Source organism: Cetorhinus maximus, chromosome 1 (assembly GCF_964194155.1).
Source record: "Cetorhinus maximus chromosome 1, sCetMax3.hap1.1, whole genome shotgun sequence".
Taxonomy (NCBI): Eukaryota; Metazoa; Chordata; class Chondrichthyes; order Lamniformes; family Cetorhinidae; genus Cetorhinus; species Cetorhinus maximus.
In genome coordinates, this window is record NC_135879.1 from 156,600,587 (window position 1) to 156,672,675 (window position 72,089).

Consider the following 72,089-nt stretch of genomic DNA (forward strand, 5'->3'; position numbering starts at 1 on the left):
ATCCCGCCTGCCACCACACATAGTCTCCAGATCGTAAAATCCCATCCAATGAGTTGACAAGACCTTGAAAATTGTTGAAAGGTAAAGAAATTTTGAGATATAGAGAAAAGAAAAAGAACTCTTTTATGACCTTGGGTTGTTGCAAGGCACTTCATAGCTGAGAAGTACCTCTGGCAGTCCAAGGTGGAAGGGGCCACAGAAGACAGCACTATCCTGCTGTCAGAGTTTACAGGCAGCGATGCAGCTACCTTAATATGTCCGAGGTGCAGTGCTGAAGGAAGCTCCATCTCTCATGGGAGACAGTGACCTCCATTTGTCAGAGGATCAGGCCTGAGATCAGCTTCAACTGTGTGGGTGGACACCCTGTGTCAGTGGCTCTGAAGGTCACAGTAGCCCTCAACTTCTATGCCTCTGGCTCTTTCCAGGACTTCGTGAGGAATCTCCCAATCAGCTGTCCACAGTTGGTTAAAGCTAGTGACAGAAGCTCTATTCAGGCATGCATTGACTTTCATTCAATACCATAAAGATGAGGCCAGCCAAACAGAGTGAGCCAGAGGCTTTGCGCTGATTGCTGGGTTCCCTGCATCCAGGATTTAATCGACTGCACCCCTGTGGCCATCAAGGTGCCAGCAGTGTGACCACAGGATGCAGATTCTGCAAGTCTGTGCAAGGTACCCTGGCAGCTCCCATGATGCTTACGTCCTGAGACACTCCCAGATGCTGGGGCTCTTCAGTGCTCCAGCCCGGCTGGATGGCTGGCTGCTGGATGACAAGGGCTATCCCCTGAAAAGGTGACTCATGACGCCTCTCCGCCATCCAAGAACAGGGGCTGAGCAACGGTACAACAAAAGCCATGCCTCCACAAGCGCTGTGGTGGAAAGAGCCATCTGTCTTCTCAAGATGCGCTTCCGATGCTTGGACCATTCAGGGGGCGCACTGAAATACCCCCCAGAGCAGGTATCGCTGATAGTGGTTGCATGCTGCGTGCTCCACAATCTGGCACTGGCAATGGGGACCCAGTGGAGGAAGAGGATCTTGATGCAGCTGCACAGGTCACAGACCAGGATGAATCCAGTAGTGAGTTCGAGGACGAGCACAGTGAGGGTAATCTCCAGGGAGGCAGGGACACCCGGGGTGCTTTGATCCAATGCTCCTTCAGCTAGCCTACCAAATAAGAACCAGCACAACCACATGCCAGGGCTGCAGGCTCCATACTCGATCTCTGACAGGGTCATTTCCTTGGCCACCAACATAAACTCTGTGCTTTGGACCTCCCTGCTCACCATTGATGGACGGGCACTTAGCTGGGATACTGGGTGCCCAATCCATCTCCCACACTGACACTGACCACCTGAGGTCATTACCAGTGTGAGGGCTTGCAAGTCTGAGCGCATCTCCAGGGACCCCTGATCGAGTCCCTGGAGTAGTCTCTCCATGAGAGTCGCCGCTCTCTCCATGGAGGAAGCAGTGCGCTCGGCCATGAAGGTCAACGCAGTGGTCACGCTCTGCAGGGATTCCTCCCAAACGGAGGCCATTACACACATTCCCTCATGTATCTCTGCCAGATCCTCCCGCACATCCCGCTGGACTTCCAACAGCTGCTGCCTAATGGACGATTCCAGAGGCTCATCATCAGCCATCGTCTGAGCATTGTCCTGGTCCCCAGCAGTCCTCCAACTGCCGGCACCCTGGGTACTCTCTGCCTTCACCTGCACCTCAAACAAGTGTGAAGTGCCCTCACCAATGTGCACCGAGATACTAGACGCCGATCCTATGCCCACTGAGATGCTGGCATCTGCACTGGTGCCTGTTTGACAGTGAGGGTGCGACGCATGTGCGTACTGAGCATGGTGGTCCTCAGGGGTCAGGGGTGGGCCTTCAGGGTCCTCATGGCAAGTGCCTGCTGGTGAACCTAAAAGGGAGAAGAGACATGTCATTAGTTTAAGTCATGACACTGTCACTGTGCATGCCAGGCACCCTGGTGAGACAACAGAGATCTGCATCATGCTGCCCTCGTCTTTTGATTATCAAGGCTCATATCAATATAGCAACTACACTAGAATAGTTGCAGTAACGGACATTCTTACACTGCACTCTTACTTTTGTCTGGCACCCCAAACTCACTGCAGCTCCCAAGGTGCATGCCTCCCCTCGAGCTCCAGTGCCTCATGCTTATAGCACGTCAGGATGAGGAGGCGTGGGGGTCCCCTGCCACTCCAGAACCTCTCAATATTGTTATGGGATGTCTTCTCCTGAAAGGATAGAGGAGCATTGATTAGTCCACTCTGTAACTGCATCGCCATTGCAGCCTGGCCAACCCCACCTGAGGAACACCTCGCAGGGCTCAGCCGATTCATGGCCCTTGAGCCAAAAGGCACTCAGTCCAAGCAGCCAGGGCTCACCCTCTTAGCCAGGTCTGGCACCATTGACAGTTGCCACTCACACTCTAACACCCATGAGGTCCACTGGAGGACGGCCAGCCCTTAACAGTTCTGTACACTGACCCATGCCAACACGGTACTCACCCTTCCTCATCGCAGGAGATCATTGAAGCACTTCCGGCACTGCACCCATGTGCGTCTCACCACATCGTGGCTGCTCACCCTGGTTGCCACCTCCTCCCAGGCCTTTTTGGTGAGCTGCGGGGGTCTCCTCCTCCCACCTCTGGGGACAAGGGTTTCCCTCCTGGCTGCCTGCTCCTCCAGGAGGGCTGCGAGGCGCCCATCGGAGAAACACAGGGCCGACTGCCCGGCCAACCTGCCCTCCCACCTGCCGTGTCCAACCGCACTGGAATCCTTCTTCACTTCAGCGTCCTTCTGTGGCAGCTTTCCAGGGGCTGCCTGGGCCGCTTTTCAATTGGCCGCTGGGTCGCCATTGACCCGGCAGACATCATACCCCCACCGCTGCCCACCCCTTCTTGCAGCGTCCCCAGACGCCTTTCACGCTGGGCGGCCCTTAATTAGCCCACCAGTATAAAATCGCGGTCCTGTGCCAATCGTGGGTGGCAACTGGCTTTCCAACAGCCCTTGCCCATTCCTGCCGAGCCCGCCCACCAAGGGCATAATTCTGCCACATGCGTAGATTCTAAACATGAAGGATGGAACTTCTGTTGGAATCCATGTGGAATACGTTGGAGCCAGAGACAGTCACTGAGGAAGGAGATGTGGCTGTGAAAGCAACTTTTGGTAGACACCTTAACAAACACCAGGAGGGAGATGGAAAGTAATGAAGATGAAAGAGTCAAACGGAAATCCCATTGGAGAGAAGAGCAGAACTTCTTCAAGGTAGGCATTCCTGGAAGGGAAGTGGCAGTGAATTAAACACTAAAATAAAAACAAAATACTGGGGATGCTAGAAACCTGAAATGAAAACGGAGCACGGGTGGCCCTTGGAGCCACTTAATGGCCCAATTAAGGACCATTTCCAGCCCCCATAGGCATTTTGCCCACGATGGGAGGGGTTCATCACTGTGTGGACACCTAGCACGTTCCGGGAGGGGGTTGGGGGGCTGGTGGTGTGCCCATCATAATGGGCACTCCATGGCCCACAGAGGGGCCCCTTCAATGGTTACCTCATGACTATGGCACTGACACTGGAGCAAACCCTCACCCTTGTCTAGTCACTGGGCCTGCCTGCCTGGTCTTGGCTTCCCCAAAGACACTTGCATGTCTTCATTGAGGTGGCCTCATCCTGGAACCTGAACACCGGTGATCACTGCCTATGACGCTGCTGAGACAGCAGAGCTTGGGGTGAGGCTGTTAATTGGCTGTTGGTAGCAGAATGCTGCACTGGGGTCCCAACGCCCCCTGCTGGAGCAGTGTCAGTCCCCACTTTCACCTGTGACAGCGGGATTTCCAGCTCCTCTGAAAAATTCAGACTAGTGTCTGCATTTCCTAATGCAAGTCTTGTCATTGTATCAGATAACCCTCAGAGCTACAGGCAGGGTGACAAGGAGGCTTAGTAAAGGAATATTTCAGAACAACCAAAAATGTTGGCATCCTCTTTCCTGATGGCTCCACTTCCAAAATCGGCAGTGTCTCCTTCCTTGTGTAAAAGCCTGAAAGCTGGCAGGACCAGCCTGTCCACATAGTGCTGAATAAGCTGCCCTATCTTTTTTTTATTCTTTGATGGGCATCACTGGCAAGGCCAGCATTTGTTGCCCATTCCTAATTACCCTTGAACTGAGTGGCTTGTTAGGCCATTGGAGAGGGCAGTTAAGAGTTAACCACATTGCTACAGATCTGCAGTCAGTTGAAGGCCAGCAAATATTTCCACCCTGCCCTGCCCCCTTCCACTAAGGGCATTAGTGAACCAGATGGGGTTTTACAACAATTGATGATACTTTCATAGTCACCATTACCCAAGCTAGATTTCAATTCTACCAGCTGCCATGGTGTGATTTGAACCCATGTCCCCAGAGCACTAGCCTGGCCTCTGGATTACTAGTCCAGTGATATTACCACTATGCCATCATTCCCCTGCTCTGCTGTGCAAGCACACAGAAATTGAGGAATACCATAGATCCTGGTGCCTGACAACAACAAACAGCTGTTATCTTCCTGCTCTGATTCTGCCACACAAGAATCATATCAACAAAGCACCAGATGACTGCAAAAAAGACATTCGCTGTTAGAAACGGCAAGTATTGTACGTGGAAAGAATTGGTTTGATGGTGTCTAATTAGATATCTATGTTATAACTGTGTCATTTGCAAAGCATGCGCTGTGCAAAGTCACACCACTTACAAGTTCTGCTGCAAGTCACTCACCATCCTGACTTGGAAATATATCGCCGTTCCTTCACTGTTGCTGGGTCAAAACCCTGGAACTCCCTCCCTAACAGCACTGTGGGTGTTCCTACAACACAGGGACTGCAGTGGTTCCAGAGAGCAGTTCACCACCATCTTCTCAAGGGCAATTAAACATGGGCAACGAATGCTGGCTTTGCCGGTGATGCCATGGAAGAATAAAATTTTAAGAAATTAGACAATGTTACCAGTTTTGTACTAAGTGGAATAGCGCTAGGGATGGATTCGCTGTTGGTTTTTCAGCATGGCTTTATTGTTTAAGAAGATCAGATTAGACTAGATTAGAGAATCAGGAGAAAGCTTCAATTATAATGTTTTGCTGGCTGCTCAACTGCCATCTGTTCTTTCTGGCTCTTTGTTTTTCTCATCTTGCAAATCTCCTGCTCACCTTTTGCCTGCTCCATATATCTATAGTTCAGGATGCAGAGGTCACAATCATCTAAAATGATTATAAAGACATACAAATTAGGAACAGGAATAGGCCATTCAGCCCCTTGAACCTGCTCCGCCATTGGGTAAGATCATAGTTGATCTGATTGTGGCCTCAACTCCACTTTCCTTCCTACCCCCTATACCCTTTTACTCCCTTGTCAATCAAGAATCCATCCAACTCAGCCTTTAAAATATTCAATGACCCTGCCTCCACCACTCTCTGGGGAAGAGAATTCCACAGACTCATAACCCTCTGAGAGAAAAAAATTCTCCTCATCCCTGTGTTAAATTAGAGACCCCTTATTTTCAAACTGTGCCTCCTGGTTCTAGTCTCTCCCTCATGGGAAACATCCTTTCAGCATCTACCCTGTCAAGTCCCATCAGGGTCTTATGCATTTCAATAATATTACTTCTCATTCTTCTAAACTCCAATGAGCCTGGAGATTCTTGCCAAATTGTATTGCAGGACCCTTCTTGAATGAGGCAGGCAACAAAACTTCAGTTTCATTATACCCATTGTTTTCTCCAGAGTCATTCTGGTCGACACATGACCCTGTTCACAGGGTGTCATTAATCATAACAACAATGATAGTCAAGGTCTCTTACCAGCCAGAATTGGATTCTTGCCCTTCATTATACAATGGGGAAAGCTGGATAGTAAAGCAATAAAGGTTTTAGGTGAGTTGCCAGGGAACTTGGCATTGACATACATTATTTTGTTGCAATGACTAGCTACTATATATGGACATTAATGGAATCTTTTATGAGATTAATTAATAATGATGAATAGAGAAAATCTTTTGAAGCATAGTTGCAGTATCACAGAATTGTTACATTACAGAAGGACGCCATTTGGCCCAATATGTCTGTGCTGATTCTCCAAAGGGGCAATTCATCAATCTCTGCCTTCTCCCTGAAACCTTGCACATTTTACTTTTCAGATAACAATCCAATTCCCTTTTAAATGCCTCAATTGAACCTGCCTCCACCACACTGTCAGGCAGTGCATTCCAGATCCTAACCATTCGCTGTTTGCCAAAGCTTTTCCTCATGTCTCCATTGCTTCATTTGTCAATTACCTTAAACCTGTGCCATCTGGCTCTCGATCCTTCCAACAATGCTAACAGTTTCTCCCTACCTGCTCTGTCCAAGCCTCTCATGATTTTGAATACCTCTATCAAATCTCCTCTCAACCTTCTCTTCTCCAAGAAAAAAAGTCCCAAGTTGCCAATCTATCAACATACCTGAAGTTCCTCATCACTGGAAATGTTTTCGTGAACCTTTTCAACACTCTCCAATGTAAGAAAAAAACATACGAACATAAGAAATAGGAGAAGTAGGTCATCTGGCCCCCTCGAGCCTTCTCCGCCATTCAATAAGATCTGTTTATGCTTTGAATTCCACATTCTCATCTGCCTCCAATAGCCTTCGATTCCCTTGTCCAACAAGAATCTATCTACCTCCGCCTTAAAAATATTCAATGACCCCGCCTCCACCACCTTTGGAGGTGGAGAGTTCCAAAGTCGCACAATTCTCTGGGAGAAAAAAATTCTCCTCATCCCTGTCCTAAAAGGGAAACTCCTAATTTTAAATAGTGCCCCCTAGTTCTGGACTCACCAACCATGGGAAACATCCTTTCCACGTCCACCTTGTCAATACCGTTCAGGATCTTACATACTTCAAGAATTGGATGCAATACTCCAGTTGAGGCTGCACCAGTGTTTTATAGAAGCTAAACAAAACATTTTGGTTTTTGTATTGTATGTCCTTATTAATAGAACCTATTAATACTGGTTAATCCATCCCAAAAAGAACACTTTAATTTTTAAAAATTCATTCATGTGGGTTTCGCTGGCTGGGCCAGCATTTATTGCCCATCCCTAGTTGCCCTTGAGAATATGATGGTGAGCTGCCTTCTTGAATCGCTGCAATCCAAGTGGTGTAGGTACAACCACAGTGCTGTTAGGAAGGGAGTTCTAGGATTTTGACCCAGCGACAGAAAGGAATGGCGCTTTATTTCCAAGACTTGGAAGGGAACTTCCAGGTGGTGATGTTCTCATCTACCTGCTTCCCTTGTCCTTCTAGATGGTGGTGGTCGTGGGTTTGGAAGGTGCTGTCGAGGGAGCCTTGGTGAATTCCTGCAGTGCAGCTTGTAGATGGTACACACTGTGTGTTGGTGGTGGAGGGAGTGAATGTTTGTGGATGTGGTGCCAATCAAGCGGCTGCTTTGTCCTGGAAGGCGTCCACCTTCTTGAGTGTTGTGGGAGCTGCACTCATCCAGGCAAGTGGGGAATATTCCATCACACTCTTGACTTGTGCCTTGTAGATGGTGGACAGGCTTTAGGGAGTCAAGAGGTGAGTTACTCATTGTACGATTCCAAGCATCTGACCTGCTCTTGTAGCCACAGCATTTATATGGCTAGTCCAGTTCAGTTTCTGGTCAATGGTAACCCCCAGGATGTAGCTATTGGATGATTCAGTGGTGGTAAAACCATAGAACATCAAGGGGCAATGGTTGGATTCTCTCTTGTTGGAGGTGGCCATTGCCTGACAGTTGTGGGGCACGAATGTTACTTCCCACTTGTCAGCCCAAGCCTGGATGTTGTCCAGGTCTTGCTGCATTTGGACATGGACTGCTTCAGTATCTGAGGAATCTTAAATAGTGCTGAACATTGTGCAATCATCAGTGAACATCCCCAATTCTGACTGTATGATGAGAGGAAGGTCATTGATGAAAAAGCTGAAGATGGCTGGGCCAAGGACACTAACTGAGGAACTCCTGCAGTGACCTCCTGGAGCTGAGATGACTAGCCTCCGACAACCACAACCATCTTCCTTTGTGCTCGGTATGATTCCAACCAGTGGAGACTTTTCCCTCTGATTCCCATTGACTCCAGCTTTGCTAGGGCTCCTTGATGCCACACTCAGTCAAATGTCTTGATGTCAAGGGGAATGGCTCTCATCTCACCTCGGGAGTTCAGCTCTTTTGTCCATCAGTGAGCAAGTGCTGCATGATAGCACTGTTGATGACCCCTTCCATTACTTTACTAATGATGGAGAGTAGACTGATGGGGTGGTAATTTGTTGGTTTGGATTTGTCCTGCTTTTTGTGTACAGAACACACCTGGGCAATTTTTCACATAGCCAGGTAGATGCCAGTGTTGTAGCTGTACTGGAACAGCTTGGCTAGTTCTGTAGCACAAGTCTTCTGTACTATTGCCGGAATATTGTCAGGGCCTATAGCATTTGCAGTATCTTGTGCCTTCGGCCATTTCTTGAGATCACATGGAGTGAATCGAATTGGCTGAAGACCGGCATCTGTGAGGCTTGGGACCTCCAGAGGAGGCCGAGATGGATCATCCACTCGGCACTTCTAGATAAGATTGTAGCAAATGCTTCAACCTTATCTTTCGCACTGATGTACTAGGCTCCTCCATCATTGAGGATGGGGATATTTGTGGAGCCTCCTCCTCCAGTGAATTGTTTAATTGTCCATCACCATTCACCACTGGATGTGGCAGGACTGCAGAGCTTAGATCTGATCCATTGGTTGTGGGATCGCTTAGCTCTGTTTATCATTTGCTGCTTATGCTGTTTGGCACGCAAGTAGTCCTGTGTTATAGCTTCACCAGGTTGACACCTCATTTTTAAGTATGCCTGGTGCTGCTCCTAGCATGCCCTCCTGCACTCTTCATTGAACCAGGGTTGATCCCCTGGTTTGATGGTAATGGTAGAGTTGGGAATATGCCGGGCTATAATGTTACAGATTGTGTTCGAGCACAAATCTGCTGCTGCTGATGGCCCATAGATGCCCTGTCTTGAGTTGCTAGATCGGTTCAAAATCTATCCCATTTAGCACGGTGGTAGTGCCACACAACACGATGGAGGGTATCCTCAATTTGAAGACGGGACTTCGTCTCCACAATGATTGTGCGGTAGTCACTCCTACCGATACTGTGATGGACAGATGCACCTGCGGCAGGCAGATTGGTGAGGATGAGGTCAAATATGTTTTTCCCTCTTGTTGGTTCCCTCTCCACCTGCTGTAGACCCAGTCTAGTAGCTATGTCATTTAGGACTTGGTCAGCTCAGTCAATAGTGGTGCTACTGAGCCACTCTAGGTGATGGCCATTGAAGTCCCCCACCCAGATTACATTCTGTGCCCTTGCACCCCTCAGTGCTTCCTGCAAGTGGTGTTCAACATGGAGGAGAGCCGATTCATCAGGTGAGGTAGGGTGGTATGTGGTAATCAGCAGGAGGTTTCCTTGTCCATGTTTGACCTGATGCCATGAGACTTCATGTGCCCCAGAGTCGATGTTGGGGACTCCCAGGGCAACTCCCTCCTGACTGTATACCACCTCTGCTGTGTCTGTTCTGCCAGTGGGACAGGACATACCCAGGGATGCTGATGGCGGTGTCTGAGACATTGTCTGTAAGTTATGATTCCATGAAGATGACTATGTTCAGGCTGTTACTTGGCTAGCCTGTGAGACAGCTCTCCCAATTTTGGCACTAGCCCCTGGATGTTAGTAAGGAGGACTCTGCAGGGTCAAAAGGCATGAGGTTGCTGTTGTTGTTTGTCATTTCCCATGCCTAGCTCAATGCTGTGTGGTCTGTCCAATTTCATTCCTTTTTTTTGTGACTTTGTAGTAGTTTGATACAACTGATTGGCTTACTAGGCCATTTAAGAATCAACCATACTGCTGTGGTTCTGGAGTCACATGTAGTTTTCCCTCCCTAAAGGGCATCAGTGAGCCGGATGAGTTTTTACAGTAATTTACAATGGTTTAGACCTTTAATTCCAGATTTTTTATTGAATTCAAATTCCACCATCTGCCATGGCAGGATTCAAACCCAGGTCCCCAGAGCCTTACCCTGTGTCTCTAGATTACTAGTCCAGCAACAATACCATTTATGCCATCACCTCCCCATTATAGGCATTACAAGTGCACCAAGTGAATATTGTAGATAGGTGGGCTAAATAGACTGAATATCATCTCTTACCTGAAACTGTTACTGTGTTATACTTTTTTTTTGAGTAGCTGACACTGTCCTCAGATATCAGAACAGGAAGGCTATGGAGCCTTTCACTAAGAGTCTCTTACACAGAAAACTTTGCAAACAACTGTTCTCACTGTCAAAAGTCACATATGAAGGGCTGAATTTTACATCCCCATGGCAAAGGGGTGGCAGGCATAAGATTGGCTCGTGGTAATGCCCAATGGCAGTGGTGCCATGCCCATCGCCTATCCAACTATGCCCACCCGCACCCCCACAAGTATTTTCACCCCAGGGGGGAAGGCGCTAGGGGGCCGGCTTGCCCATGGGCCAGTTACTGAAGGTCACAATTGCTGCTGGGATTTTTCCTATGGTGGTGGGTGCCTGTGCCAAGTATCCAGGTTGCCCAGTAAAAGCTGATAGCTTGTGACTAGGTCGGGAAGGATGCATCCTATTTTGAAAGCCCTGCCCATCAGAGGACCCACCACCCCCATTATTCCGCATCCCCTTATCCTGCAATTCCCCTCCCGGCTTGCCCTGTCCAACCTGGACCCTCATTCTCCTCACCTGGACCACCAGCCTGGCCCCATTGAGACCCCAAACTTGCCTGAAAGTTTGGGCTCCATTGGTGGGTGTCCCCTCTTCAGGACCCTTTCCAGTGGTGCTGCTGGGACAACAGAGCTGTTGGTCATTTGATTGTCTGTCAGTTCATGGAACCAGTACTTTCTCTTGGCTGGGGGCAGAAGTCCTGACTCAGGCCAATTAAAGGCCGGGCAGCCATTAAATAGCAACAGGGTGAGGTGGCTAAGGAAAATCCTCCCAAAGAGTATTTAGAGCCCACATGCGAAATATGTCCACTTGGCTAAGGTGCTTGAGGACTGTAGCATGCCTATGGATGCCTCAACTTGAGAGTTGGCACCAAAAATGGGATGGGAGGAAACATTTTAAAAGTTTAAAATCTAATGACAAATAGTTGCCAATTTGTGGTGTTTTAAGATTTGATATAATATAAAATAAGCTAAGTTGTTTAAAAAATCTTATATTCTTTTGGGTTGCATCTCTGTAGAATGACTTTATTACAGAATAGAGACCAATATGTAATCTATTTTTACAATTCGCTTTATTTTGAAGAATTATGCTCCTCTCTGTTGGCCCTTCTGATCCAAACAGCCAGTAAGATATGGTGAAGTAAGCCTCCCTTTGATGCTTGTTGAGACTGAAAATTAATGATGTACTTTAAGGCTAGCTGCTTGCAACTTTAGTGTCATGTTTAATTCAGCGATGAACTTCCGATCATAAATCCACACCAGCACTATGACCACCCATTTCCATCCCTATAGCATTGCTGACTCTAACCTTGTCACAGCTCATTTGCTGCTGAAATCCTCATCTGTGTCTTTGTTATTGCTAGGCTTGACTATTCCAAAGCACACTTGACTGGCCTCCCACATTCTACTGTGCATAAACCCAAGGTTAGCCAAAACTCTACTACCTGTTTCCTAACTTGCAACCATTTATCATCCATCATTCCTGTGCTTGCTGACCTTCACTGGCTCCTGAGTAAGTAACACCACAAGTTTCAAGTTCTTAACCTTGTTTTCAAATCCCTCCGTGCCCTCATTCCTCCCTATCTCTGTAATATCCTCCAGCCCCACAACCCATCAGGACATCTGCATATCTCCAATTCTGTCCTCCTGAGCACATCCGATTTTAATTGCTCCATCATTGGCAACTGATTCTTCACCTGCCATGAGCCTAAGCTCTGGAATTCTAAATTCCTAAGTCCTTCTGCCTAACTTCCTCTCCTTCCTCCTGTATGGTGCTCCTTAAAACCTACCTATATGACTAAGCAATTGGTCTTTTGCCCTAATATCTTCTTTTGCAGCTCTGTATCAAATTTGTTTGATTATACGCTTGTGAAGTCCCTTGGGTATTTTACTGTATTAAAGTTGTTTCATAAATACAAGTTGTTGTTGCTTTTTGTTATAAAACTTTCTCTTCTGACCTTTTTTCTCAGTTATCATTATAAAATAATAATGATTGTCTGCAGGTCAGGAAAGACCTGATGCAACTGACAGTTTAACACAACAGGCAAGTTTTACCTCAGCTCTCTCAATCATACCAATTGTACTTTTTGTATCGTTAAATTGATGGTGTGGCTATTCCCATAAATATTGAAAATAGAGTGTTGGAAGTGTTTTGATAATGGTTGCATTGTATACTTCTGAATACTTAATTTTGCTAAATTTGCAAAAGGTGGGGAACACTACTGAAGTAGTAAACTATGGCACTGTATAAATGTAAAACAAAACTACTTGAAAGGTCACATCTATAAAACCATAATCATACAAATACTCTTGTTTTATTTGCATGCACTTTGTCTCAAATTGGTAACCATTTTCCAGAGAAAATAATTTTATGCAGTTTAGGTTTACTTTGAAAATAATAACATTTTAGTCTGGTAAAACATTCTGTTTTAATCTTGTCATGTTAATTTACAATTTGCAGTTTCCCTTGGCTGCAGCAAGTATTATTCCAAATGCACTTTTATATTGAGAAAGGAAATCAAATATAATTATTAGTTTGAAAATGATGTTATTTTATGGTAATATTTCAAATGACAAGTGTTAGATTTTCAAACAAAAGATTAAGTATTGATGAGGGATTATGCTACCAGCTCTATAAGAATTACTCTGTAATTATGTGTGGTAAACCATGGGCCTGATTAAATGCCTTTGAAAATAAATGTCAAGGAGGGAGTAGTTGCTTGTGCATGAGAATTTCTTAACAGTAACCAGGATTTAACATGAGTCATTACTGAGAAAGTGTTTGCCTTCACAAACTGCACTTCAAGATTACTGAAAATAAAATATTCCTGAAATACATCTTCAAAATTAAAAATAATTTACCTTATATTACAACAGAATTATATTCCACTGCATCGTTTAGAAAATCATGGAATGATATTTTCAATATTAATAGTCACTTTGTAGTACAGAACTCTAGTATTACTGAAAAAGGATATGCTGTTGAAGCTTTTTGTCTTGCACTGTTCAAAACATACACAAGAATGCCAAATTTCAAAGGGAACAACTATTTATACTGCATGAGAAAAGGCTGCTGATTGGTTGGCAAGTTGAATCTGATTTGTCAAGGCATTGCCATAGAGAATGTACCAGGGAACTATTGTCATCCATGCTTTTGTTTAACTCAAAAAAAGGTACAATACCTGGGTATATGCTTTTTGCCAGGAGAGGACATGTCCTGGCATATGTACATATGTAGCTTCTAGCAAGCATAAGTAAGGCACATTGTGAGCCTGAATGTTAATCTTAAATTGATTGTTAGTGTAAATCTTAGCACACACAGGATTGTTCAACAAGCACTGTCCAATCGCAGAATCACATCTAACGTTACACCTCATACTCCTGAGTGTGAAAAGCTACATATATTCATATGCAAGGACCTGTCCTCTGCAAGCAGAAAGAACATGCGCAGACATTCCCCCTTTTTTGAATTAAACAAAAGCATGAGTGATAATAGCTTCTATGCATTTCCCATGGCAGTATCTTGACCAATCAGAATCAACTTGCCAACCAACCAACACTCTTTTCTCATGCTTTATAAATTACTGCTCTCTTTGAAATTTGGTATTCTTGCGCCTGTCTTGACGAGTGCATGTCTCTTTTTTCAGCAATAATCATTTCCAGTATTACTCTTTAACTTAGCGTATGCATATAAATCTGAACTCTATTTTGGGCTATTGATCCAAAATTAATTCAGTCCTCCAAGTTAGTATGCAAGTTCTCTTTAAATTTCCTTCTGATTTAGCATGTGATGAATTATACAATTAGCCCAGAAATCTAAAGAGGATGAAGATTTTTCCTTTCTTCCAAATCTAATAGTAATCCTTTAGATTCCCAGCCAGTAATATTAAAGTTATACCAGGAGGTTAGCTGTTTTACTTCACAGCAATATTGTAATTGGATGTGATGGTAAATCTTGTGTGAATCAGTTTACAGCTGTCACGTAAATGTTATTTGACAGCTCCTTGGGCTGTTAGTGATTTGGTGATCATACGCGATCTCTTGGATTCCTATATCAAGCTCAAAATGAGCATTTTGTTGTTTACTTGCATTACCTTTGTCTGTATCACGCCTTGACACTAACATTTCTAACCTATCTATGCCTGTCTCGTAATCAACAATCTTTTCCTTTCTCTTATCAAAAAGGTAAAGATTCAAATGTATCAATTTCCTTTCAGAGGAAAACAAACCTGTTAGGTTCAAACAATTTCTGAAACCAATTATCACATATCAACACCTGAATCTTCAAAGAGATATCCCCTGCAAATATTCAAATTATTTCCTTCAATTCAATATTTATGCATCAATCAAGGTAATTAGATTTAAAATATAACTGCCTTCTCCCTGTCTCTACCATATTAAACATGATCTATTTCGATTTGTGTATTATGATGAAAAATATAAATTCTCCTTTATGACAACTAAACAGTGCATTTTCAGCAAAGTTTAATTAACCTTCTAATTATAGTCAAATTTGTTCTCAAACTCTTCTCCATTTCATTTAAAATCAAGAGGCCTTCTACTTAAAGGTCAACTGTACAGGCTATATCTCACATGTATGATGGACTCAGACTGTAAAATTAGTTTTTGGCTTGGATGATTTTTTAATTATTCCATATAATGGTGTGATATACAACTGAGTACTGGATGAAGAACTCTTCTGAGATTTAACAAATCAATCATGGAGCAATGACTGCAGTAAAAGGTCCATTAGGACTACACCATACTCATTCCATAAATTCAGAAGCTCATTATGGTCTGCTTGTATAGATTGCTATAATCTAACTGATCTGACTGATTGGCCAATGGCCACTAATTGTCAGTAGTGCTTCAGGTTTATGAATATAGTTGTGTATTCTAGGTGTCTATTTAAAATTCTAAGAGCAACTGTCTTAAATCTAACACAACTCTCAACATAGACCATAACTTCCACTTGCCATCATTAAGACAATACTTTGCTCTTGAGTTGAAGGATACAGACTGAAGTGTTTAATTAAAGATAAGATACCATTTAATGTTGAGGGCACTCTGGAAAAATAGAATTGTTATCATTATATTATATTTACAGTGGTTGAAATAATGAGTAAACTGCAAATTTTATTTTCAATGTTAGGATTAACATAATGCACAATTAATGTTAATCATTCATTGTTATTTAATTTTATTAACCAATTAATTAATACATTTTGCAGATCTTAATTTTACTTACACCCAGATTGCTGCCATTTTCTTCATATGTGACCGGGAAGTATGCTGCAGAAGTTCCAGGACCCGGCTAGTCATATCTCACTTCCCACCTAAATATTTCAAATTTTTCACCCAAAACAAAGGTCAAAACCCCTTTCAGCACTCTTATTCCAGTAAGCACAATAGATAGTCTGTTCTGCAAAAAGTTTGGTGCTAGCCTTTTGGTGGCTAACAACAGGAAAGTGGAGGTTGAAAAAGAGTGGAAGTAGTAAGCAGCATCTCTGAGCACATGGAGTATTGTGAGACTTCAGAAAACCAAACAGTTCTCCCATTGCTTACCAACAAGGCATCCATTCAAGCTGCAACTTAGCTTTGGCACACAGGCATTTTAAAAGGTCTTCACACAACAAATGATTCTAGTTCAACTGAGCTGCTAAAAGCATGTTAATTATACAAACAGATGTCCAGTGTACAGGACAGGGGCCTGGATGTCAGTGTATGAACTCTTGAAAGTTCTGTTAGCACAGCACTATCTGTTTGTAGAACAATTCAACTCCCAACTGAAGGGAGAAAATCCAAGGTTGAGGAAGATCTATGAACACTGACCTCCTTTTGAACAAACCATGTTGTGTATTATTGACAGAACTTACCAGAACTAGGAGATGGTGTAGGAGATGGTGAAGCAGGAGAACAGCTCTATGTTCTAGGCTAGTACCATCCTGGACTAATTGTACCTCCACCCTCTACCCTCTCTACCTCTCTCTGTCAGGTGCACATATATACACGCACATATATTTAAGTACAAAACCATCATGCAGTGTATCTGCTGTTTAGTGGTGAGCTTTGCAAGCAACATTGCAACATAAGATCCTCTAAAAGTTTTGTAGAACTGAAGGACAGTTAGCCAACAATGACAGTGCCAGAAAACACAACTCACTTACCTTTACACTGGGAAGCATTTAGAAGAAGAAGTAGAATAAGGTGAAAAAAATACACTCATATAACAACAACCAAGGGAAGGACCAAAGTAAGAAATTCTAGACTCAAATGGAGTGATTTTGGCGGGTAGGGGATGGTGTAGTGCTTTGTCATTGGACTAATAATCCAGAGACCCAGGGTAATGCAATGGAGACCCGGGTTTGAATCCTGCCACGGCAGGGATTTGAATTCATTAAAAACCTGGAATTAAAAGTCCAATGATGACCATGAAACCATTGTCAATTGTTGTAAAAACCCATCTGAGTTTTTCTCTCATGACCTTTAGGGAAGGAAATCCATCAGCCTTACCTGGTCTGGGCTACATGTGACTCCAGGCCACAGCAATGCTGACTCTTAAATGCCCTCTGAAATGGCCTAGCAAGCCACTCAGTTGTAACAAACCACTACAAAGTCACAAAAAAGGAATGAATGAAACTGAACAGACCACCCGGCATCGACCAAGGCACAGACAATGGCAGTCACAGCCCTGTCTACCCTGCAAAGTCCTCCTCACTAACATTTGGGGGCTAGTGCCAAAATTGGGAGAGCTGTCTCACAGACTAGTCAAGCAACAGCCTGACATAGTCATTCTCACAGAATCATACCTTACAGATAATATCCCAGACACCACCATCACCATCACTGGGTATGTCCTGTCCCACCGACAGGACAGACCCAGCAGAGGTGGCGGCACAGTGGTATACAGTCGGGAGGGAGTTGCCCTGGGAGTCTTCAACGTCGACTCTGGACCCCATGAAGTCTTATGGCATCAGGTCAAACATGGGCAAGGAAACCTCCTGCTGATTACCACGTACCCCCTTCCCTCAGCTGATGAATCAGTGCTTCTCCATGTTGAACATCACCTGGAGGAAGCACTGAGGATGGCAAGGGTGCAGAATTTACTCGGGGTGGGGGCTTCAATGTCCAGTACCAAGAGTGGCTCAGTAGCACCACTACTTACTGAGCTGGTCTTGTCCTAAATGACATAGCTGCTAGACTGGGTCTGCAGCAGATGGCGAGGGAACCAACAAGAGGGAAAAACATACTTAACCTCACCCTCACCAGCCTGCCTGCCACAGATGCCTCTGCCCAGGATCAGTAGGAATGACCACCACACCGTGGTTCTGGAGACAAAGACTTATCTTCACATTGAGGATACCCTCCATCGTGTTATGTGGCACTACCACCGTGGTATGTGGGCTAGATTGCAAACAGATCTAGCAACTCAAGACTGGGCATCCATGAGGCGTTGTGGGCCATCAGCAGAGTTGTACTCGAACACTACCTGTAACCTAATGGCCCAGCTAATTCTCCACCCTACAATTACCATCAAGCTAGGGGATCAACACTGGTTCAATGAAAAGTGCAGGAGGACATGCCAGGAGCAGCACCAGGCATACCTATAAATGAGGTGTCATCCTGGTGAAGCTATAACACAGGACTACTTGCATGCCAAACAGCATAGACAGCAAGTGATAGACAGAGCTAAGTGATCCCACAACCAATGGATCTTTTCTAAGCTCTGTAGTCTTGCCACATCCAGTCGTGAATGATGGTGGACAGTTAAACAACTCAGATGAGGAGGAAGCTCCACAAATATCCCCATCCTCAATGATGGAAGAGCCCAGCACATCAGTGCAAAACACAAGGCTGAAGCATTTGCTACAACCTTTAGCCAGAAGTGCCAAGTGGATGATCCATCTCGACCTCCTCCAGTGGCCCCCAGCATCACAGAAATAGCACTGAAGTCTTGTGCTCCAGAACTTGCTGCGCTCCTAGCCAAGTTGTTCCAGTACAGCTACAACACTGGTATCTACTCGTCTGTGTGGAAAAGTGCCCAGGTGTTTCCTGTACACAAAAAGCAGGACAAATCCAACCCAGCCAATTACCACCCCATCAGTCTACTCTCGATCATCAGTAAAGTAATGGAAGGGGCCATCAAGAGTGCTATCAAGTGGCACTTGCTTTACAATAACCTGCTCACTGACGCCCAGTTTGGGTTCCGCCAGGGCCACTCTGTTCCTGACCTCATTACAGCCTTGGTTCAAACATGGAAAGAAGAGCTGAACTCCCGAGATGAGGTGAGAGTGACTGTCCTTGACAGAGTGTGGCATCAAGGAGCCCTAGCAAAACTGGAGTCAGTAGGGGACACCTCTCCGCTGGCTGGAGTCATACCTAGCACAAAGGAAGGTGGTTGTGATTGTTGGAGGTCAGTCATCTCAGCTCCAGGACATCACTGCAGGAGTCCCTCAGGGTAGCATCCTTGGCCCAACCATCGTCAGCTGCTTCATCAATGACCTTCCTTTCATCATAAGGTCAGAAGTAGGGATGTTCGCTGATGATTGCACAATGTTCAGCACCATTTGCAACTCCTCAAATACTGAAGCAGTCCATGTTAAAATGCAGCAAGACCTGGACATCATCCAGGCTTGGGCTGACAAGTGTGAAGTAACATTCGCGCCACACAAGTGTTAGGCAATAACCATCTCCAATAAGAGAGAATCTAACCATCACTCCTTGATGTTCCATGGCATTACCATCACTGAATCCCCCACTATCAAGATCCTGGGGGTTACCATTGACTAGAAACTGAACTGGACTAGCCATATAAATACTATGGCTACAAGAGCACCTCAGAGGCTAGGAATTGTGTGACAAATAACTCATCCCCTGACTCCCCAAAGCCTGTCCACCATCTACAAGGCACAATTCAGGAGTGTGATGGAATACTCCACGCTTGCCTGAATGAGTGCAGCTCCCACAACATTCAAGAAGATTAACATCGTTCAGGACAAAGCAGCTCATTTGATTGGCACCACATCCATAAACATTCACTCCCTCCACCACCATCACACAGTAGCAGCAGTGTATACCATCTAGAAAATGCACTGCGGGAATTCACCAAGGCTCCTTCGACAGCACCTTCCAAACCCATGACCAATATCATCTAGAAGGACACCACCACCTGCAAGTTCCCTTCCAAGTCACTCACCATCCTGACTCGGAAACATATCACCGTTCCTTCACTGTCGCTGGGTCAAAACCCTGGAACTCCCTCCCTAACAGCACTGTGGGTGTACCTACACCACATGGACTGCAGCGGTTCAGGAAGGCAGCTCATCACCACCTTCTCAAGGGCAACTAGGAATGGACAATAAATGCTGGCCCAGCCAGTGAATGAATAAAAAAATAAAATAACCCAGCTGCCTGGCAAAACAGGCAGACGGGATTTAAAATGGACATGGAGCTCATCCATCCCTCTTACATTAAACTTTTTACCCATAGGCTGCAGTTTTATCCGGTGCCTCAGAGCAAAGGGAGAAGGGTACCTGCCAGAAACCAGTGGGGTCTTTCTTTAAGTATGTAAAATTTACTCTAGTGTTATCCCCTGGATCTGACTGCTATATTAACCATTAGCCTGAGCGAGGAAGCAATCGTAGTTAGTCCACCGAGTCCACCTTGCGGATTTAAAGTTGAGTCCAGAGTAGGCTTAAGCAAGTAATTGAAAAAAAAAAATTTTTTTCAATTTCCGCATGCTCATCTGGGCCACAACAAGGAAAGTTGAACAGTAGCTTGCAGCCCATCGGGGGAGAGGCTGCTGTATGCCACAGCCTAAGTTCTGCCTTCAGTTAAAATCAATATTATTTACACACCACAAAATGTCTACATGGTATCTTAAGGTGTTACAGAAGAAAATGTTGCCGACTGTACTTTGAGCCACTGTTCCTGTAAATGCAGCAGACTAACCGTGTTCATACTGGATGGCAGAGCAGGCTCGGATGGGGTGAGGGGGTGGGCGGCTAATGACCTACATCTTCTCCTACTCCTGTGTTCTTTATGCTCTTACATTTTCAAGGCAGGATGGTGTGTGACTTGAAAGGAAACTTGGACGTGGTGGTATTCTATTGTGCCTGATGTACTTTTCCTTCTAGGTATAGCAGAGGTCATGTGTTTGGGCAGTACTGTCGATAAAGCCTTCATGACTTGCTGCAGTGCATCTTATAGATGGTACACACTGCAGACATAGTGCACTAGTGGTGGAGGGTGTGAATGGTTAAGTTGGTGGATGTGGTGCCAATCAAATGGGCTGCTATATCTTAGATGGCGTTAAGCTTCTTGAGTGTTTTTGGAACTGAACTCACCCAGGCAAGTGGAGAGTATTTCCAAACACTCATGAGTTGTGTATTAAACGCTGGTTTGGCCTCAACTAGAGTATTGTGTCCAGTTCTGGGCGTTACCCTTTAGTAAAGATGTGAAGGCATTAGACAGAGTGCAGGAAAGATTCGCAAGAATGGTTCCAAGAATGAGGAACTTCAGGTATGTTCAGATAGATTGGAGAAGTTGGGAGTGTTTTCTTGGAAATGCTCAAGTTCTATAATACCAAATGATTAATTCTGTGATTCTATGTCCTGTAGACAGTGGATTGACTTTGAGGAGTTAGGAGATGAGTCACTCACTCCAGACTACCCTGCAAGGAGATTTAATAGAGGTATTCAAAATTATGAGAGGTCCACACAGAGTACATAAGGAAAAACTGTCCCCATTAGTGGAAGGATCGAGAATGAGAGGGCACAGGTTTATGGTAATTGGCAAAAGAAACAACATGAAGAAGAATAGCTTTTTCATGCAGCGACTAGTTAAGACCCAGAATGCACCACCTGAGAGTGTGGCGGAGGCAGTTCAGTCGAGGCATTTAAAGAGGGAATTGGATTGTTACCTGAAAAGGAAGAATGTGCAGGTTTGCGGGTAGAAGACCAGGGAGTGGCACTAGGTGCTTTGCTCATTTGGAGACATGGTGCTAAATGGCCTCCTTCTGTCCTGTAACAATTCAGTGACTGAGTTTTGCTGAAAAAAAGAGATAACATATTTATACTGTAAGAGGCAATCAGAGTCCACTTATCAACCAATCAGCACTCTCTTCTCATACTGTATAAATATGTTGTTTCCCCTGGCATTGGTATTTTCTTACAAATTGTCCTGATGAGCACAAGGCAAAAAAATCTTGGCAAAAAAATCTCTTTTTTTAAGTAATACTCAAGTTCTATACCACCAAACAATTACTTCTGTGATTCTGTGTCTTGTAGATGGTGGGCTGACTTTAGAGAGTTAGGAGATGAGTTACCCATTCCAGATTCCCTGCCTCTGCCCTACATTCTAGTTAAAAGCATTTATATGGCTGGTCCAATTAATGTTATGCTCAATGGTGACACCCATAACACCGCCCCCCCACCCCCCCTCCCCCCAACCCCACCTCCTGACCCCAGTATGTTGAAGGTGAGGGATTCAACAATGGTGATGCTATTGAATGTCAAGGAGATGTGGTTAGATCCTTTCTTTTCTCTCTTGTTGGAGATGGTCATTGCCTGGCATTTGTATGGCGTGAATGTTATCTGTCACTCATCAGCCCAAGCTTGAATGTTTTCCAAGTTTTGCTGCATGCGGACACGGACTGCTTCAGTATCTGAGGAATCGTGAATGGCACTGACCAATGCGCAATCATTAGTGAACATCCCTACTTCTAATCTTATGATGGAGGGAAGGCCAATGATGAAGTATCTAAAGATGATTGGGCCTAGAACTCTGCTCTGAGCAATCCCTACAGTGGTGATTCAGTATTGGGAATACTGAAGCCATTATCATTGGTCCCAGCCACAAACTTTGTTTCCTACCCATCAACTTCATCCCTCTCCCTGACTACTGCCTGAGGCTAAACCAGACTCTTCATAACCTTGGCCTCCTCTATGACCCTGAGCTTCTGTATCAGCAGGACCACCTACTTCTGCATCCATAAGATTGCCAGTCAGGTCTCCTGCCTCAGTATATCTGCTGTTGAAATCCTTATTCTTACCTCTGATAGAACAGGGTTCAACTATTTAAATGCTCTCTTGGTTGGCGGCCCATCTTGCCCCCTCCATAAACTTGAGCTCATCCAAAACTCTTCTACCTATTTTCTAGCACATGTAAAGTCCTGTTCACCCATCACTCCTGTGATCACTGACTTACATTGTCTCCTGGTCAAGCAATGGTTTAATTTTAAAATTATCATCCTTGTTTTTCAAATCCATCACTGGCCTTGTCCCTGCCCCCCTCCCTATCTTTGTAACCTTCTCCAGCCCTACAAGCCTATATGTTCTTCTAATTCTAGCCTTTTGCACATTCCTGATTATTTCACTCCATAATTGGTGACTTTTCCTTTACCTGCCTAGACAGTAAGTTTTGGAATCCTCCCCTAAACCCCCCTGCCTATTCTACCTACCTCTCCATCTTTAGGATGCTCCTTAAAGTCCACATTTTTTGACTAAGCATTGGGTCACCTGTCCTAATACATGTGGCTCAGTGTCAAATCTTGTTTTATAATATAAATTTTATTCAATATATAGTGCCTTGGAATGCTATAAAGGCACTTTATAAATGCAAGTTGTTGTTAGGAACATAGGAACATAGGCGCAGGGATAGGCCATTCAGCCCTTCAAGCCTGCTCTACCATTGAACTAGATCATGACTGATCGTCTCCTCAATGCCATTTTCCCACACTCTCCCCATATCCCTTGGTATCATTAATATCTAGAATCTATCAATGTCTGTCTTGAACATACCCAATGACTCAGCTTTCACAGCCCTCTGGGGTAGAGAATTCCAAAGTTTCACTACCCTCTGAGTGAAGAAATTCCTCTTCATCTCAGTCTTAAATGGCCTACCCCTTATCCTGAGACTGTGTCCCCTGGTTCTAGACCCCTCCAAGTTTGGGAAACATTCTTTCTGCATCTACGCTGCCTGGTACCTTAAGAATTTTGTGAGTTTCAATAAGATCACCTCTCAGTCTTCTATGCGATAGAGAATACAGGCCCAGTCTCCTTAATCTGTCCTCATAGGACAATCCTGCCATTCCAGAGATCAGTCTGGTGAACCTCTGTTGCAATCCCTCTATGGCAAGTATATCCTTCCTTAGGTAAGGAACTAAAACTGTACACATTAATCCAGGTGCAGTCTAACTAAGGTTCTATGCAACTGAAGTAAGACATATTGGTATATCTGTGAACAGCAACTTGTCTAAAGTGGCAGATGAATCCTATGCCAACCTGGAAAGAAATAAGAGGTGTGGCATTTGAGGTTGGGAGTGACCTTCGTTGCCATTAGTTTTATCTGGCTCTGTGGTCGAATTAGTTTGGAGGTATCTGTGCAATGTATTTTTGAATGTCAGTGCTGAAATTATACTGCGCCATTCAAGTTGTTTTTGTAGGCATAGCCAGGTGTAACCTACTAAACAGCATGCAGCAATCAGCTTTTCTCAATATAAGGAAATTAACATCTTCATTTGATCATACATTTTTGGTTAAAAACCTGTTTAAAGTATCACCTAGATGTACTTGGAATAATCTTCTGGTACTATTTCATAAACTCTGACGGTTCACTCTTGATTTGAACCCCTCCCACATGGCAGGACAATGTGCGGGGTTTAAAAAGTGAGATGCGCTACACACTGAGGTTCCATAGCATTCAGCCATACACCCCCTCCCCTTCAACATCAGTGCCCCAAAAGCATTTTGACTCCATTTTCAGCAGCATCAAGGCCACCCATTACAGGCAAGTGGGGGCCTCAGAGATTTTTAAATATAGGGGTCCAATGATGTAATTCTTACCCTGATGTCAGTTTAACTCCAGGACACATGAATCATGCTCAGACCTTGCCAGCAAGCAGGATTGGAGAAGAATCTTCATTAGCACCTCCCAAACTCATGATCTTTGCTGCCTCGAAGAACAAGAGCAGCAGTACATGGGAACACCGTTATCGCCAAATAAGTCACTCAACAACCCAGCGTGAACATGTAACATTGTTCTTTCATGATTGTCAGGGCAACATGCTGGAACTCCCTCCATACAGCACCGTGGGAGCACTTTCTCCACACAGACTGTAGCGCTTCAAGAATAACTTAAATAAAAAAGAGTGGCTCATATTATTTATTTTTAAATTTTATAAGATTCCTTATAGGCCAGGGGGGAACCTTCACAGAATCACAGAATTTTAACAACACAAAAGGAGGCCATTCAGCCCATCATATCCGCACCGGCTCGCCAAATGAGCATTATGACCTAGTGCCATTGCCCTGCCTTTTCCCCGTACCTTTGCACATTGTTTCTATTCAAATAATCATCTAATGCCCTCTTGAATGCCTCGATTGAACCTGCCTCCACACTTCCAGGCAGTGCATTCCAGACCCGAACCACTCATTGTGTGAAAACGTTTTTTCTCACATCACATTTGCTTCTTTTGCAAAGCACTTTAAATCTGTGCCCTCTCATTCTTGATCCTTTTACAAGCAGGAATGGCTAATCCCTATCTACTCTGTCCAGGCCCCTCATGGTTTTGAATATCTCTATCAAATCTCCTCTTAGCCTTCTTCCTTCCAAGGAGAACAGTCCCAACCTCTCCAATCTATCCTCATAGCTGAAGTTTCTCATCCCTGGATACACCTTTTCTGCACTCTCTCCAATGTGTTCACCTCCTTCCTATAATGTGGTGCCCAGAACTGTACACAATACTCCAGCTGAGGCCTAACAAATGTCTAATATAAATTCAGCATAACCTCCCTTCTCTTGAACTCTGTGCCCCTATTAATAAAGCCCAGGATACGAAATGCTTTATTAACTGCCCTCTCCACCTGTCCTGCCACCTTCAATGATCTATGCCCAGGTCTTTCTGTTCCTGCACCCACTTCAAAATTCCACACCTTATTTTATATTGTCTGTCCATGTTCTTCCTAACAAAATGCATCACCTCACACTTCTCCGCACTGAACTTCATCAACCATCTATCTGCCCACTCCACCAACTTATCTATGCCCTCTTGAAGTTCCATACCCGTCCTCCTCACAGTTCACAACACTCTTAACTTCGTATCATCCGCAAACTTTGAAATTGCCCCCTGCACACCAAGATCTAGATCATTAATATATGTCAGAAAAAACAAGGATCCCAATACCGACCCCTGGGGAACTCGACTACAAGCCTTCCTCCGGCCCGAAAAATATCCATTGACCATTACTCTCTGCTTCCTATTTTGTAACCACATTGCTCCTGTCCCTTGGGTTTTTTCTGCACTGGCTTTCCCCAGCCCCCAGGCTGAGATCATTGCAAGCCTGCTCCTTACTCATTCATCTTGCCAGAAACCATTCCATTCAGTTCCTGGTAGTGACTTACAATTGCACGATTTCCCATCTCCACCCACAGGCCTCCATGTCATCCCAGCCAGCTTCAGGAAAGAGTTAGCAATCTGAAATTTAAATAAGGATCACAAATCAAAACCATCCGGATCTCACACTGCAGAGGTCCAGACAGTTCACCACCCACATTGCCCCCACCACACTTGCACACCAGGTTTGAGCTGGGACTTTTAGATTAGGGTCGAGGTTATGGTATTCACTAAAATCACAAAGACATGGAGAGGGTGAATCTAGAGCACTGTTTCAAAGGAGTGTAGGCAAAATGCTGTTTCTATTGGCTAGTCAATTTCCTATGAATTGAAATCGTCACTTGACTTGTGTCCCCCATATTTAACTAGTTCAAAAATTTCTGAAGTCTGATCAGCTAATCACCCATGATAAGCCGCATAATGGTATGAATTGTTATTTGGAACAGTGGTGAATAGTGATTGATTTTTCATCATCTACTTTCCAAGGATTTGTTAATGCCTTTGCCATGTAGAATTTAATTAACACCTACAACAAAGCTCCCAAGTTTGGATTAATTTCCAAATTAATGAACCTGGCCTGGTCTCGAAAACAATTAATTTATCACCTTTATCTTGCAGTTTATTAAAGGGAGGCAGCTTCCATTTTAACTCCAGCTGTACCAGAAATACGCATTGAAAAATAAAAATCTCCCAATTTATCACATCTATCTAGCATGTTGGTGTTTAACTCTCATTGTCTAACAGTATATAACTCCGCATTCTGCTTGCTTTGTTGATTGTTGCTCTGCAATGATTGGAAAATGGTATATGTTGAGTCTAATATAATTTCCAAATCTCTTTCAGGTCTGTCCTAGATGGATTGATCCATTCATTGAGGACGTAAGTCCCTCTGTTTCTTCCTATGTGAAATATCTTGCATTATATGTGTTTTATTTCATCTGATGTAGTGTTATAAATGTATTAATATTGTCTACATTCTTCTATTGTTCCTTGTTTCAAAAAACTTGACTGTTAAATAAGTACCATATGTGAATCTGACCAGTTTGTTTTGTGTTTCTGAATCCAGGTTATTTCCATCAATTAGAAACTGTAAGGACCCAAGAACTATTACTCAGATAGTTCATTGAGTTAATCTCTTCTGCTTGATACCACTCTCCTTACAATGCCCACCCCTTCCTCTCTTTCAGGCACTTCCTACCCACATCCACGTTTTCCCCAGAATAACCGCTATTGTAAGCTTGCACAGCCTTTATCTAGAGCTTTAGCAAACATATTCTACATGCCTAGATGCACTAATTGGGAGGGCTTTCCAACACCCACCATGGATGTTACTTCAAAAAAATTAAGGAAATTTGCTTGTAGCCTTTAGAATATAAGAGCATAGAAATAAGAGCAGGGCTGTGGGCATTTATTGCCCATCCCTAGTTGCTCTTGAGAAGGTGGCCTTCTTGAACCACTGCAGTCCATGTGGTGTAGGTACACCTACAGTGCTGTTAGGAAGGGTGTTCCAGGCTTTTGACCCAGTGACAGTGAAGGAACGGTGATTTAGTTCCAAGTCAGGAACCATCCAGTCACCAGACTGGCTTGGAGGGAACTTGCAGGTGGTAGCATTCCCATGCATCTGCTGCCCTTGCCCTTCTAGATGGTAGAGCTCAGGGGTTTGGAAGATGCTGCCAAAGTTCTTACATGTTGGGTGAGGGCGAGTAGGCCACTTCGTTCTTAAAGCTTGCTACACCATTCAACAAGACCATGGCTGATCTTTTATCTCAAATCCATCTTCCCACACTATCCCCATATACCTTAATTCCCTTCGTACCTAAAAATGTTATTGATCTCTGTCTTTAATATACTCAATGACTGAACATCCGCTGCACACTAGGGTTTACAAAGAGTCACAACACTTTGAGTGAAGAAATTTCTCCTCATATCAGTCCTAAAGTTAACCCCTTATTCTGAGGCTGTGAACCTGTGTTTGAGATTCCCCAGCCAGAGGAAATATTTTCTCAGCGTTTACCCTGTCAAACCCTTTAAGGATTTTATATGTTTTAATTGGATCACCCCACGTTCTTCTGCTCTAGGGAATATGCGCCTAATCTGCCTAAACTCTCCATCACAGGACAATGCCCTCGTTCAGGGTCCAGTCTAGTGAACCTTAGTTGCACACTCTCTAGGGCAAGTATGTTCTGAGTTAAGGAGACCAAAACTGCACCTTGTATTCCTGGTTGGGCCCCACAAATGCCCTGTATAATTGTAGTAAGGCTTCTTTACTCTTGCAGTCCTCCAATCCCTTGGTAACAAAAGTTAATATGCCATTTGCCTTCCTAATTGCTTACCATGCCTGAATGTTAACTTTCTGTGATTCATGTACTAAGGACCCTCTGAATGCCAACATTTCCCAATCTCCTGCCATTCGAAAAAGGTGTTGCTTTTTGATTTTTCCTACCTTCACAATTTGCCACATTGTGTTTCATCTATGTTCTTGCCCCCTCACGCAACATGTAAGAACCTCGACAGCATCTTCCAAACCCCTGAGCTCTACCATCTAGAAGGGCGAGGGCAGCAGATGTATGGGAATGCTACCACCTGCAAGTTCCCTCCAAGCCAGTCACCATCCTGACTTGGAACTATATTGTCATTCCTTCACAGTCACTGGGTCAAAATCCTGGATCTCCCTCCCTAACAACACTGTGGGTGTACCTACACCACATGGACTGCAGCCGTTCAAGAAGGCCACTTATCAAGGGCAACTAGGGATGGGTATTAAATGCCCACAGCCCTGAATGGATAGATTAAAAAAAGTCTATATCCCTCTGCAGACCCTGCGTTTTCCTTACCACTTACTTTCTCACCTAACTTTGTACAGTCAGCAAACTTGGATACATTACAATCAGTCACCTCATCTAAATTATTAATATAGATTGTAAATAACTGAAGCCCAAAAACTGATCCTTGCAGTACCCTGCTAGTTACAGCCTGCCAACCTGAAAATGTCCTTTTTATTCTTACTCTCTGTTTTCTCCCCATTAGCCAATCCTCAATCCATGCTAATATATTACCACAATCCTACAAGTCCTAATTTTGTGTAATAATCTGTTGTGTGGCACCTTATCAGGTGTTTTTTGAAAATTCAAATTTACTACACCTTCTCGAACTAGTTACCACTTCATTTTCATAAAAGAAATACTCAAGCTTGTTCCAAATTGGCAATTCAACTATTTTGCTCATTATCAGTATATGCTTATGGGTCTGTAGTTAGTTACTCAGGTATGTTTTGTCATTTTTTAAATTATAGATACCATATTGGATTATTTTCAATTGATTATGACCCCTATATTTATTTATTCCCTCATAGTGAATGTCAGAAAACTGTAGAATTTCTTCTTTGTGTAACTTTGTGTCTTGTATATAGTATAGTATATATAGTATCCATCAATGGAGAATTTTGAGTCTTTTAAGTCTGTCAAGAGTAAGTGTCCAAGTGATGTTTAAAGTCATTAATTTTGTTTGTTAAACTCCTATGGTGGGTGTTATATTCCTTGTTGATATAATTCCAGTTTTAAGAACCATTGATGACCATTCAATCAGTTCTTCTCTCGGGGCTACGGTTATTGCAGTGCTTCCAGATTGAGCTTCATTGTAATCTCATAGTGTACACCACATATTTTAATCAATTCATCCTGTATGAGAATAATGAAAGTGGAACCAACCACTCTGTATCACTCAAATTCTTCTGTCGTTTCAGTTTATTGTCCAATCCCCCTTTGGTGCTTCTAGCACTGAAAAAAGCTCATAAAATCACTGGGAAATCTTTCTATTTAATTTCAACTTCTGCAGTGCCCAGCTAGTACTAGATTTTCCCAGCTAAAATACATCATGATTGGCTTTTAGGGCAGTGCAACGTACTGCCTCCAATTGAAATGACTGAAGCTCCTTTGCAATGGTATAGGATTAATTGGCTATGAGCAGGAACCCAAAATAGTGGCTTTCTACATGTGGGAAATGCCATTTTTAACTAATAATACATTTAATGAGCATTATTTTGGTTAATGCTTGCCTGGTTTTAATTCTTCTTTGTGTTAAATTACCTTTATCTATAGGTCCATGTACAAATAACACTTCAAATATTGCATTTGTCAGTGCTATGACTAGCTATGCTAGACTTCAATTGAACTTATATCAGTGCTATGACTAGCTATGCTAGACTTCAATTGAAATTTTATCATTAAATCATCTTAGTTTATGACAAAACTCTTGTCATCATATTTGTTATTTTGAATACTATTTTCTCAATGCCCATTTGCTCCATTATGACTTTGCAAGCTTCACTGCTGAGTTTATCCCATATATAGAAAAGGAAACAAAATAATAGATTAATATTAATATTAAGTAAAAGTCTAAGAAAGATAGACTGAGACAAACAGAAAAATTGAAGCTAAATAGATTTTAGATACGTTTATTTGTGGGAGAACACAAGAACGTAAGAAATAGGAACAGCAGCAGCCCATACAGCCCCCTCGAGCCTGCTCTGCCATTCAATAAAATCATGGCTGATCTGATCTCGACCTCAACTCCACCTTCTTACCTGTTTCCCATAACTTTTGCTTTTCTCTTCTCTCTGGTGTCATGTCTGTCGTGCTGAACGCTCTCAACAGTGACTCTCATGAGGAACTGAGTCAATACTGAGACCAGCACTTTCAGGGAAGCCGATATGAGCAGGACAAATTGTTGAGATATAGCTGCATTCTCTATGTTGGGAATCTGTCATTTTACACTACCGAGGAACAGATCAATGAACTCTTCACAAAAAGCGGTGACGTTAAGAATGGGTTTGGTCAAAATCAAGAAAACTTCATGATGATTCTGTTTTGTGGAACATTGCACATGTACTGATGCTGATGAATGCATGGGATTCACTAATGGAACACACTTAGATGTTCGGATCACCAGAATAGGTTGGGATACTGGCTTCAGAGAAGGCAGGCAGTTTGGGCGAGGGAAATCCGGTGGTCAGGTACGTGATGAATATAGGGCAGATTATGCCACTGGCAGAGGTGGGTTTGGAAAACTGGTCCAGAGGCAGAAAGTCCCAGAACCAAAATAGAAATTCTAGAGCTTCAATGGCTGCACATTTGAGATAATTAAGCTAGATCTTCATAGAAACCTGGAATTGAAGCATATAGCTGACACTTTAATGCCTATAGCTTTGTGCTGTTCATTCTTTCATAGGCCCAAAGAACTCTTTTTACAGTTTCAAAAAAGAAGTGCCCAGTTTCCGAGATGAAATTATTTTGTTCAATTTTGGTTCCTTCTAAGATTATATTTTTTGTCAATTCTAATAAAAACTGAATTAAAAAAAATAACTTTTGACTTCCCTATAGTTCAAAAATCTGTCTTTCTATGCCTTGAATATATTCAATGGCTCAACTTCCACAGCTCTCTGGGTTAGAGAATTCCAAAGATTCATGACCCTTGGAGATAATAACTTCCTCCTCACCTATGTCTTGAGTGCACCACTCCTTATTTTGAAATTATATCCCCTAGCTCTAGATTCCACTATTCGGGAAAACATCCTCTCAACATTTGCCCTGTCAAGCCTCTTCAGTACCTCATATGTTTCAATGGTATCACTTCTCATTCTCTAAACTCCAGTGAGTATAAGCCCAACCTACTCAACCTTTCCTCATAAGACAACCCCTTCATCTCAGAAATCAACCTATTGAACCTTCCCCAAGCTGCCTCCCCTCAAAGTATATCCCTTCTTAAGTAAGGAGGCTAAAACTCTACACTTTCTCGAGGTGCAGTCTAGCCAATGCCCTGTACAATTGTAACAAGACTTCCCTACTTTTTTACTCCATCTCCCTTGCAATAAAGGCTAATGTTTTATTTGCATTCCTAATTATTTGCTGTACTTGTATGCTGACCTTTTGTGTTTCATGTAAGAGGACATCCAGATACCTCAAAATGCAACATTCTGCAGTCCCTCTTTATTTAAATAATATTTTGATTTTCTATTCATCCTAACAAATTAGATAACCTGAGTTTCCCACATTATACTCCAACTGGCAAATTTTGCCCACTCACTTAATCAACCTATAGAATTTTGTAGACTCTTTGGCCAGAATTTTCCATGCCCATTGGCATCAGGCATCATGATGGGCATGAGCAGACAATATGGCGGGAAGGTCAAAAATTGTTTTACTGAAGGGCTGAGGTGAGGGCACGATGGGCAAATTAAAGGTCCGGGAAACATGCCAGCAAACTGGCGTGTTTCTCGGGAATGCATAATGAATGAGGCGGGAATGGGACAAATGGCGCAAAAAACCCGCCATTGCAGTCAGTGGGTAAAACGTCCTTTTTCCCACCCGCTACCGCACTTAGCGCAAATCTGGGATGATTCTGTCCTTTGCGCCCCTCTCACAGCTTTCTTTCCCCCTATTTTTGTATCATCAAAAATTTTGACTACAAAACATGTGGCCCCAAGACACTAATATGGACTGTAAATAGTTGAGGCCCCAGCATCGATACCTGTTGCACCTCACTATAGTCTGCCAACCTGAAAATGACCAATTTATTCTGACTTGCTGTTTCCTGTCAGCTAGCCAATCCTCTATTCATGCTAATATATTACCCCCAAAACCATGAAGTCTTATCTTGTGTAGTAACCTTTTATGTGGCGTGTTATTGAATGTTACATCCTCGTTCCATACTCAGAGAACACTAATGCTGTCTCAGCTTGATTGTATTATGATTTTCTACATTTACTACTACAATTTCTTTAATAATACATTTCAGTATTTTCCAAATCACAGATATTAGGCTAACTGCCCTATAGTTTCCTGCTTTCTGTCTCCCTCCTTTCTTGAATAGGGATGCATGCTGCCATTTCAGTTTTTCAATCTGCTGGAACCTTTTCAGAAGCTAGGGAATTTTAAAAGATTACAACCAATCTATCCACAACCTCTGTTGCCACTTGTTTTAAGATTCTAGGATGCAGGTCATCAGATACAGAGGACTTGTCAGCCTTTAGCCCCATTAGTTTGACTAATTATAATGATTAATTTTCTCTAATTATAATGTTTGATTTTGAGTTTCTCCCTTCTTTTTACCCATTGATTTTCTATTATCCTTGGGATGCTTTTTGTATCTGCTACTGTGAAGACAGTCACATCCTCTAAGGGACCAACATTTGCTTTAGCTACTCCCTTCCTTTTTATATGCTAGTAGTTTTTATATTTCTTGCCAGTGTTCTATTATTACTATCATTGTATATTTTCTCTCTCTTTTTTATTATTTAGTCATCTTTTTCTGGCCTGCCACTAATCTTCACAATATTTTATGCCTTTTCTTTTCATTTGATACCTTCCTTAGTTAGCCCATGGCTGGTGCATCCTTCTTGTAGAGGGCAGAATCATCCCAGATTTTCACAAAGTGCAGTACTGGGCGTGAAAAAAGAGATTTCACCCACCGGCCACAATGGCAGATTTTCACGCCGTATCATCCCCTTTCTGCCTCATTAATTATCCAGCCACAGGAAACATGCCATCTCGCTGATGGGCGGCCTCCAAATCACCCACCGGGCCATTAGCTCATCGTTTCCACGCTCTGGGTGTCATATCTAAACAGCACCAATACACACAGTTCTCAATGCTTGCAGCCCAGGACTGCTCCAGTGAAGACATAGCCCTGAAAGCCAAGAAGAATTTAGTGACCCATCAATGGAATGCCTTTTAGAGGTCTGCTGTGATGTCTTCCACTGCCACTCTGGCCACAGGTGGTCCAGAATCTCACCACTCCGGCTTGGGAGGTGGTGGCAGTGGTGGTCAGTGCCAATGCTGCACAGAAGATGCTGGCCATCCAGTGCAGAAAGAGGATTAATGATCCCATTTGTCCCACCAGGGCAAGGCAGCCATCTCATCACTCTAAACTCATGCATTCACAAGCCCATCTCACATTCACTGGCATCTCACTCACTACCAGCTCAAGGGACGTCACCACTACTCTCTCACACACACCCTCACATCTCCATCTGGCCTCATCTCCTCTGGAGACTGCCTCCTCAGCTCTCACCCTCTTGAGGCCTCTTGCACAGATCAACATGTGCCCCCACACACATACCCTAGGATACCCCACTTCCCCAGCACTGCCCTCACCCTGAATCCTCTTCCTTTGCCTGAGGTCTCTTCTCCCCCTTCTCCAAGTAAGCCCTAGCCCTGCAGCCAATGAAAAGCCACTCCCACCTTACAGCTAGTCTGGTAGGCAGAGATCTGCCCATGAGCCCACACTAAAATGACGCGGTGCTGCCTACGAAGCCTGGCGCTGATGACAGAGTGCTGCCCAAGGCAAGATAGACAAACAAACCTTGAAGTCCTGAGTGAAGTGCAGCTCGCCAGGTGCACGTCGCTTAGGAACAGTTGTGAAACACATCAGTGTGCACTCACACCGACGTGCCTGGATGATCCAGTGTGGTGGGATGGTTTCAGTGAGCAGGGCTTATAATGAGATGCTAAAGTATGGAAATTAGGTTCACAATGTGTGGCAGTGGGAAATGCAGCCTGCCATTGACGGGTGGAGCAGACAATCACTGGTTTCACAATGGTGTAAAGCTGATTTTTGGCCTTCTCGCCATATTGTCATCCGCCCACTTGCCATTGAGCCCGATGCCAACGAGGCCAGAAAATTTCAGCCAGAGTCTTTATTTATCAATGTAACTTTATTGAGAATTATGAAAAATCTCCTTAAATGCCTGTCACAGCTTCTGTACCATTTTTCCTTCTAACCTATTTACCCAGTCTACTTTACCCAACTCCATCTTCACACCCTTAATTAAGCTGACACAATTAGTTTCAGACCAATGCTTCTCACCTCAATCTGAATGTGAATTTCTAATATGTTACGATCATCTTCCCTAAAGAATCCTTTACTATGAGATCATTAATTAATGCTGTCTCATTACACAATACCAGATCTAAAATAGCACATTGGGTGGTTGGTTCCACACATGTTGTTCTAAGAAATTATGCAGAATATACCCTATGAACTCATCCTCCGGGGTACCTTTGCCAATTTGATTTGTCCAATCTACATGAAGATTAAAGTCACCCATGAATATTGCAATACCTTTCTTACAAACCCCCATTATATCTTGATTTATACTTTGTCCTACAGTGTAGCTATTGTTAGGGGTCCTATAGACTACTCCCACTGATGACTTCTCTCCTTTGCTGTTTCTTATCTCCACCCAAACTGTTTCTACATCTTGCTCTTCTGAACCAAGATCATTTCTCACTATAACAGAGCTACCCCACCTCCTTTTCCTTTCTGCCTATTGTTCCAAAATATCAAGCAGCCAAAATATTCAGATAAAAGCAAAATACTGTGAATGCTGTAAATCTGAAACAAAAACAGAAGATGCTAGAAAAACTCAGCAGGTTTAGCAGCATCTGTGGAGAGAGAAACAGAATTAATATTTTGAGTCCGTATGACCCTTCTTCAGAGAATATTCAGTTCCTAGCCTTAGTTACTCTGCAATCACATCTCTGTAAAAGCTATTAGATCATACCCATTTATTTCTATTGGTGCTATCACAAAATCACAAAATTGTTACAGCACACAAGGAGGCTATTCAGCCCATCATGTCTGTACCAGCTGTCCAAATGAGCAATTCATACGTATGTAAGTACATACAAATTAGGAACAGGAGTAGGCCATTTGGACCCTCAAGCCTTCTCTGCCATTCAATAAGATTATGGCTGATCTGATTGTGGCCTCAACTCCACATTCATGCCTACCCTGATATCCTTTAATTCTCTTGATAGCTAAGAATCTATCTACATCTGTCTTAAAAATATTCAACGACCCTGCCTCCACCAGTCTCTGTGGAAAAGAGTTCCAAAGAATCACAACCCTCTGAGAGAAATAAACTTCTCCTCATCTCCATCTTAAATGGGACACCCCTTATTTTTAACCGTGTCCACTGGTGCTAGTCCCTCCCACAAGGGGAAACATCCTTTCAACATCCAGCCTGTCAAGTCCCCTCAGGATCTTATGTGTTCCAATAAGGTCACCTCTCATTCTTCTAAACTCTAATGGATACAGGCCCAGCTTTCCTCGTAAAATAACACCCCCATTCCAGGTATCAGTTGAACGAACCTTCTCTAAACTGCTTCTAACACATTTATATCCTTTCTTAAATAAGGAGACCAAAACTGTACACAGCACTCCAGATGTGGTCTCACCAAAACCCTGTACAACTGCAACAAAACTTTTATATTCCATTCCCCTTGCAATAAATTACAACATTCTATCTACCTTCCCAATCACTTGCTGTACCTGCAAACTAACTTTTTTGTGATTCATGCACCAGGACACCCAGATCCCTCTGTACCTCAGAGTTCTGCAGTCTCTCTCTATTTAAATAATATACTGTTTTTCTATTCTTCCTGCCAACATGGACAACCTCACATTTACCTATATTATACTTCATCTGCCAAAGTTTGGCCCACTCACTTAACCTATCTGTATCCTTTTGCAAGCTCCTTATGTCCTCTTCACAACTTAAATCTATCTTTGCATCATTTACCTAGTGCCATTCCCCTGCCTTCTCCCATAACTTTGTACATTTTTATAGAACAGATAATAATAAAATTCCCTTTTGAATGCCTCAATTGAACCTGCCTCCAACCTACTCCAAATCTTAACCACTCGCTGTGTGAAAAAATTCTTTATTTCTCCTTTGCTTCTTTTACCAATTACTTTAAATCTGTGCCCTCTCGTTCTCGATCCTTCCACCAGTTGGAACAGTTTTTCCCTATCTATTCTGTCCAGACCCCTCATGATTTAGAAGACCTCTATTAAATCTCTTCTCCAAAAATTCCTTCTCTCCTCCAAGAAACATAGTCCCAACTTATCCAGTCTATCTACATAACTGAAATTCCTCATCCCTGGAACCATTCTCACAAATCTTTTCTGCACACTGTCTAATGCCTTCACATTTTCCTAAAATGCGGTGCCCAGAACTGGATGCAATACTCCAGTTGAGGCCAAACTAGTGTTTTATACAAGTTTAACATAGCTTCCTTCTTGTATTCTATGCCCCTACTAATATAGCCTAAGATAGAGTATGCTTGATGAACTGCTCTCTCAACCTGTCCTGCCACCTTCAATGACTTATACATGTATACATCCAAGTCCCTCTCCTCCTGCACTCCTTTTGGAATTGTACCCTTTATTTAATATTGTCTCTCCATGCTCTTCCTACCAAAATGAATCACTTCACACTTATCTGCATTGAACTTCATTTGCCATCAATTCATCTACCCTGTTACAAATGCTGCATGCATTCAGGTAGAGCTTTTAATTCTACATTTTTAGCATTTTTCCTTATTCTGACCTTATTTGCAGGGGCACTTATGTCTGTATGCTCTGTCCCTTCCTGCCACACTCTGGTTATCATTATCCATGGTGTTACCCTGCACTATTGCCTTGTTCTTTCTCTTCAATTTACTGAATTTTCTTCCCCGACACTATTTAGCTGAAAGCTATATCTGCAGTCCTAGTTATTCAATTCACCAGGGAACTGGTCCCAGCATAGTTCAAGTGAAGTCTGTTTCAATGGAACAGCTCCTTCTTTCCCCATGAACTAGTCATGCCATTGCCCCATGAATTGAAACCCATTTCTCCCACACGAATCTTTGATCGTCCTATTCAGCTCCCTGATCTTATTACCCTATGCCAATTTGCTTATAGTTCAGGTAGTAATCTGGATACAGATATCCCCCATTTAGAGCATGTTCTAATAAGGTGTTTTCATTTAAAAATAGCGAACTTTCCCAAATAGCACTGCTGGCCATGACCTCGATTTTCGACTTAGCATGGCTGATAAGTTATTATTGTGCAAGTTTTAAGAAACACGCCAAAATTTAGTTTCAGTTTCAGTGCTTTCAGCTTTCACTACGACCTGAATTTTACTAACATGCTCTACTGGGCTCGGTGAGCTGCCGGTCCCCAAGGCTGTTGTTATCCCCATTGTCCAGTAGCTGGCTGGGTCCCCCAGCCTATACTCTGTACTTATGGCCCTCCAGCAGGCTCCGATCTCTTGCTGACCTCCCGCTCACTCAGCAGGTCACCAACTCCAGGGGCAGAATACTGAGCTCAGCGGGCAGGCACACACCCGACCCAGCCGAGTGTAAAATGATGTGCGATGATGTCGGGCGAGCGTCCCGACGTCATCGCATAGTCCTGCGATATTTCGTTCGGCGGGCGAATGCTGGAGTTGGCAGCACGCCCGATTACAATGAAAAGGCTTATTAAGGCCATTAAAAACCCAATTAAATTCAAATTTATGCTGCCCGTCTAACCTTACGGTTGGCGGGCAGGCGAAAATGCCAAGCGGCCCTTGCAGTTTTTAGGAAATCTCATCCATGGGCGGGATGAGGTTTCCTAAAGCAAATAAAAATAAAAGAAAAATTTTACACTTGAATTAAAAACATGTCCCTGCTCGCGTGACAGAGTCACATGAGGAGACATGTTTTATAACATTTTTATTTTGTACATTAGTTTTTTTTAAACAGCAATTCATCTCCTTAAGGCAGCACACTTCTGGGACAGCTGTCTGGATCCGTACCATTATAATTAAATTTTGCCCGATATCCGTGGTTACTGTTTGATGTTGAACCAGACCTTTCACAACATTGGCATCCTGCTTGAATCTGAGAGGAGCATCAATCCCATATCCACTCCATCACTGAGACCACCCACTTCCAATTCTGTGACATCGTCCATCTCTACCGCTGCTTCTGCGCATCTGCTACTGAAATCCTCATCCATGCTTTTGTTGCCTCTGGACTTGATTATTCCAATGCTTCTCTGGCCAACCTTACATCTTGCACCCTCTGTAAATCTGAGCTTATCCAAAACTCTGCTGTCCATATCCTAACTTGCACTAAGTCCCATCATCCCATGCTCTCTGACCTAGATTGCCTTCATAAGAATCATATTGATGTACCGCGACTGTTCCAGTCATCTTTGGAGCACAGAGTAGGTCATTGACACGAAAAAATTGGAGATTTGAATTTCTCATTCTTGTTTTCAAATCTCACCTAGGCCCCATCCCTTCCTATCTCAGTAATCTCTCCAGCTTTACTACCAACCAAGATCTCTGCATTCATCTTTTGTACATCCCTGATTTTAATCGCTCCATCATTGCTGACTGTGCCTTCAGCCTCTTAGAGCTTAAGCTCTCGACTACCCTCCCTCAATCTCTTTGACTCTTTACTTTGTTTTTCCTCTTTTAAATTTTAAATTTAAAACCTATCTCTTTGATTAAGCTTTTGGCCACCTGTCCTAATAGCCGCTTGTGTTGCTTGGTGTCAAATTTTGTTTGATAAATACTCCAGTGATACTTTATTATATTAAAGGTGTTAAGCCCAGTAAAGACATATATTCCTAACCTTCAAGATACAAACTTTGTTCAATGTAACCTCTTTGAATTTGGCCATTTTTAAACAAGAAAAGCCAGTGTGCCACAAAGATGGCCATCAAAGGTCAGATGATCTGGCTTGAGTATTCAAAAACTGCCTCACTGTCTAACAGAAACAAAAGGGCACATCCCAGATGACAAGGTGTTAACTATCCTGAGAGCAACAAGAGACATTCCCGATTTTAATGGGTCTTTTTTTGAAACAAAGAAAGTGATAATCTTAACCCCCTTCAGGATGAGTATCTTAAAACAATAAACCAGCAAGTGGGGCTAATCAACCCGTGACCACCACCATATTTGGAAGAGGAACTGAAATGGTGAGGAGTCACATGGTAAGGCAGACATGTTTGCTGCTTTGTAATCTTTAAGTGCTGTCTATAGCAAGTAAGACACAGCAACAGCAGAAAAGGCAGTAACACCTAAGCCTTAAGGTAAATGGAGACTGTAACATTGTAAGGTCTCCAAGCCTGTTCCTTTTCAGTTTCACCAATATAGCAAACTGACATCATGGCAATGAGACTACAAGCAACTAACTTTGTGACCTTCAGAAAGTCCATCCTGTCGAAAGAATCCTGAAATGACTTTAGCATATGACTTCAACTGTTGAATTCACCTAAACTACCCTTCAGGAGTGAAGATGTCTTCTTCATCATGCCTGCAATGTGTGTTTTCCAGAACAAGACAATCATGTGGATTATGAGTTATTCTTTTGTTTTTGTACAAATTCACTATTCTCTTCAACTGTACTTTCATTGAATGTGTCTGCGTGTGTGACTGTGAGTGAGTGTCATAGAGTTAGATATCGAGGTGAGTGCGTAAATGAAGAATCCTCTTTATTTAAACCCATGAAAAGCGTGCTGCTGGTTACCTAAATTGTCCACATGTGCAGGATTTCAAAACACACACATACACATACACACACTCACACATGCACATCGTCCTCTCAAAAGCTCAATGCTTATAGACTATTGGAAAGGGAATAGCAATTTCAGCAGTTCTCTCCCACCATGTCCATAACAGTAGCTATATAAATACAATTTATTTTTTCATTACAGTGAATATTTTCCATAATTCCTGCCATCATGTGAACATCTATTTTCATGCAAGATTATTTTTCTAGTGCTTTGAGTAATTCTCCAAGTTTGCACACTAAATATGCAGCCTGCACTTAATTTATTGGTATATCCAAATTTCTGAACTGCAGTCTTGGCAGGCAAAACTCTCTGCTCAAAGCGCAAAGTCGGGAAATTAGTTCTTCAAAGTAACATCACCCTGCCTTAGATCATCCGTCACTGAAACCCTCATCCATGCATGCCTTTATCACCTCAAGACTCAAGTATTCCTGCGCTCTCTTGAGTGGCCTCTCATTCAGCATCCCCTGTAAACTTTAGTTTGTCCAAAACTCTGCCGCTCACCTCCTATCATACAGAGGTCCCACCCACATCACTTTTCCGAAATAAATGCCAGACAGAGGAGATACTATGCTCACAAAAATGACCCTTGCCAAGAAATGCTCTGTTTGTATGCTCTTGGGTCAACCAGTTGGAGTTTGCCACAAAACATAATCAATAAGCATTTAGCTAACAAAAAAAAGAGGCAATGCCATCTTTTAACATTTTAGACAAAAATAGCATCAACTGCTGCAACATTGTAACAGTTTCAAAATCTGTTATTCATATTGACTTGAATAAGCATTGACAGCAAAATGATTTCACAAAAATTCGATGGGAATGGGGAGGAAGGGTTTAGTTAAGCTATTGAGGGGAGAAATTTAGAATGAGGATACATGCTTTTGTCGAATAACATTCTGTCAAAAAGTGAATGAGCTGAGTGCTAGCTCATTACTGCAGCTCCTTCTGCCAATCCATGCTACGCCAATGAGAGCTACCTGCAACACACATGTCAGCTTAATCACTCTCTCCTTCCTTTGAAACCTGATGTGGCATGTCTCTGTCAGAGTGCTGGTGAGGGGAGAATTCCTTTTAACAGATAGGAAAACTAGCCTTTCTAATTGTAACAGATATTAAAGGAGCACATTCAATGGAAAATGCTTCCAGTAATGTTTACTTTCAAAATCTGTAAAAGGCAATCAGTGAGCAATTATACAGTATTGCCTTGGACGCTATAGATTTCCTTTAAAAAAAAGCAAGGGTTTTGAAAAAGACACATGTAATATCAGGTACGTGTGGAGTCATCTGGGAATGTCATTTGTCTCAGAATCTGGAACTTAATTAGATACTGAGGTTTCTGGCCTTGGGCACACACTGATTCTGGTATGTCCTTGAATCCCAGAATAAAGTGATATTTTGAATTTCATAACAATGGGTAGAACCTTGCCCTTGGATGGCAGGCCGGCCCCACAGGCTTGGCGGCAGGTGGGCAGCCGACCCCCGCCACTGAAACGGGCCCTGCCGCCAATTAAGGCCCGCCCAGTGGCATCCCCGACGGGAAGCGCTTTGCACTTCCTGTGTGGGGGGGGAGTGAATCCCCAACTGTCAAAGTGCGCTCTTTCGCGCGCATGCCTGAGGCAAAGTCCTGTCCCAAGGAGAATACTGACAGTGTCAGAAACATTAAAAATAGAAACATTAAAAAATTATTAACATGTCCCCCTCATGTGACAATGTCACACAAGATGGGACATGTTAACAAAGACCACATAAACTTTATTCATTTTTACAATATGGACATGAAAATTCATCCCACCAGTGGATGAAGTTTCATGAATAATCTGGAGTCTGCTGGGGCTCCTGGCCTGCCCGCCAGCTTTATGCTTGGACGGGCAAGTCTTTAATTACTTTAATTAGCCTGTCAATGGCCTCAATTGACCATTGACAGGTCGGCGGGCGGACAGCTGATTTCGCTGTCCGGCCGCCTTCCTAAAAATTTAAAAGGACCGGGATGATGTCGGGGATTCCTCCCGACGTCATCCTGTGTCATTTTCCCCTCGGCGACTGGGACCCGTCCCCAAATCGCCGAGGGGAAAATCCTGGCCAATGTACTGTTATAAGGATGTGCTTTTTTCAAAGATACAATTTCTAATTTTTCTTCTCTGGCTGGATTTTTAAAAAGCTGAAACACTCTAAAAGAGAATGGAGACTGCCAGATGGCTACAATATACAGCTTGCATTCCACTAAGTGGGATGGGAAAAAAAAGACACTCAGTCTCCTGAGGAGCATGAAAGACCCCATCTCCTGTTGGCTTTGCAGCATTATGAAACTTTTCAGATGTTTCTGAGATGAGACATCAAAATACAATCACCTGTTCTAAAACAATGACTGCAGCAGACCTGAACTAATACAATTTCTCTGGAATATACAGCCAGCAGGGCACTTTAAGGGACTGTTTAGCAAGCAGAAGAGAAATCAAGATAATGCTGAACTGTAAAAGATGTCTGAAGCTGTTTGCTCTCTCTCTCTCTTTCTCACTCTCACTCTCAGAAGTATTGTGTCTGGATTTGCAAATCCTGAAAAGAAAAATCTACTGTACACCAAGACCTTTTGGGAATAAAATGTAGAAATCTGCTCCACAGAGCTACGCCCAGGAAGACAACTGAACAAAACAGCCGCAACATGAAATCATCATATCGAGACCAGCCCTGGAACAAAGCTCACTGTATACTCCTTTGTTTTATCTTCTGCAGAACTGTAAAAAAATCCTTAAGCCTATCCCTTTTTTGATTTGGGAAATAGTTTCAATCAACTTATCTTGTTCTTTGTTTATCCTAACAAAACCTGTCTGAATAATTCTTTACAACCTGAAAGCAGAAACGGTGGGACTCCTGCAGTATTGACAAAGCACATACTCTCTAAATTCACAAAAAATCCTGTTAAGTCAGACCTGGAAACAGAGAATAGGGGAATCATTTCACCCCTCCTCATGTGATTGTAACAGTATAAACAGGATAAAAAACCTGGGCATTAGGTCAACTGATATATTATTATTTTACAAGGTAACTTGGTTTACTTAAGGCAGCATTGGTATCTAAAGGCAGAATTTTCTGGATGGCAGGGGTGGGGGGCGGAATGGGAGCAGGCGCGGATGGATGCGAACCTGATCACCGCTCGCGATCGGGTCCACGCTGCCATTTTACGAAGGCAGGCCAATTAAGGCCTGCCCAGTGTGCTTCACTGCATAGTGCTTCCTGTGCATATTAGGAGTGGGCGGGCGGCAGCGGGCGCGCTCAGCCTACTGGGTCCTTTGGCGACCCAGCGGCCTGTATAAAGGAAGGCCTGGCAGCCTTGGAAAGTCTGCTCGCAATGGCTGGGCGAAGGGCTCTGCAGAGGGGCAATGGAGGTTATGAAAGCCCGGAGGGTTGGCGATCGGGGCAGGCCAGGCCAGTGGGGGGCCAGTGTGCCACTCATTTTTCCAATGACTGCCCTGCTGCCCTCCTCGAGGAGGTGGCAGCACGGCGGGAGGTGCTGGTTCCCCAGGACAGGAGGAGGAGGCCCGCCCACATGGCCAAACGTGCCTGGGAGGAGGTGACAGAGGTGGTGAGATCCCGCAACGTGGTGCGATGACCTGGATCCAGTGCTGCAAGCGCTTCAACGACCTGTTGCACTCGGGAAGGTTGAGGACAATGTTGGCATTGGTCACTTAACCCAGCAGGCCGGCTTCTCCTCTGCTGCCCCACCCCACCCCAAGTCTGAGTTTAGTGACTGCATTGAGTCATTGACAGCGTGTGTCCTTTGCTGGATGGGCCAGTAGATATTGCCTATGCCAAGGTCAGCCTGAGAGGGTGGTGAAGAGATGGGTTCTGCGCCCGCAGCTTGTGGTACACTGAGTCCCACATGACTGTTTTGGGGGCAACCTGGAGGAGCTGCACCTAGGCGCAGTGCTTGAACTGCAGGACATGTCCAAGTCAGGGTGATGAGATGCTGGGAGGGGAGCTTCAAGGTGGCGTGGCAATGAGCCATCTGCTGCCCTGTGCACTCTATGTGCTTGCGCCTCCTTGCTATGGAAGGATATAATGTGATGTAGGCAGCATGTGGCCAAGGGGGCATGGGGGGGTGGGTGGAAAACAGGCCTAGCACCTTTGTGTGAGTGTTCGGAAGGCGGGGTGAGGAGGCACTGGAGCCCTGATATGTCCCACTCTGGTTGGGGTGGGCCGTGCGCAAAGAGATTCCATGTACAATCTGCACAAATCAATGCTCTTCTCTCATTTTCAGGAGTAGAATGCTCATAACGCGGCAGAGCGGGTGAGGACTGGCGGCGGCCAGGCGCAGATCGGCATTCTCAGCCGGTTTGAGCAGGAGGCCCTGGATTTGGAGAGGCGCCATGTGCCCAGGTCCACTGGTGTTGGCAAGGCTGGTGTATGTATGCCCAGCAGTGAGATCAGCATTGTTCTCCCAACAGCCATAGCAGTGCTGAATGTCAAGTGATCTAATTTTCCAATATGGTTTGACTATTGCTTATGGAAGGATGAGCGCATAATGATCCGGGGGACAGGGATGCACTTTGTCATTGTCTCCACGTTAACTAATCCAATGTCCTTGTCCTTCCTTTCAGCATCAGCGGGGCAGGGCCGGGAGGAGAAGCAGCAAAGGCCCCCTCTCACACTTGAGGACCCTGAAGTCTCACCAGCGTCATGCCATCTCTGCCAGGCAGGCACCAGTGCAGATACTAGCACCTCGGTGGGAGTTAGAACATTGGCTAGTGTCCCGGGGCACGGCGGTGAGGGCACTTCACAGTTGTTGGAGGAGCTGGCAGAGACAGAGAGTGCCCATGGCGCCAGCAGTCGGAGGACCGCAGGGGATCAGGCACATGCTCAGTCGGTGCCTGATGATGTGCCTCTGGAGTCGTCCATGACGCAGCAGGGGCAGGAAATGCAGTCGGGTGTGCAGGAGCATCTGGGGGAGATACATGAGGCTATGCTTGGCTTGGTCTCCGTGGTGGAGGAGTCTACGCGGACGATTGCCAAAGCAATGAGCCACATGTCCAAGCACCACGCGTCGTCCATGGAGACAGTGGCAACTCTCATGGAAATGCTCCTTCAGGAGACCAATCAGGGCTTCCTGGAGATGCGCTCTGACCAGCAAGCACTCACATCGGCATTGACCTCAGCTGGTCAGTGCCAGTGTGGGAGATGGTCTGGGCACCAAGTTTCCCAGCTCGGTGCTCATCAATCCACGGCGAGCAGGGAGGTCCTTAGGGACCTCACGTCGGCGCAGCAGCTGCCTGTTATCTCTGCGGGCACCTCTCAGGGCTCTCTGGATGAGGGCGGCAGCTCCTCCGCCCCTCTCCAAGTAACCATAGCATCCGGTGAGGCTGCGACGACTGGGGCAATGCCAGCTGTGGAACTGGCAGCTCCCTTCCAGGCGGGGCCATCACTGGCTCCTCGGGCCAGAGGACGACTGCCAAGGTTATCGAGGCCAACAGGACAGCACAGTGAGCAGGCTGTCTCAGATGCCACTCCCAGCAATGGGGCAGCACCAAGACGTAGCACCCAGAAACGTAAACATAAGGTACCTTAGGTACACCACAGGTTTATCACTGGTGCTTTTGTGTAGGAGCGAGATGATGTCTTTATGATTTGAATTGGAACACCCTTGTCATTTTGTTTCATTAAGTTTCTTTGCCTGTGGTATTAAATTCAGATATGTGACCATGACTGCGTCCCCCCCTTTCCAGCGCAAGATTATACAGAGCGCAGCATGTAACCACTGTCACCAAAAACACGATCCGGGGGGTACTGGAGTGCACCCCCTGAGTGGTCCAGGCAGCGGATGTGCATCTTGAGAAAACCGATGGTTCTCTCCACCACAGCCCTTGTGGCTCCTATTGTACCGCTCCTCAGCTTCTGTTCTTGGATGGCGGAGAGGTATCATGAGCCACCCTCTGAGGGGATAGCACTTGTCACCCAGCAGCCATCCATCCAGCCGGGCTGGAGCACTGAAGAACCCGGCACCCGGGGGTGCCTGACGATATAGGCCTCATGGGAGCTGCCTGGATACCTTGCACAGACTTGTAGAATCAGCATCCAGTGATCACACACTATCCGCATATTCATGGAGTGGAAGCCCTTCCTGTTGACAAAGGCACCAGGCTTATCTGCTGGCACCTTGATGGCCACATGTGTACAGTCTATTGCACCCTGGACGCGAGGGAAGCCAGCAATGGCCGCGAAGCTTCTGGCTCGCTGTGTCTGGCTTGCCTGGTCCCAACGGTAGTGGATGAAAGTCAATGCATGCCTGAACTGAGCGTCTGTGACCTGCTTGACACAAGTGTGGACAGCTGATTGGGAGACACCGCAAAGATCACCCACCGACCCCTGGAAGGAGCCAGATGCATAGAAGTTCAGGGCAGCTGTGACCTTCAGAGCCACTGGCATGGGGTGTCCACCCACACAGTTAGGGGAGATCTCAGGCCCAATCATCTGACAGATATAGCTGACTCTCTCCCTTGAGAGACGGAGCCTCCTTCGGCACTGCGCCTCAGACATATTGAGGTAGCTGCTTCACCGCCTGTATACCCTGGGAGTAGGATAGTGGCGTCTTCTGCAGCCTCTTCCGCCTTGGTCTACCTCTTGGCCCTACACTCCTTGTGCCTGCACCTATCTTCACAAAGGTGGCTCCCCTGGAGGCTTACTTTGCACTCCTGGCCTCCTCCCCCTTCTAGCCCTCCCTTCCTCCTCAGAGGAATTGTCTCCAGTGGAGAGTTCAGCTCCCATTCCCAGGCTATGGGAGGGCTTCCAGAAACCTGCAGGCCCAAAAAAGATTCCTCACTGCAGAGTGCTGACCTGAAGGTTGAGAGTCCAGAAAAAGCAGCTGGTATGCCTTTTGAAGTATTGCAGATCACACAGGCAAGTTTCAAAAACTTTGAAATATCAGTACCTGAGAGAGCACAGACCTCGGTGAGCCCTCTTATCCTGCCCGTGGATGAGGTTTATACAAATGTGTCTTACCCGCCTGCCCGTCGCACCCGGGCGCCGACCCAAGGATTGCACGGATGCCAAAAAGTCAGCGGCAATTGGTGAGTCAAGGGTATTAAGTGGCCTGTTAATTAATGGCGGGCGTGCGATGATATCCGCTGCACGCCCACCCAACGAACTATCGCAATGGCGCGCGGTGACGCCGGGACACTCACCCGATGTCACCATGTGTCATTTTACACGCGGTGGGGCGGAGCCCACCCCCGCACGCCAACGGGAAAATTCTGCCCTATGTGCATATATATCATTGTAGAACTTAGGAAATAGGAATACAAGTAGGCCAATCAGCCTCTTCAGCCATTCAATTAAATCATGGCTGAGCTTTATCTTGAGTCCATCCACCTTCCATGATTCCGTTTCCTTTTATAGTTTTGTCTAACAAAAATCTAATGAGCTCAGATTTAAAAACCTGGATTTTGGCCTGGAAGCAAGTTCTATACAGGGTTAAGGAGTGTTGTTTCTGAGGTCAGGAAAGCCAGAAGATAGGCTCCCTGAGTGTCCTGCAGTTTTTAAGTGCAGATTTCAATTAAATTTTCGCTGGCGTGTTCTGACTCACAAGCAATTACGATTAGCATGCTAGTGGCCTTGCAAGTGGGAACTTCCTTAACAAGGCCAAAATCAAGGAGCTCAGGTAGGACTGGTGGTGGAATCCTGATCTTCGTGACCAGGGATAGGGGGTTCCCAATTGTGGAGCAAATGGCCCCGATTTCCATGGGGGATCCCAATCAAAAAGGTGAGGGTCCCAATTTCAGGGAAAGTTGAACCCAAGCACAGGTAGGGTGTCCAGTGGTGGTTGGGGATATGGTCTGATGGTGCTGGGGTGGGGGACGGAGAAAATGGTGGCTATGAGGGACTCATGTTGGTTGTTGGGGAGCAGGTGGCTCATGAGGGAAGTGGCTTGACTGGATAGCTTGCTGGGCTTGAAGGAACTCCTGCTCCTTCTGGCCCACAAGCAAAGTTTTGCTTACCTGCTCCATTCCAGCTGCTGGCATCCTTGGTTTACTGTCAAGTTTTTTGAGCCCTAGGAAACCTGGCCAACTTAAGTTAAAAATAGAATAAATAAAATGAAGGCAGGCAGTCACATTTTCATATTTAAATGACAAAGCCCCTTTTTATGAGTGGATCTGTGACCTGCTCCTCATACCACCTCTATTAAAACTGGAACTGGGAAGATTGGCTGCCTGTTTCCAATCTTTTGAATTTTACCATCAACCCTGCCACTAACCTGAAGTCATTAACTCAGCTAGTATCCATTGTTTTTTGTAAGAGAGACTACCAGACTTTGTATAAAATGTTTTTAAACTTATCTTCTGAATGGTCTGGCTCTGATTTTAAAATTATTACCTTTGTCCTAGACTCCCACATCAGTGAAAAACCTTTATCTCTACCCTTTCAATTTATTTCAAAATATTAAAAACTTCAATCATTCAAACCTAAACCTTCATGTTCGAGGGAATATAAACCTCATAATCTGGAACCTTGGAACCCTGGAAACATTCTGGTGAATCTATAATATTCTTGTGTTATTACTCAAAAGCAATACAAAGCATTTAAAACACCGAGTCAGGCAATTTAGTCTAACAGATCCATGCTAGTTTTTATGCTCCATCTAAGTCTCCTCCCACATTTCTTCATCTAACCCCTTCAACATTTCCTTCTATTCCTTTTTCCTTCAGGAAGTTTAACAGGAATAGTGAATCAGCACGTAAGGCCCATGCAGGGAATTGTACTAAAATATAAAACTAAAAGCTCTTGATCTGCATGTGGGCAGTGTTCACAATCAGATAGATGAACTAGTATCATTAATGGAGAGCAAATGATTGAGATCTGATTGCTATTAAAAATACATGGGAATGGATTTAACAGGGTACTTTCATCCATGCAACCGCAGCTAAAAAGTCAGAGAGAGCCTACCCACAAACTCCATGGGTACCCTGCAACTATTTAATGCTGAAAATAGAGGGAGTATTAGATCCAAGGAAGAGGCATACAAATTGGCCAGAAAAAAAACACCAGACCTGAGGATTGGGAGCACTTTAGAATTGAGCAAAGTAGGACCAAGGGATTGAGTAAGAAGGGGAAAATAGAGCATGAGAGTAGGCTTGCGGGGAACATAAAAACTGACTGTAAGAGTTTCTATAGGTATGTGAAGAGAAAAAGATTGGTGAAGATAAATGTAGGTCCCTTATAGTCAGAAACAAGGGAATTTATAATGGGGAACAAAGAAATGGCTGACCAACTAAATACATACGTTGGTTCTGTCTTCACAAAGGAGGACACAAATAACATACCAGAAATGTTGGGGAACATAGGGTTTAGTGAGAGGGAGGAACTGAAAGAAATCAGTATTAGTAGGGAAATGGTGTTGGGGAAATTGATGGGATTGAAGGCCGATAAATCCCTAGGGCCTGATAATCTACATGCCAGAGCACTTAAGGAAGTGGCCTTAGAAATAGTGGATGCATTGGTGGTCATCTTCCAAGATTCTATAGACTCTGGAACAGTTCCAACAGATTGGAGGGTAGCTAATGTAACCCCACTATTTAAAAAGGGAGGTAGAGAGAAAACAGGGAATTATAGACCAGTCAGCCTGATGTCGGTAGTGGAGAAAATTCTAGAGCCCATTATAAAAGATTTAATAGCTGAGCACTTGGAAAACAGTGGCAGAATTGGACAGAGTCAGCATGGATTTACAAAAGGGAAATCATGCTTGACAAATCTACTGGAATTTTTCGAAAATGTAACTAGTACTTTTGGTGAGGGGGAGCCAGTGGATGTGGTTTATTTGGACTTTCAGAAGGCTTTCGACAAAGTCCCACATAAGAGATTAGCGTGTAAAATTAAAGCACATGGGATCGGGGGTAGTGTATTGAGATGGATAGAAAACTCATTGGTAGACAGGAAACAAAGAGTAGGAATAAATGGGTATTTTTCCAAATGGCAGGCAGTGACTAGTGTGGTACCACAGGGATCGGTGCTGGGACCCCAGCTATTCACAATATATATTGATGATTTAGGTGAGGGAATTAAATGCAATATCTCCAAATTTGCAGATGACACAAAGCTGAGTGGGAGGGTGAGCTGTGAGGAGAATGCAGAGATGCTTCAGTGTGATTTGGATAAGCTGAGTGAGTGGGCAAATGCATGGCAGATGCAGCATAATGTGGATAAATATGAGGTTATGCAATTTGGTAGCAAAAACAGGAAGGCATGTTATTATCTGAATAGCTATAAATTGAGAGAGGGGAATGTGCAACGAGACCTGGGTGTCCTTGTACACCAGTCGCTGAAGGTCAGCATGCAGGTGCAGCAGGCGGTAAAGAAGGCAGATGGTATGTTAACCTTCATAGCCAGAGGATTCGAGTACGGGAGCAGGGATGTCTTGCTGCTACTGTACAGGGCCTTGGTGAGACCACACCTAGAATAGTGCATGCAGTTTTTGACTCCTTATCTGAGGAAGGATATTCATGCTATAGAGGGAGTGCAGCGAAGGTTTACCAGGCTGATTCCTGGGATGGTGGGGCTGACATATGAGGAGAGATTGCATCGGTTAGGGTTATATTCGCTGGAGTCAGAAGAATGAGGGGGCATCTCATAGAAACCTATAAAATTCTAACAGGACTAGACAGGGTAGATGCAGGAAGGATGTTCCTGATGGTGGGGGAGTCCAGAACCAGGGGTCACAGTCTGAGGAAATGGGGTAGACCATTTTGGACTGAGATGAGGAGAAATGTCTTCATCCAGAGAGTGGCGAACCTGTGGAATTCATTACCACAGAAAGTAGTTGAGGCCAAAACATTGTATGTTTTCAAGAAGGAGTTAGATGTAGCTCTTGGGGTGAAAGAGATCAAAGGAAAAGGGGAGAAAGCGGGAGCAGGCTATTGAGTTGGATGATCAGCCATGATCATAATGAGTGGCGGAGCAGGCTCGAAGGGCCGAATGGCCTACTCCTGCTCCTATATTCTATGTTTCTATGTACAAGAGGCACTGCAAGAATTCACCAAGGCTCCTTAGACAGCACCTTCCAAACCCACAACCCCTACCATCTAGAAGGACAAAGGCAGCAGATACATGGGAACACCACCACCTGGAAGTTGCTCTCCAAGTCACTCACTACCCTGACTTGGAAATATATCACCGTTCCTCCACTGTCATTGGGTCAAAATCCTGGAACTCCCTTCCTAACAGCACTGTGGGTGTACCTATACCACATGGATTGCAAAGGTTCAAGAAGGCAGCTCACTACCACCTTCTCAAGGGCAACTAGGGATAAGCAATAAATGCTGGCCCAGCCAGTGAAGCCCACATCCCGTAAATGAATTTAAAAATAGGAATCATAATAAAATTGAATTCCATATTAGGCTGAAAGTGACAAATTCCAATCACAAACAAGAACCTTAGAATTAAACAAAGCTAACTACATAGGTACGAGGGGAGAGGTGGCTAAGGTGGATTGGGTAAATCGGCTAAAAGGTATGGTGGTAAATAAACAGTGGGAAACATTAAAAGCAACAGAACAAAATGTTCAACAAAAATTCATTCCATTAAACAGCAAAAACTCAGCAAGAAAGCTTCCTAAGGAATTTTAGTATTGATATGATCCCCATAGATACCAATAACTTTAAACAAGATATTTGAATTTCAAGTGACTGACTGGAAGGATCACATGATAAGATTTCAAGCTTTAAGGCTTCTACTATAACAAACAAACTGAAAACTATATCAGCTTTACGCTATTTTTATAGGCAATTTAAACCCTAGATTACAGAAATTTTCCCCTAATTAACTTTTGAAAACTGAAAATCCCCTGCCAGGGTTTACTTTACTCTGTCATTAAGCAGACACTTTCAATTCTGGTATAATTTTAGTAAATCTTTTTTGCACCTTCTCCAGGGCTTCTAAATCCATTTTTTTCATAAAATGGAGACCAGAACAGAGCACAGCACTTCAAGTGTGCTCTAATCAAGATTCTATAGTTGAAAATCACTTCTCTGATTTTCAATTCTACCCCACTAGAAGTGAACTCAAGTGCATTGTTTGCTTTTCTTATGGGCTTATTGACTACCCACTATCATCTAGAAGGACAAGGGCAGCAGACACATGGGAACACCACCACCTAGAAGTTCCCCTCCAAGCCACACACCATCATGACTTGGAAATATATCTCCGTTCCTTCACTGTCGCTGGGTCAAAACCTTGGAACTCCCTTCCTAACAGCACTGTGGGTGTACCTACACCACATAGAATGCAGCAGTTCAAGAAAGAAGCTCACCACCACCTTCTGAAGGACAATTAGAGATGGGCAATAAATGCTGGCCTAGCCAGTGACGCCCACATCCCATCTACCAGTGACATAAAGCTAATTGGTCTGTAGTTCCGTTGGGTTTTCTGTCAACCTTTTACTGTATAGGAGTCACAATAGTTGTCTGTCAGTCCTCTGTTCGTTTTCACTTTACTAATGAGTTTATAAATATTTGTAAATATCTATATCTATATGCCTCTGCTACATCTTCCATGGCTTCTTTAATATGTCTGGATGAAATCCATCTGGACCAGGGATTTATCTTTTCTAAGTTGATTAGCTTATCAATCATCTCCTCTTTTCAATCTTAAATTTCTTTAAATTATTTTTGATCTCTGTAGATCAGCACTGTAATGTACTAAGTAAAACACAATTAAAAATATATACTATTGTATAAATAACAACAATAAAATGGATGTATTAATCAAAATAGAACTACTTTATCAAACAAACAATGGATGAAACATTTACTGTTAAAGTTGTTTAATATTTTAAAATATCCATTTCATGCTTGAATATTATTATAAACAGTAACCAAGTTGATTTAATCAGTAATTGTATATACAGTGAGATATTGACACAATCCTTCCCAGATGTGCATATTCTAGAAAATTAAAAATCAACTTTAGATATCAATGTTTTTAGAATTGTTCTTCACTGGCAACTTGCTACATGCAACACAGGCAACTGTTAAAAAAACTCTGTTGATGTGATTCCACAAAATAGACCAACAGCCCTGATATCACTTAAAAAGACTGTATTGTCTTGCCAAAAAATCTTTCAAGATTGAAACTGCCAGCTGTTAATAATGGAAGATTCGGGCACTATCCAATATCCCAGTGGTCATGGATTCCATCATCACTTTCATAACAAGAGTAATTTTGAACAGCTTTAATGATTGCAAGATTTCCAGTGGTTCAGAAATAGTTATGAAAATTGCATCTCCACAGCTGTCACTAATGTTCCTGCATCAGTCACGAATTTACAGCTGTCATTTTCGATCTTACTCTTGTTTATTTTTTGACAAAATAAGGCAGCCGCTTTAAACATCAGTGTGCACATTTGGACCAATGCCATCCCAAATATCACACCAATCATATGTTCCATCATCTTCAGGACATTGCCAAGGCATCAGTTAAACTGATCCTCATACAGGATGAAGCTTATTGTATTTGGATAGCAACTTTCTGAGGCTATTGCACCTCCACAAGCCTTTCTGACACAGCATTACACTCAATTGTTGCATGAAATGCCTCTATCTTATTACTGCTGCAAATACAAGGAAGTATTGCCACCAAGTTTATTAATCTCCTTACTCCTTCCAGTACAGGTAGTAAGAGAAATGTAACTTTCTACTTACAGTACCTCCTGCCTGCCACCAATCCTGCTTCCTGAAACTCCTAGTCCCTGATCCTCCTGGCCACTGCAGATCCTCCTCCTCCCCAACCCTCAGCATTGTGGTCTCTCCCCTTCGATGACCTTCGAATTGTGGCCTCTTCCCCCTCTCCGATCCACTTTCTCGCAGAACCTCCTACTCCCTGACTCACCCTCTTGCTGTTTATCTCTCCTGGGCTTGCATTCCTGTTCAATATCCAGATCCGATCCAAAGCTAGAGTTCCAATGTTGTGGAAATGCGAGTGCTGATGGTGCAGAAGTACCGGGCTGGGACTGCTACAATCCAAGTTTTTTTTAAATGCTCCCACTCGCTGCTTCCCTCTCCTGAAGCCTCACTGTGAGCAAGGCAGGAGCAGCTTTGACAGTGATTTAAAAAAAGACATGGATTGTAGCAGCCCCAGCTCAGTACTTTAGTACCATCATACTTCCACAACTTCGGAGCTCTGGCTTCAGGTCAGATCTGGATCTTGAATGGGAATGCATGTCCAGGAAAGGGAAGTGGCAAGATGGTGAGTCAGGGAGCGGGAGGTTTGGGGAGAGGGTGGACTGGGGAAAAGGAAGAGGCCGCAACTTAGAGGTCGGGAAAGGGATTAGGCCACAGCTCGGAGGTTGGGGAGAGGCCACAACTCGAAGATTGGAGAGTGGCTAGAGGCTGCTCCAAAGTGGCACGGGAAATGACATTAAAACAAATTTCATGACGCTCAATGAGATTACAGGTCCCATTAACTTACCAATGTTAAAGCAAAACAATGTTAAATATGGTGATGTTAAATGAGTACTTACTATATAGCAAAGTGTGGTTGAGGCTTTCTGGCCCTTTTGTGAGGTGGTGGAAATTACGCTACTATTTACAATCCATATTAATGACTTGGATGAATGGATCAACTGTATTGGAGCCAAATTTGCTGACGATTCAATGGTAGGTAGGAAAACAATTAGTGAGGAGGTTTCAAAGAGCCTGAAAATGGGTATAGATAGATTGTCATTGGGCAAAAAATTGGCAGATGGAGTATAATGTTGGGTAATGTGAGGTTATACTTAAATAGAGAGAGAGACTGCAGAATACTGCAATACAGAGGGACCTGGGTGCCCTTGTCCGTGAATCACAAGAAGTCAGCATGCAGATACAGCAAGTGATGCACAAGGCAAATAGAACATTGGCCTTTATTGCAAGGGTGATGGTGTTTAAAAGTAAGGAAGTCTTGCTACAAATGTACAGGGCATTAGTGAGATCACACCTAGAGTACTGTGTATGGTTTTGGTTACTTTACTTAAGGAAGAACATACTTGCATTGGAAGCAGTTCAGAAAAGATTCACTAAGCTGATTCTTGGGATGAAGGGAAAGCTGAGCAGGTTGGGCTGATATTCATTGGAGTTTAGGAAAATGAGAGATGATCTTATTGAAACACATTAAGATTCTGAGGGGTCTTAACATGCTGAGAGGATGTTTCCCCTCATGGGAGAGTTTAGAACTAGAGGGCACAGTTTCAAACTAAGGAGTCTTCCATTTAAGATGGAAATGAGGAGGAATATTTTCTCTCAGTGGGCCATTTGTGTTTGGAATTCTCTTCCCCAGCAAGCAGTGGAGGCTGGATCATTGACTATATTCAAGACTGAATTAAACAGATTTGTGGTTAACAAGGCAATCAAGGGCTTTGAGGGCAGGCTGGAAATTGGAATTAATGCCACAAACAGACAGCCATGATCTTATGAATGGTGGAGCAGGCTTAAGGGGCCAAATAGCCTCCTATTGCTCCTATTATGTTCTTTCCAAAATATTAATTGTGTTTGCACCACAGAAAAAAAATTGCAATTTCACATTTTAATTTTAATTATTTTGAACATTGCAGATGTATATATACATATGTGAATTACATGCTATGAGCTTTTAAAAGAACATTTTTGAGCTTCTGTGTGTAAAGTGTAAGATACTCCAGTGGAATAATAAATCAAGCATGTGAGCAATATATGAGCACAATTCATAATTTAGAAGTCTATTAACATTGAGAATGGATTTCCAACAAGGGTTCAAAATGTGATGATCGTTCTAAAAATAATTAAATACAAACACATTTGTGTAAAGCAACTATTGTTTGCTACCTGCATCTCTGGAGACTTGGGTATCAGTTCCATTTATAGAGAAGAATCTAATAAAATTATATTTTTCTCATGGCTTAATGCTCATTTGCCAATTGTCCATTACAGCTGTCTGGGGACGACTCAATATCATTACCAACATTGAAGGGAAAGATGTTTCATTTTACCATGAGTGTGAACTGAATATTGATGCTATATTATTTCTGAAATTGTGTGACATGATGTGACACGTGCATGTGCAACGCACATAGAATTTTAAATTGTCCTCGTTCATTATCAGCTTCATAGGGCTGAATTTCCCCAACCCATTGGCGACAGGCTGGGAGGCAGGAGGGTTGGTAAAATTGTGGGGAAGGCATTAGGAGGGGAGCCTGATATCTTGCTATTACCAAATTGTCATCAGTGGGAATTTGACACCATGTTCGCCCATCATGCAGCAAATTGAACCAGTTAAGTAACCTATTAAGAGCCATTTCCAGCCTCAACAGGCATTTTACCTGTATCAGGAGGGCCTGCCGCTGTGTCATTATGGGCAATCCATGGCTCACGGAAAGTCCCCTGCCACCAATGGCCACTCTCAAAGCAATGGTGCTGCTGGTGCTCCATGAATCACATACACCGCCCAAAACTCCAATTGCCAGGGCCTGCCTGCCTGCCTGACCCTGGGCTTCCCCGAACCACATTAACCACTCTACAATGGTGCCCAGCCAATGAACCACCCTCTCCCTGGTCATACAGCCTCAGCAATGGCCACCACTAGCAGTGGAGCTGCTGAGGATGCTGAGCTACTAGCTGTCTGATTGACTGACAGCTCTTGATGGTGGGGCATTGCACTGAACTGGACGTTGGCCCTGATGACAGCCTCTTAATTGGCCACTGCTGGCAATATGTCACCAGAGTCCCGCATCCAGCCGAAGCGAGGTTGCCTCCCACTTTCAGCCCTGGTGTCAGGACTACTCCATCAGCCAAAAAAATTCACTTCATCGATATTTTTAACAAGTTGTCTAAAAATATTGGCTATGACTAAATTAAGGAGAAAATCTCAACCAAAGTAAAATTAGCAAAACTTTTTGGATCACAGAAAAATTCTCGCATCTCTTAAATACTTGAGGATAACAATTACATAGGAACTATAGCAAACGCAAATAAAAAGAACTTTAGCCCCAATTTTAATCTGTTATGAGGAGTTTTGGCGACTAAGGCCTGGACTATTTTAACTTATGGATCTCATTACCATGATGCTCCCATCCAAACCCATTGGGAGCGGTGTGAGGCTGGTACACATGACAGGAATGTGCCAGTGGGAGGTCATGGGAATGGTTCCCAGTAGTCACATGAGTAGATCAAGCATAGGAGTTAGGTGTGATTTCAGTTTGGGGAAATGGGCAGTCCTGGGGTAGCAGGAGCCCAAGTTTCCTTGTGGGACTGCTTCTCTCAGCTTAAAACAAAACCTTAGGAAACAAAACAAAACCCACCCTCTCAGCCTACTTCTGCATTCTGATGTTCCTTGGCACTTAGTATTCCCAGCAAGGCTGACACTTGATGCCAAATGGATGAAATTATGTTAAATCTCACTGGGGTCTGAATTATACTATCAGATTCCAGCCTTTGAATTTCAATGAGGCCTTCATCTCTGGAGGTGAGAGCCTCCAGTGCTGCCTCAAATGTGCCTATTAAAAAGGCACAAATGCAGCATGGAAATGGTGAGAGCCACGTTGTCTCATTTTTAACCTCCCACATGTCCCATTCTCATTGGGTGTGGAGTGTTAAAGTCGAGCCTTTTGTCTTTAATTTCACCCCTGCATACACAAGCCTGCCTGCACAACAACAAGAACATGTTTCATTTGGAGCTGTCGAGAAAATGAGAACAGATTTGTGTGGCAACCAAATGTTCAAGGGCTTTGGAAAGGAGATGGAGGTTGGACATGTTGCAACAGTGATTCAGGACAGAGGCGGCTGCCAGTCTCTGATGCCAGGGATTGAAGTGCAGGCCCAGGTGTCTTCAGCTGATGGTGAGTTAAAGGGAGAGAGGATGGACAAGAGACTGGCATCAGAGGAATAAAGTGCTCATGGCAAGATACAAGCAGCACCACTTCTACACTCACCCATCATCCTTGCCCACATTAAATTAATTGACATCTTTAATGCTTTAGAATGATAACTTTGTATTTAAATTCCCCGATGGTCTTAAGTGCCCGATCCCCACTCAGCAACTCTCTGTTTGGGTCCTTTTCCCTTAACTGCCATTATCTCCATTTTCCTCAAAAAAACCACCTCTGTCCTGGAACATTGTTGCAACATACCCAGCCTCCATCTCCTTTCCAAAGTGCTTAAACATTTGGTTGCTGCATAAATCCATTCTCATTTTCTCGACGGCTCCATATCTTCATTTCTCCAGTCAGGTTTCCACCTTTTTCATAACACTGAAATGGCCCGAATCAAAATGACAAATGCCATTGTTATAGGGCATTGTGGTATAGCCGTTATGTTACTGAACGGGTAATCCAGAGGCCTGGACTAATAAACTGGGAACACAATATAAAATCCCATCACAGCAGCTGGGGAAATCATATTCAGTTTATTAAATAAATCTGGATTAAAAAGCTAGAACCAGTAATAGTGAATATGAAACCACTGAACTGTGTTTAAAAAAAAAACATTTGCGTCAATAATGTCATTTTGGGAAGGAAATCTGCTGTCTTTCCCTGGTCTTGTCTATGGGCAGAGTTTTACATCCTGCGGGTGGGCACATGCCCAACCCGACTGGGCGTAAAGTAGCACGTGATGACATGGGGCAAGAGTCACATGACATTTTGGTCGGTGGGCACGCTTCTTGCGCGTGCCCGCCAACAATTAAGAGGCCGATTAAGACCATTAAAGTTTCAAATAACGTGGATTTTTCACTGCCCATCCAACGTTATGCTTGACGGGTTGGCAAATCGGCCAGGCAGCCTTTGCATTTTTGAGGAAACCTCATCTAAGGGCAGGATGTTTCTGATATGAATTTTTTAAAAATAAAATGGTTTGGTCAGAATTTTTATTATCTATATGTTCAGGTGAGTGAGTCCTACGTGGGGACATTTTTTCAGAATTTCATAATCTTTATTTCTGATTTTAAAATTCTTCAGCTCCCTGAGACAGCTCTCTTTTCCTGCCCCGCCCATGACGATGCCTACCACTGGCAGGGCCAGAAAATCCCAGCCATCACCTGAAGACGGGGCATCAGGGTCCACATGTATGCCAGTCACACTGAGCTCCATCTCCCTAATACCCCTAGACCTCTCCACTGCCTCTGTATCCACAAACTGCTGGTCCGACCTAGATGAGCCCAAGTTCTTCCAAAACGTTGTTAAACATTTGGAAGATGGAAACTATTTTCTTTGCCCACACCACAATCCTTGCCACCGATTGCATTACCAACCTTGACTAAAATCTTGAACCAGACAGCTCACAGCCATGCTATCCACCTCAATCACATGTTGAATTTGCAACCCCATATCGCCTCCATCACAAAAAACAATCTACTTCCTCCTCCAACTCTGTAAGGAGCATTAACTTTAACCTTTTTCCTTTTCTCCACAGAGCCTGCCTAAGCTGCTGAATGTTTTCAACATTTTTTTTTATTTTAACAGTAGTCAATTTTCAGAATGAAGGAACAAACAACTGATTGTATTCTTTTAGCAGAAGTAAAAAATAATGAATGTATTCGTATGTGTATAAATATATATATGTGTGTGTGTGTGCGCGTGTGTGTTTGTGAATTGCCAAACTTCCTTTGTCAGTATCTCCCAAACCCGTGACCTCTACCACCTAGAAAGACAAGGGCAGCAGATGCATGGGAACCCCACCACCTGGAAGATCCCCTCCAAGCTACATCATTCTATCTTGGAACTATATTGGCATTCATTCACTGTTGCTGGGCCAAAATCCCAAGCTACTGGAACCAGTAAAATTGCTGTGTGGAACTGAACCCAGGCAGCCTCCATTTTATCATCTAACAGGTAACAGCAGAAGGAACTGTGTCCAGGTGAAGTGCCTGGTCCTCATCTATACTGGGAACTACTGGAACATTGGAGCCTCTGCATCTGTGCCTTCAAGAAAAATTAATCTCTACATGCCTTCTCCCATCGTGGAAGTCCTCATTCCTGGAAGTCGGATCACTCTGCAACTGTTTCAGCCTGCTAACCTCTGAAGGAATACACCACTGGACTTCTGATTCTCACGTGAAACCATCACACTTATTTTTTTTGTGGTCTTGCCCTGTACACCTTTCTTTCCCTTATCCCACTTTTACTGCATGAGTGCAAAATGGTGCATTTTCTGCAGATACATCTGTCCATGATAGTATCGGTAGGAGTGACCACCACACAGTCATTGTGGAGACTTAGTCCCAGCTTCACAGTGAGGATACCCTCCATTGTGTTGTGTGGCACTACAACCATGCTAAATGGGATAGATTTCAAACAGATCTACTCAAGACTAAGCATCCATGAGGTGCTGTGGGCCATCAGCATCAGCACAATTGTACTCGAACACAATCTGTAACTTCGTGGCCCGGCATATCTCCCACTCTACCATTACCATCAAGCCAGGGGATCAACCTGATTCAATGAAGCGTGCAGAAGGGCATGCCAGGAGCAGCACCAGGCATACCTAAAAATGGGGTGTCAACTTGGTGAAGCTATAACACAGGACTACTTGTGTGCTAAACAATCCCACGACCAGTGGATTAGATCTAAGCTCTGCAGTCCTGCCACACCCGGTCATGAATGGTGGTGGATAATTAAACAACTCAATGGAGGAGGAGGCTCCACAAACATCCCCATCCTCAATGATGGGGGAGCTCAGCACATCAGTTCAAAAGATAAGGCTGAAGCATTCGCAACAATCTTCAGCCAGAAGTGCCAATGGGATGATTCATCTCAGCCTCCTCTGGAGGTCCCCAGCATCACAGATGCCAGTCTTCAGCCAATTAGATTCACTCCACGTGATATCAAGAAACAGCTGAAGGCACAGGATATTGCAAAGGCTATGGGCCCTGACAATATTCCGGCAATAGTACTGAAGACTCCCCACTTGCCTGGATGAATGCAGCTCCCAGAACAATCAAGAAGCTTGGCACCATCCAGGACAAAGCAGCCCGCTTGATTGGTGCCACATCCACAAACATTCAATCTCTCCGATGCACAGTAGCAGCAGTGTGTACCATCTACAAGATGCATTGCAGGAATTCACCAAAGCTCCTTTGACAGCACCTTCCAAACCCACAACCACTACCATCTAGAAGGGCAAGAGCAGCAGATAGGTGGGAACACAACCACTTGCAAGTTCCCCTCCAAGTCAATCACCATCCTGACTTGGAAATATATTGCCTTTCCTTCACTGTCGCCAAATCAAAATCCTGGAACTCCCTAACAGCACTGCGGTTGTACCTACACCACATGGACTGCAGCGGTTCAAGAAGGGTGCTCACTATCACCTTCTCAAGGGCTACTAGAGATGGGCAATAAATGCTGGTCCAACCAGCGAAGCCCACATCCCATGAATGAATTTTTAAAGGACCATGTGCAACACTTTTCCTGCATTTTGTGTGTGTGTAAAATAACCACCCCTCTTATTTTACCTTATCTTGAGTTTGCTGTAGGATTATTAACAAAGAATTGAATTACTTCAAACTGAATGGTTGTGGAAACTATGCCACCACTTATAAAGGGGAAATCAGAAACCAAAAGCACCTTTCTGTTTCCGGACGGGTAGTGAGAGGAAAAATCAGGGCTGTTTAAATTAATCCCCCTTCGGTTTGTAACAAGGGCTACTGAAAGCGTAACCATCTTTTGAGCTTGCCTTACTTATCCACGCTACTATCATGTCCTGTAATTTGATCTGTCACTTTTCATTATGAGCAGGTTAACCTATCACCAGCTGACAAAATGAACAAAATTGCCTGGAATTGACACAAGCTCTCCAAGGAGAAATGGTGTTAATAGCTACATCTACCGTCACAGTTATGGCTGGATAGTGGAAGAGACCTATGGAAATTCAGTTTCATTCACAACCATTCATTTTGCTGAATTTATCCCAAGGAAACAGCAGTTTAAATATGCCCAATATCTGGATAAAATTGAAGTTTAGAAAACTAAATCAGATAAACAAAATTCCTTTTACATATAAGCGACAGTAACACTGACTCAAATGTGCAACTTTGGGCAGAATCTCACCCATGTTGGGTGGGGTGGTTGGGAAGCCAACCTCTGCCCCTGACCAGGGCCAGAAGGGGATTTCATGCTGGTGGGCCAATTAAGGTCTGCCCAGTATGAAACGCAAGCTTCAGCGCTCAGTGCTGCCTGTGCGGGAAAGGGGAGTGGGGTGAGTGTGAACTTTGCACATGCGGTCAAGTGCCATTTGCAAATCTCCCTGAGGCACAGGGAGATGAACAGATTTTTTTTAAAATAAAGATTTTATAAATGTAATAAAACATGTCCCCTCATGTGACTCACATGTGTCACATGAGCAGGGACACATTATTAATGAAAAATAAAAGTTTTTATTTTGTTTGTATTTGCTTTTGGAAACCTCATCCCACCTGTGGACAAGGTTTCCAAAAAAGTGCAAAGGCCGCTTGGCCTTTTCGCCTGCCCACCCAGTGTAAGGTTGGACGGGCAGCGAAAAATTTCTTTTAATTCACTCTTAAATGGCCTTAATAGATCTTTTAATTGTCGACGGGCGTGCTGCTGACTCTGGCGCACACCCGCCAACCAAAATATCATGTGAGTGCGTGATGATGTCAGGACGCTTGCTCGACATCATCGTGTGTCATTTTACACTCGGTTGGGTCGGGCACGCACCCACCTGATGAGCTAAAAATTTTACTCTTTGATTTTAATCTTTTCAGTAAATTACAGCTCCCTGAATTTGCTCTGCTGCCAAACTAAGAGAAATTATAAGAAAGTGTGGACTGCTGAATTATGCTGAAAATTGCATTCTACTCACTGAATACAGTTTGAGGGTATTACGTCTGAATGAAGAAACTGACTGAGAAAATGTTGCTATTAAGAGTACCATTGACTGTGTAAGGTCACTCAGAATTGGTCATAATATTATGCATATCTTCTCATCTCCATGACTTTATGCATTATTCATGGTTTACATTTCTTTTACTGGTTCCCTACACTGGATGTAAAAGATCCCAATGCCACTAAAGAAATAGTGGAGACCTAACATAACTGGGACTTCCCTGTTTCCAATGGGGTTCCAACAATCCCCCAACAAAGGCAGGAGACCAGTCAACCTGCAACAGACTTGTGAAGGCCAAAGCCTTATGATGGATTTTTCAAAAATATATAAGTTATTTGAGTTAATTGTAAGAGCAACTAGAACTAATGGACAAATGCAGATATTGAAATAACAATATAAGCACCAGTTAGCCCATGTAGCATAGAATATTGGAAAGAAGATGCTATTCAATGTTTTGAAACAAAGTGGCTAGTAATTAATCAAAGTCCTAATTATCTTTGTAAAAAACTGAAATCGAAACTTTTTGAGGTTAAACCATGCTGGAAATGTACAGCACAGGGACCATGCACAAGGAGTCTCCCCAAAGGATCTATACATTAATAATCACGGCAATAAATCCTCTTCTCTGTTTTGCAGGCAAAAACTCACCACAATGCCTGGGAGTGCCAGAGGACTAGAGGTGGGTGCACCCTCCTGCAGCGCCTCACACCCTTTGAGGAGCAGGCCATGGAGCTGGGCAGCAGTCAGGAGGCCAGGGTGGCCGGGAGCGGTGAGGCTGGGGTCCGGCGGTCAGGTATTTGAGGTCCACAGTCCCATGCACTCTGTCTGCCTACCATCCAAACCACTGATGGTTGCTGCAATCATTAATGCTGAAACAATGCTCATTCACAGACTGAGACACTCTGACGTGTGGGTCATACAGAAGGGACCCTCGTCCCCTTGAGGAATCACGTCTCCACCACCTTCCAAAGTCACCCTATCCCATTTGTGACCACTATCAACATGGTCTAACATACTATTGGATCGCTGCTGCACAGCCAAAGACTTATTTCATCTGAGGGGTTTTGGGACCTCCACCACCCTTTCAGCCAGTGCGCCCCACATTACTCTGTCCAAAAGGTCCTCAGCACCTCAGCTGTGAACCTCATGGCACTCAACTTAGATGAATGCCACCATGTTACTCATCCCTGCGCCAAGGGGAAATGTTGCCGGTCTATGACCCTCCTTACGGAATGAAGGCCAATAATGTGACCTCTCAATCTCCTGTGATCCACGGCAAATGTCGCTACTGTTTGCGAAGTTTCTTCAGCCCCGCAACTATCCAGGCCGCAATGCATCCAGGTCAGATACCTCTGCACTCTCCCCACTCCTATGGTTCATAACATGCCATGTGGCATTCCTGAGGCCATCTAACCAACCTGTCTGCATGTGCATTTAATGCTTGGGGCTTGTCTTGACTCTTTTTCAACTCACCAATGTTCTTCTCCTTAGGGTCTTGAAGGGTGAGCGACTTATGAGGCTGGGGGAGGGGAAAGGGATGAAAGGTTGAAGTGAATGTACACTAACTGATGCACTGTCCTTGTTGTTAATTTCAGCATCACCACCAGAGCGACCCGCACCTCGACACCGCAGCCCCCCCTTCACACCTGAGGGCCAACAAGTGCAACTTGCGGCACATCATTTCAGGTACCAGCGCAGACACACAAACCTCGGTGGGGACTTTACCATCGGCTAGTGTCCCGGGTCACAGTGGCGAGGGCACATCACGATCGCTGGAGGAGATGGTAGGGGCAGAGAGTGCCGATGGCACCAGCAGCCGGAGGGCTGCAGGGGACGAGGCACATGCTGAGTCCGGCACTGATGACGTGCCTCTGGAGTTGTCCCCATTGCAGCAGCTGCAGGAAATGCAGCAGGAAGTACGTTTGCATCTGGCAGGGTTGCATGAGGGTATGGTTCAGTTGCTTTCTGCGACGGAGGAGTCTAGGCAGAGTGCACGTGAAGAATCCGCCCTCAGGGCAGAGCATCAGGATTCCTTCAATGAGCGATTGGCGACTCTCATGGAGAGGGGCTTCCACCAAATGGATCAAAATATGATTGGGTTACGCTCTGACCTACAAGCCCTCACAGCGGTTCTGGCCACAGGTGGCGTTTTCCATTGTGGGAGATATTATGGACACCAAGCGCCGGCACTCAGTGCCCATGCATCTGCGGTGAGCCGGGAGGTGGATTTGGACCTCACGTTGGCGCAGCAGCTGCCAGTCGTATCTGCGAGCTCCTCTCAGGGAGCTCCAGATGAGGCAGCAGCTCCTCCGCCCCTCTGCCAGTGACCATTGCATCCGTTGAGGCTGCGACAACTGGGGAGGTGCCAGTTCTGGAACTGGCCACTCCCTCCCAGGTGGGGCCATCACAGGCTCCACGGGCCAGAGGACGTCCGCCAAGGTCATCAAGGCCAACAGGACAGCAGAGTTAGCAGGCTGTCTCACGAGCCACTCCAAGGGAGGGGACGGCACCTAGACGTAGCACCTGAAAACATAAGCACAAGGCACCTTAGGCACTCCATGGATATGTCACTGGTGATTTTGTGTTGGCCTTAGAATAGGGACCCATATTTTTGTGATCACTAACAAGTGGTGTGTGTTTTTGTTTTGGACAAAATAAAGTCCACCTTTGTAACCATGTCTGAGGGTCTTTTGTTTGTGGTGCATTTTTCTTTTTCACATATTTATCACGAGTGTTTGAGTGGACATTGATGTTTCTGTACTAAGCCCTTATTTGCAGCTGAATAGGTGGAAGATGTGGTACCTAAGTGCCACGTGTGGAAGCGCCAGGCAATGCTGTTCCTGCTGATCCATGTGTGTGGAGCTAGCTGAAGGTTCTTTGGATTAAATTGTCGTAGGTGTCCCTGCCTCCTTGGTGTAAATGCGGGTCATCGTTCTGCCCCTCATCATCGCCCTGTGCTTCCTTATCCTCTGAGGCACTGCTGGATTCATCATGTGCAGCCTCATCCACTGGTCTTCATCGTCAACTGCATCCCCCCCTTTCCAGCGCAAGATTGTGAAGAGCACAGCATGCTACCACTATCAGAGAGACGCGATCTGGGGGGTACCGGAGTGCGCCCCCTGAGCAGTCCAGGCAATGGAAGTGCATCTTGAGAAGACCGATGGCTCTCTCCACCACAGCCCTTGTGGTGCCGTCGCTCCTATTGTACCGCTGCTCAGCTTCTGTTCTTGGATGGCGGAGAGGCGACATGAGCCACCTTCTGAGGGGATTGCCCTTGTCACCCAGCAGCCATCCATCCAGCCGAGCCAGAGCACTGAAGAGCCCCGGCACCTGGGAGTGTCTGAGGATGTAGGCGTCGTGGGAGCTGCCTGGGTACCTTGCACTGACTTGTAGAATCAGCATCCTGTGATCACACACTATCTGCGCGTTCATGGAGTGGAAGCCCTTCCTGTTGACGAAGGTACCGGGCTCACCTGTTGGCGCCTTGATGGCCACATGTGTGCAGCCTATTGCACCCTGGACACAGGGGAAGCCAGCAATCGCCACGGAGCCTCTGGCTCGCTGTGCCTGACTTTTGCCTGGTCTCAGCGGAAGTGGATGAAGGTGGATACCTTTCTGAACAGAGCGTTTGTAACCTGCTTGACACAAGTGTGTACAGCTGATTGGGAGACACCGCTAAGATCACCCACTGACCCCTGGAAGGAGCCAGAGGCATAGAAGTGGAGGGCAACTGTGAGCTTCAGAGTCGCTGGCATGGGGTGTCCACCCACACAGTTAGGGGAGATCTCAGGGCCAATCACCTGACAGATATAGTTGACTGTCCCCCTTGAGAGTCGGAGTCTCCTTCAGCACTGCACCTCAGTCATATTGAGGTAGCTGCTTCACTGCCTGTATACCTTGGCAGCAGGATAGTGGCGTCTTCTGCGGCTCCTTGCACCTTGAACAACCTGTTGGCCCTGTGCCCCTTGTGCCTGCGCCTGGCCTCCCAAAGGTGGCTCCCCTGGAGGCTGATTGTCCACTCCTGGCCTCCTCCTTATTCTATCCCTCCCTTCCTCCTCAGGGGAGCTGCCTCCAGTGGAGAGGTCAGAACCCATACCCAGGCTAAATGGAAGCCTCCAGAAAGCCGCAGGCCAGAGAAAGATTATTGTCTGCAGACTGGTTTCAAAGTACACAAGAAGCTCTTGGAAATCGATGAGAACTGCTAACAATCACACAGGCAACTTTTAAACACTTTCATCAATTATAACTTCATCAAAAACATGAACAACCCCTCTGAGTCCACATATCCCGACATTGCAAAAGTTTTCTTAAATAATCTCCTACCCGCCTTCCCGTTGGGCCCGTGTGCCGATCCGAAGTTCGCACGGGCCCCTCAAAATCGTACACAATTGGCAAGTTAAGGGGCTTAACGAGCCCTTCAATTAATGGCGGGCGAACTGAGCGTGCTTGCCCACCGAAATATCGCGATGGCGTGTGCTGATGTCGGCACGCTCGCGCTGACATGCGGGCTATGCCATCTGCATGTCAGCCGGAAAATTCTGGCCTCTGTTTCTCTCTTCACAGGTGATGCCAGACTATGTTGGATGCTGTTTGGTAGATTTTAATGAAGTCTTCGTAGTCTTGAGTAGATTAACTGCATGTATTTATTAACTACAAGATCTATGTACATATATGCAGTAAGGGGTTTAAGCTAGGAGATGTCTCCATGCTTACTTGTGCACACGGCTCTGTCCAACACTGGACTGACCCCTAGGTGTGGGTCATGTGTTCTCTTACATCACTGTGTGGGCGATACTGCACTCAGTCCCACATTAACCTTTTATGTGCCAGACTCTTATATTACACCTCTCCCTGAGTCTTTATCTAATGTATTTCAAGGTATTCTAATTTACCCCATGTATTTACATTATTATTACTACCCTATCTTCCCCTTTCAAGTCTCTAAGTTCATAGGTTCAGGCAGTCTGAAGGCCTTATAACCCTTCCATATCTCATATACACTACTGTCGGGGGAGTGGTTGGCTCTGTCGTTGCAGATAAACTCTGTTGATTTGGAGGTTGGCCTGGCATCTGGATATCTTTTCATCCTCTTTTTTCCATTCCTTAGTATTGAACCTCTCTTTGTCGATTCGGCAGTTGTGATAACAGGTGGCTGTTGTTCCACCCCGTTTCTTGTTGGGCAGACGAACATTGTGCTTGTCTCCATGTTGTTTTTTCCTCTTCTTCCTTTGTCATGTGAGTCTCTGTGACGGAAGATGGCCATTCCTGCTATGAGGATGTGGTTTTTTAACAAGCTCACCTTTGCTTTTGGTCGTGTGGTGTTCTATCGGCAACTTGGTTGCAGCACTGTCTATGGCACTGTCATGCTGGATGGGAGTTGCAGCGTTTGCTCTGTGGTCGTATTGTTGACCTCATCAACATTCATCAGAGCCGAAGGTTGAGGCTTTTCTGCTTATTGGTTGCTCTCTTGTCTATCCTCCTCTGGAAGCATCCGGTAACCATCTAAGTGGTTGGCTAGTCTGACCAATGAGGGCTTTCCGGCACCTGTAACAAAAATGGATAAACCTGATCTGCAAAAAGAAGAGACAGTTCCAGGCTAAAGTCAGGATACTCTTTCTTGTTTGGACTCTTGGGAACTTGTGGTTCTGTATAATTTACGACAGTGGTTGTCTTGACATATTCTGCTGTTTTGAGGAGATTCAGGCCTACATAGGCATCTCTGCTCAAGAAAGAAGACGACTGGTTACATCAGCTTAAATATTTGTTTGCCACCATACCTTCACGGTTCCAGAATCATGCCGATGACCAGAAGTCAGATTACTCCGGGCCCATGGAATGGTGTGCCTTGTCAAATAAGACTATAGCACTGGCTCCCTTGTAATTTAAAGTTTGTGAGATGACCATTAACCAAAATGTCCACATTCCAAAATGAAAATTCAGGATCTTTGACCTCAACCAAGGAGCATGGCTGTGTGATCTCTTGGTGTGTAGGCTCGACCTCATGAGTCATCTTTGGGTCTCTTGTGCATTTAGATGCTTTGGCATTGCACAGTTTGCCAAAGTGTCCAATCCTGTTACATTGATATAATTGGGCTGAAATTGCAGGACATTGATCTCACCTGTGGGGGCGCTTTGCTCCACAGTGCTGATATGGTCACTGTACTCATCAGTTAGGGTATTACTTCCCTGTCCCTGTTTCCATGCTGTTTAACTAACTGGATTGTGGGGTTTCTTTTCTATCATCGTTTACTTGCTCCTCTTAAAATGGACCTGTGCTGCATATGGAGTTCAGACTGCCTAAGCGTCTGGATAGCTTCCTCGAGGGTTAGATCTTCCTTTGCTTACAGCATGTCTGAGAGTGCATTGTCCACCACTCCTACAACTATTCTGTCCCTGATAAGCTCGGATTTCAAGTCTCCTTATTTGCAGCCATCAGCCATCCTCTACAGGTTATTAATGAATGAGTCGACAGGTTCTCCTGGCTCTGGACATGCTTGTTAAATTTAGCCCTCTCAAGGATTTTGTTGCTTCTTGGGTTAAAATAAACATGGATGATTTTAGCACTTCTTCAAATTTAGCAGATGATTCATTGATTCCTTGTCTAGCAATAATATCATCCATTATTGGGCCTACTGAATAAAGCAGTGTGTTAACTTGTTAAGCTTCTGTCTTTGTAATCAGACCATGCATCTAAGGAACCGTTTTCTCCAAAGTCCCCAATTATGTGATTGATCAGTCCAAATTGATCTGGAAGAGTGTTTTCTGATCCATGGTTAAAAAATGTTGAAGTGTAGGTTCAGCTTTAAGAAGTTGCTGAAATTTAAGATGGTGCCGCCGTTTGTTTGAAGACAAAAGTTTTCCCCATGCTTGCTGGCTTTGGTGAGCTTCCGCTGTAATGGCACTCGTGCTCAGCCTTGAAACAATTTTAAATAATGGCTGCTTGGATTGACCAGCTGCAGACATCTCCATTTCAGCGCTATGCTTTAGGGTCACAGAAGCATCGAATCCTGGCCTTGGTTGGTCTTTAAAGTGAGTTGTTTAGTTGCAATTGTTCCGAATCGATTATTTATTTAATAATTTATTTTCCTTTTGGGAGCAAGCCCAGATGCTATGCGCTCAGGCGCCGGCTTGGGAATCTGGTTTTTCAAATTGAGTTTTTAAATGCCAATTTCTGACCACCGAATTATTAAAAAGTTTCTTTGGACTTGTTTTATCCTGGAATTTAAAAGCTTTAGCTCACCCCTGCTAGGTCTGCTGACTCTGCACCCTGCAAATTGAAGCTGGCTTCCAAGAGATCCTAAGGAGTCTGCAGCAGGAGGCTCCTTGGGATCTCTTCTGCTGCAGTGAGGAATTTTCAGTTTCTGCCTTCAACTTCCAAGCCTTTATTTGGAGCAATTCCTTGGTGATTTTCCTCTGCACGTCTGCTTCTTGAGCTTTTCTTCAGGGCGAAATGCTTCTTCAAATTTTTTTTCTTTCACCTAGTAGGATTTCACACACGTTGCAAGTGCGGCGTGAGAAAAAACTTTTTCACACACTGTGTGTTTCGGGTCTGGAATGCACTGCCTGGAAGTGTGGTGGAGGCAGGTTCAATCGAGGCATTCAAGAGGACATTAGAAGATTATTTGAATAGAAACAATGTGCAAAAGTACAGGGAAAAGGCAGAGCAATGGCACTAGGTCATAATGCTCATTTGGAGAGCCAGTGCAAACATGATGGGCCGAATGGTCTCCTTTTGTGCCGTTAAGATTCTGTGATTCTGTGATTTTAGTTTTTCTCTGCATTTTTTGTGAGGTTTTGGTTTTGTCCATTTGCTGCCGCCATGTTGAACGGTGTTGGATACTGTTCGGTAAATCTTAATGAAGCCTTTGTAGTCTTCAGTACATTAATTGTATGTATTAATTAACTACAAGAACTATGTACATATATACAGTAAAGTGTTCAAGCTAGGAACTGTCTCCATGCTTGCTTGTACACACAGCTCTGTCCAACACTAGACTAACCCCTAAGTATGGGTCATGTGTTTTCTTACATCACTGGTGGGCTGTACTGTACTCAATCTCACGTTAACCCTGTATGTGCTGGACCCTTGTACTATAACCTGTTGAGTAATTCCAGTATTTTCTGCTTTTATTTCAGATTTTCAGCATTACAGTATTCTGCTTTTATAAACTATTGGCATCCACACAGTTAAATGTTAAAACTCAAAAGTTGCTATCAGTGATCGTCTTGTTCCTCCACAGGGAATGCTGTTGAAGCCCTTGCAGTTGGAAATCAATTAGAAATCACTGAACGTGAGATTGTGAGCTTCAAGTCAATGAAAAACCTGGTCAATGACTTCAATGAGAAGCTAACAGTATGCTTTCAGAACTGCAACACCAATACGGAGAGGATTGCCCCAGTCAAGCTCATCTCTGAGGAAAGTATTGTGCGAGATGATTAAGGTACTCAAAGTATTGCATTGGTGTGAGAGGGAGTGGAGGGTGGGCTGACCAAGCTCTGAAGTTACTGGGAGGAAATCTGCAATCATTAATCGGTCTGGCTGTATCAAGATGCAGCAGTCACGTGATAGGATTGTGTGTAGCACTAAGCAGATTAAATGCCTATGCCCTGCCAGAGCTCAACCAGTCATGGTTTTGCTACTGTCCAAGAATGTGGAATCTTGTGCAATGTGCCAAAACAAAAGCGAGTCTGTAAACAAAAGCCAAGATTCAGAGGTGGAAGCCATATCGAGTGCCCTATGTCAACTATCATTGGGATCCACCCTGGATACCATCTTTTTCTGATAGAGTCGATATGAAAACCTTATTACCATAATAACAGAGACCATTATCATCATGTGTAACATCAAGGCTGCTATGCAATCTGTGGTCCCTTAATAGCAAAGTCAATGAATTAAGCTTAGGAATGTAGGAGCATAGGAGGAGGAGTAGGCCATTCAGCTCATTGAGCCTGCTCGGCATTCAATGCAATCATGGCTGATCATCCACTTCAATGATTATGAACTACTGCAGTCATGTCTTTGCAGTGATTGCTGAAACTTGGTTTTCCCTTGATCAGCCTGCAGACTTATTTAACATTTCAGGCTTTGACTTGTTTTCACACCCAAGGAAGGAGTGAAGAGGAGGAGGCATTATAATTTACACCAAACATCACCTTAATGTTACACCTCTCAACTTTTCAGTCCCTGACAATCTCAA

At 44.3% G+C, this 72,089-nt stretch overlaps 1 pseudogene; it reads left to right on the top strand.

Annotated features, from left to right (window-relative positions):
• Positions 1-30,301: 30,301 nt before the first annotated feature.
• LOC144689546 (nuclear cap-binding protein subunit 2 pseudogene) lies at positions 30,302-31,011 on the top strand (annotated as a pseudogene).
• The last annotated feature ends 41,078 nt before the right edge of the window (positions 31,012-72,089 follow it).